At 43.2% G+C, this 72,089-nt stretch overlaps 2 protein-coding genes across 3 annotated transcripts; both read left to right on the top strand.

Annotated features, from left to right (window-relative positions):
• The first annotated feature begins 452 nt into the window (after nucleotides 1–452).
• On the top strand, nucleotides 453–50,419 carry vipr1b (vasoactive intestinal peptide receptor 1b). 2 transcript variants are annotated; one of them, XM_086102340.1, is made up of 13 exons: nucleotides 453–543; nucleotides 3,096–3,206; nucleotides 6,519–6,521; nucleotides 21,323–21,423; nucleotides 32,330–32,427; nucleotides 33,179–33,311; nucleotides 35,360–35,513; nucleotides 35,627–35,687; nucleotides 35,754–35,826; nucleotides 38,210–38,301; nucleotides 38,663–38,792; nucleotides 40,533–40,574; nucleotides 50,010–50,419. In XM_086102340.1, exons 1-13 carry the CDS (start codon nucleotides 468–470, stop codon nucleotides 50,202–50,204), a joined length of 1,269 nt encoding a protein of 422 aa, XP_085958466.1. In that variant the 5' UTR covers nucleotides 453–467; the 3' UTR covers nucleotides 50,205–50,419. The 2 variants fall into 2 exon arrangements, with proteins under 2 accessions (XP_085958466.1, XP_085958465.1); XM_086102339.1 differs by lacking the exon at nucleotides 6,519–6,521 and having other exon boundaries at nucleotides 468–543.
• Nucleotides 50,420–66,795: 16,376 nt separating this feature from the next.
• On the top strand, nucleotides 66,796–70,858 carry alg14 (ALG14 UDP-N-acetylglucosaminyltransferase subunit). Its single transcript, XM_086102653.1, has 4 exons — nucleotides 66,796–66,974; nucleotides 67,665–67,816; nucleotides 68,448–68,570; nucleotides 70,550–70,858. The coding sequence occupies exons 1-4, from the start codon at nucleotides 66,824–66,826 to the stop codon at nucleotides 70,778–70,780; spliced, it is 657 nt and encodes a 218-aa protein (XP_085958779.1). The 5' UTR covers nucleotides 66,796–66,823; the 3' UTR covers nucleotides 70,781–70,858.
• Nucleotides 70,859–72,089: the final 1,231 nt, after the last annotated feature.

Genomic DNA, 72,089 nt, shown 5'->3' on the forward strand with positions numbered 1-72,089 from the left:
AGGAAAATGTGGGTTGCTACTGAGAGAAGACGTGGCTGAGAATAAATACTTATAAAGCAGCTGGTTTCCTTTTGTTTAAACCCCGAAACTTGTTTTCCTGTGTGATTTTTTTTTCCAGTGTGAATTGTGTGCATTTTGATTGGCTAGTTGCTAAAGCATGCAGCTGAGATTGAAATTTTGAATCGCAGTATCTTCACTGAATTACTTACTATCGCCTCATTTTTCCAATTATGGAGCTGACATTCCATCCAGCCAGTTCGGAGCGCTGGGATGCTGAACCCCACCTTGATCCTATCAATTTCACTTAAGAAGAGCTACAACACATTTATGAATTTACTTTTTTATGAGTAAATGGGTAAAACACCTCAGACCACAAGCCACCCCTTTTGCTGCATCAACTTGCAGGAGCCTACTGCATCCCTGCTTTAACTGTATGCTCTTCTCTCCCACAGGTGTTGTCTCTGCAGATGTGCGATATTGTGAACGAGATCGAGCTGGAGAGGGAGCGCTGCGAGAACAGCACATCTAGCAATGTCACATCAGGTCTGTGAAGCAAAAACTAGGAATATCCAAAGTGCATCTTCAGTTTTGGTCCAAAAAACGTCTGTCACTGAAACATTTCGGCTGGAACAGTATGTTGTGATCATGTAAGCGAAAACCATGAAAGCAATAATCTTGTGGTCTAACCAATGTGAAACCTGATCTGTCTTGACTAGTGGCAAGCCGGCTCTGCCCCCCCAAGATGAAGCTATTATAATTAAATTCACACCATTTCCAACCCTTTCCATGAATTGCAGCTTCAGGAAAATTCTCATTTTGGGAAGACGATGGCACTGCACTTTACCAATTCCAAAACACCTCTTAGTCGCTCCTTTAAATCCAAACAAACATGAATTATTATTATTATTATAACAGAAAAAAACAAATTATTGATTATTTCTTAATTTTAACAGACACAGATTATTTTAGTAACATCATACCTTTGGCTGGAGCTGCAGCTGCTGCTCTTGTAGCATAACGTGATACAATGTGAAAATGTCCTTGGCTCCTGACTATATGAATAACTATTTTGAGCTGCAAATGCAAAACACGCCAATATTTAGTGTTACCATTATCTGCAAAGATTAGAAGAAGGGCCCTAATATCTTGGCTTATCTGACCGTAATGTCTTCCTCTCCATAGGCGCTCAGTATAGCTTAATGACAAAACTGGTTTAATAGAGTTTGACTAAGACTAAAAGTGTGGTGTCTCCAACTCAAAAACAATATCTGATATTCTTGTGGTGCCTGGCACCCAATATTATATCGGGTGGCTTGTCGCAATGCAAGCAGCAAACACATTAGCATAAAGTTCAATGCGCGTATACGGGTGACATGCTCTTTCTTCACAAAATGAAAAGGAGAGCAGGTACAACGTTGAGATGCTGGTCTTTTCAAACAAAGACTCACAGACTATTTTTTTCTGTGATCCTCAATTCCCGGGAAGGCACTGAAAACTAAAACCAAAATTCACATGCACATTCCTACTCTGATCCACTTCAACCTCTAAAAATATAAAAACAATCACTAACCTGAAATCCTAACCTTAAATCCAAACCCAAACCCAATTCTACTCCTAACCCAAGCCCCAAACCATTTTCCACAAACCCTAACCCGAATCATAAATATCTAAAACCTAATTTTAAAATCTTAACCCCTATCCTTAACTCCTAACTCGGAACCAATAACCCTGTGTCTGAGTGTGTAATTGGTGGAGAACCGAAGTGACCCACGCACATCGGATTTTTTTTTTAAATCTCCTCCCAGTAATTACTTACTGGTTCATATGATCTTGAGTGTAGGCACTAGTGTCATAAAGTCATGACAAACTAATTGTTAACTCCAGCGAGCAGCACGGTGTTTAACTGGTTAAAGCGTTGACCTCGCAGTGCAGAGGTCGTGGGTTCGATCCCGGCTTTGCATCAAGTATCAAGTATCAAGTACAACTTTATTGTCAAATGTGATGTATGTGCAACATACAGCACAGATGAAATTTGCATGTTCTCCCCATGCCTGCGTGGGGTTTCTCCGGGTATACTGGTTTCCTCCCACATTCCAAAAACATGCACCGTTGGTTAATGAAACATTCAAAATTGTCCCTAGGTGGAACTGGGAGTGTGAATGGCTCCAGCACGCATGCAACCCCCGTGAGGATAAGCGGTTCGGATAATGCATGGATGGATGGACATTAACTGCAGCAAACAGCAAAAAGCCCTCCAAAATTTTGTGCCTGTGTGAAGTTCAGTAGTGAATTTTACTCTGGCAATTTGCGGGACAATAAAAGTGGACTCATTTTGGGCTACCAGCCTTAGATAGTGCAGGGGTTGCCAAACTATTGTGGGTTTTAGTTTTTACAATAAAATATCATACACACAGTTCAATCAATATCGGTCTCATCACAGAGAGAAAAATACATCAGGTGCTTTATCATTGCAGATACGCTGTGACAGCTATTTATAACGTGTTGCATAAGTGCAGAGCCGTGCAAGTATGTTTTCACTCAAAAACCATATACTTAGCACATCGGAGAGGTGACCTCAGACGGCACTTCATTTCTTGGAAACAGATCAACGATGTGTACAAATCAAGGTCAGATAAGTGGCGGGTGAAGGCCTCTTCACTGAATAAATTCACTCGTAGTAGACATCTGGATATGAATGTTAACATGAAGTGATAGCTGCGTTTTAAAAGGACACAATTCAGAATGGAGCAATTCATATCGTCTTTCAAGGACTCCTGCAGACACCAAAGTCTCAATAGTTGTTTTGTTGCCATGGTTAGTGCAAGCCTGCTTGTATTCAGTCAGACTCTTCTCTTTGGATCAATATTTCTGTGATTTCCAGTAGTGTGCTGCAATTTACTGAAAACGAAGGTCTAATCTAAGATAAAAGCCTCCATAAAGCTATTGTTGTAATGATTAAAATGGAAAAATCTTGAGAGGGCAATATTTGCAGTGGGAGCGATGTTTAGCCATTTTTTTTTAAACATTGTGGCGGTAGGTTTGTGTGTTATTCGTCATTGTATGATTGATTTATATTTGTTTTGTCTGTGTGCTAGGTTGCCAAGGCATGTGGGACATTGTTGCCTGTTGGCCCTTGGCCAGTGTGGGAGAAGTGGTCACAATACCATGCCCGGCTTACTTCAGCTACTTCAGCGACCAGCACAAAGGTAAATAATAATAATAATAATAATAAATGTGGGGCGGCCCGGTAGTCTAGTGGTTAGCACGTCGGCTTCACAGTGCAGAGGTACCGGGTTCGATTCCAGCTCCGGCCTCCCTGTGTGGAGTTTGCATGTTCTCCCCGGGCCTGCGTGGGTTTTCTCCGGGGGCTCCGGTTTCCTCCCACATTCCAGAAACATGCATGTCAGGCTGGTTGGACGCTCTAAATTGTCCCTAGGTGTGAGTGTGGGCGTGGATGGTTGTTCGTCTCTGTGTGCCCTGCGATTGGCTGGCAACTGATTCAGGGTGTCCCCCGCCTACTGCCCGGAGACGGCTGGGATAGGCTCCAGCACCCCCCGCGACCCTAGTGAGGATCAAGCGGTTCGGAAAATGGATGGATGGATAATAAATGTCAATGTATGAAGAGTACGACCACATGTCACCAATACAAATGCACAAATATCTACTCATGGCTGGAGACCTCGTTTAAAGGGAATAGGAGCTGTTGCCTCTTCATTGGTAACAGCTTAAAGCAAGACACCTTTGGGATTTATCCTCTTTGCCGGTTGTAAGTGTTTTTTTGTTTGTTGGGGGGGGGGGTTCCGGCTCTCTGTTGCCAGTGGCTTTTGTTGTACATTGTCGGCATTGCGTTTTTTGATAAGTCTCTTGTTATTTCATTATCCTTGTCTACTTTGTGGGATCCTATTCTTTCTGGGTAAAACCGTAACCTGACAGAATAATTCGACCATAGATCCCGTAGACTTGGATACGATTCTGAAAGTTTTGGCCAGCCAAAGATGACTGGTGGGACAGCAGAAAAACGCTCTTGCCGAGTGCTGTAACGCAGTCATCTTGCTGGCCCATTGGTTTGAGGATTTAGGGACTCGGGTCGAGCATTTGGGTATCCGAGGGGCGTTGCTCTCGGGTCCCCGAGCAACTGCCGTCAGGATGGATCCTGGAACCCAGCTGCCATTATGACGGATAACCCAAATGCGGGAAATTTAGTTTGCTCAGTCATCGTCTGACTGTCATGATAGTATGGAGTGTGATTATTATTATTTTTTAATGTTTTAACACATGCCACGTCGAGCAAAAAAAGAAAGTGGTCGGGCGAATATGTACAACATTGATTCACATGCATCACGGAACTTGATAGGACTCAGCGTCCTATCTGCTTGATTTGTCATGCCAAGTTGAGCAACTCTTGTCTCGCACCGGCAAACGTGAAGGAACACTTCTTGAATGGTATTTTTATTTTTCACTAAGGGTTCGGTGAATCTGCAAATGAACCGGTTGCGTTTGGTACCTCTAACAAGGTTAAGGAACACTGGATCAAGTTATTCAGCAATGTACCCTGATTTTTCAATATCAACCTTCCATATAGTCACAGGATAGTTCCAAGGTTGCTTTTATTTTGAGTCTTTTGCCTGGCCAGGAGGAGTTTGAGTATCTTGGGGCCTTGTTCATGAGTGAGGGCAGCAGGGAGCGGGAGATCGACGAGTGGATCGGTGCAGCATCTGCTGTGATGTGGACTTTGTATCGGCCTGTCATGGTAAAGACGATGACTGTTTTGTTGATCCCTGTGTTGTGGGAATGTTAGGTTGCCTAATTGAAAAGCTCAAAGAAGTAAATGGGCTATAGATCAGAGGAGGTTCTTTATCATGCCGTCTTGAGTGGCTCCCTAAGTGTTAGGGTCACCATGGCTAAAATTACCCAACCCGGACATCGCTTGGGACAAACTGATCCTAGAAAATTGAAATACGTTCTGCAATGCACGTTGTTTCAATTCAGCTGAGGTTGGGTGCGCTCCATATCTCGACTCTCCCGCATCATCTTCTAAGAAAAGCCAAGACAAAGAATAGGTCAGGAAGGACTATGGAGACAAATGTGGACAGAACAAACGGCAAAAAGAAAAAGGAAACACATGAGAGACATAAAGAGAGGAGAAAACGTAAGGACAAACCTGAGTCCACTGTACAATTAAGGGAAAACCTTCCAGCTCCTCCCGGGTCAGATCATGACAAGCCGACTCTAGTTCTAACACCAGCATTCTTTCTTTGGAGCATGAGTTCCCAGGGTTTCTGGGGGGTCTCATGACCTACCCCAGCGAGGAACCTTCAACTACCGCTCATCAGCCGTTCAACCTCCTCAGACGGTGTGCTCAGCCTGGTGCTGTTGACGGGTTGCAGACGGACGATGATGCACCAGGCGGCGTCTGTTGATAGAGGGAGCTGGGGGGTTACTGGTTCTGATTTAGTTTTGTGTTTCAGTGGAGGGTGTTCCATTGGGACCAGTTCACGGGCTACCAGTGAATCACGATTGACTGGTTGGGCACCCCTGGTTTTCACGGTATGACCATAAGGAGGTGGTTGTTTATCAGTGCAGTCCTCACCTGCACTGATGAACATCCAGGGTACGGACATAGAGAGGGTGACCTCCTACAATTACCTCTGTGTTCTTCTCAACAATAAACTAGACCGGTCTACCAACATGGAGGCTCATATCAGGAAGGTTCTTACGACTCAGAAAACTGATGTCTTTTGGGGTTCAGGGGTCACTCCTTAAGACCTTCTAAGACTCTGTGGTGGCTTCAGCTATCCATTATGGCAGTGTTTTTTTAAATATTTTACAAGCCAAGGCACATTTCTTTCATTGAAAAAAATCCTGCGGCACACCACTAGGTGAAAATGCGGAAAAAGCTTATTTTAACAATTAAAGTGTAATATCATTATTAGAAGCGTTTTTAGCATTGAACATTGTATTATAACACCTTGAATAGGAATCAAATCAAAATCAATCCAATAGTTTATAATCTTTCATATTTATTTTCACTCATGTCCTGGGTATGACGTTAAACTGCATCCAACTGGTCCTCCAGGTTGGGGGTTGGGCGTGAAGTTAACAACCTCACCCTGTAAAACAAAAACCTGTCACAGAAACAACGAGAGGAAGCCATTCCGGTAAATCACGGTGAAGAAGAGACGGCACATCTTTGAATGAATCCATGACAGGGCCGGGTGAAATCCAGCAGGAAGCCAGACCCCTGATGACCCCGATTCTCAGAACCAAGACCAACACCAGAGTAGGCAGGCACCTGGAATGTGCGCACAATGTTCCAGTCTTGTCGCATGGACCAGGTGCTGAAGAATATGAGGGACTATCGTCTAGACATCTTAGGCATTAGTGAAATGAGGTGGACGGGGCAGGGGCGCCTCATGGTTGACGGAACAACTTTTCTGTACTTTGGGAAGCAAGATCACCATTCCCATGGAGTCGGCATCATTCTCTCCAGCAGTGCACAAGCATTGGTTGGATGGAAGCCGGTGAATGAACGGATTATCACAGCAAGGCTCTACACCAGATATGCCAAAGTAACCATCGTGCAAGTCTATGCCCCAACCGAAGTTGCCTCAGAGGAAGATGAAGACATATATAGATAAGATAAAGACTACAACCTGCTCCAGACCGTGCTTGAGGAGATCCCCAGTTATGACATCAAGATGCTGATTGGAGACTTCAACGGTAAAACTGGATAGCGACAGAAGGTGCTTTAATGCCACAGTTGGATCACATGGGTCTGCAAGTTCCACGAACGACAACAGGGAGAGACTGTTGATGCTCACAAGTACCAATGGCCTCAGCATTGGCAACACCTTTTTTGAGCACAAGAGGATCCACAAAATGACCTGGGTTTCACCTGGTGGCGGGACCCGGAACAAACTGGACTACATCTGCGCCAACACAAGGTGGCGCTCGTCATTGCTAGACGTTCGCCCCCACAGAGGTGCAGATGTGGGTTCAGACCACTTTCCTGTGGTGGGTAAAATCAAGCTGAAGCTGAAGAAGGTGAAAAAGGTGCAGCCCAAGAGACCTTACGCAGTGGACAAGCTGAAGAATAACAACATCTCAGAAAGCTTCTGTGAGGAGTTGAGTAAGAAGCTCAAGGTACCACAACACCTTGCAACCATTGAGGAACAATGGAGTATGTTCTCTTGTGCCATCGCTGAAACTGCAGAAACAGTTGTAGGCAGAAAGAGGGGTACCAACAATGACAGTGGCTCGAGGAGAAAGCAAGAGAAGCACAGGAAGCAGCAGAGAAGAACAACACAACGACCCTATACTAGATCGTGCGGGAGCTAACCAACTCCAGGAGCAGCTCTAGCATGCCAATCAGGAGCAAGGATGGCAGGACACTCCTAAGCAACGAGGAGCAAGAAGCAAGATGGGTGGAACACTTTAGGGAAGTTCTCAACCAAGCAATGCCTCCCATGCTCTTCAATTTCGATCAGGATACACCAGCTCCAACTCTAAACATTACATCAGAAGAGATATCCTAGACTGAGGTTGCCAGAGCAATCAAGGGCCTTAAGAACAACAAGGTACCGGGACTCGATGAGATAGCTGCCGAATTGTTGAAGCATGGCCAAGACGCTGTTGTGGAGAGCCTTACCTACCTGTTCAATCTGATTTGGCATGCTGAAGAGGTTCCTGCCCACTGGAAACTTGGGGTCATTGTCACGCTGCCTAAGAAGTGAAACCTCGCAGACTGCAATAACTGACGGGGCATTACACTGCTGTCAATCCCCGGCAAAGTCTTCTGCAGTGTTCTACTCCATCGCCTTAAAGACGAAGTGGATAAAATCATCAGGGAAGAGCAATCTGGCTTCAGGAAGGGAAGGTCTTGCTCCAAACAGATCCTTACTATTCGAAAAATCGAGCAGTGCCAAGAACTTCAGATACCACTCAAGATCAACTATATCGATTTCAAGAAAGCCTTCGACAGCGTCCACCGGGAATCACTGTGGCAGATCATCCAGCTATATGGTGTACCCCTCAAGTGCATCAACATCTTAAGGTCATTGTACTACAACTCAACTTGTCGTGTCAAAACCAACAGTGGCACAACTGATGATTTTGACATTGTCACTGGTGTAAGACAGGGTTGCATTCTGTCACATCTGCTCTTCATCATTGCAATTGACTGTGATGAGGAAGTCCATCACAGGGGAAAAAGTTGGTATCAAGTGGGGAAGGGGGAGACTAGCTGACCTGGAATTTGCAGACGATTTGGCTCTGTGAAGTCACTCTGGCAGTTGACTAACAATCTGCATGAGCACGGAGTTAAGGTCGGTTTATGAATAAGCCAGGAAAAGACCAAGGCCATGGCCTTGGACAGCACCAACACCTTCAACCACTCAATCTACACCAACACGACATAGAGTACATTGACAGCTTCACATATCTTGGGAGTAACATCTCAAATACAGGTGATGTGGAGAAAGACGTCAAGAGTAGACTTGGTAAAGCTGCAGGAGTGTTTCAACACCTCCGCAACATCGGGTCATCGAAAGCCATCACTACGGCTACCAAGCTACGCCTCTATATGTCAGTGGTCATCCCAACAGTGATTTACGCCTGTGAAACATGGATGAAGACAGCCAATATTGCCAACAAGTTAATGTCTTTCATCGTCGTTGCCTGAGATCCATCCTGAGGATCTCATGGAGCGACCACATCACTGAGGATGTGATGAGGAGGGCAGGGGTAGCTGCACTGTCATACATCGTCTCTGAAAGGAGAAGGAGAATGATTGGGCACATACTCCGACTGCCAAGAGAGAGACCGGCAAGTGTGGCCATGGACTGGATACCAGAGGGAGGAAAGAGGATGAGAGGGAGGCCAAAGAAGACGTGGAGACAGACTGCCAAATTGTGGCATGAAGCTCTTCCTCCACAGCTCTCAGTCTTTCTGTTTTTAGTTTTTACAGTGGTCAAGCTATTTACTTAGCCGCTTCGGGTCCTAACATCTCATTTACAATGGATTTGCAGGCGGGAAGTATTAATTGCTCTGCCACTAGGACTTTTTTGATTTGGCCACATGTTCAACGACATGGTTGCTTTCAAGGCTCTCTCATTTACCTTTGCGGTTTTTCTCATCCATGTTGCTTGTTTCTCCGTGTATTCACGCAGGCAAACAAATAACTCCATATTTTTGTTTCGAAGTGAAGGGTGTTTTGTTTGGAGATGGAGTTTAAGCTTATTTGGGAGCATAGCGCTGTTGGAGAGCTTTTCACCACATACCAAGCACAATGGAATTGGTGCCATTGCACCTCCGGTAAAAGTACATCCAAATAAACGATAGCTTTCATTGTTAGTTTTACTGTTTGGTGCCTACGACCATCTTTGTATACTGATTACTGCTTTATTGTTGAATATGTTAGTTGCTCCATGTACAGCACTTTGTATGCAGAAATGGCTGTTTGAAAGTGCTCTATAAATACAAGTGAGTTGAGTTGAGTATTGCCTCGCGCCAGAAACATCGCGTGTCTCAAAGTACAAGGCAATAAGATAGCTGCTGCTGCTACCTACAGGTATGGATGAGTACTACATGATTACTATGACAGGCAATAGACCGCACAGGCATACCTACAAATTGGATAATTTCCCACGACACACCTGACAATAGCTTGCGGCACAGGGTTTGAAAAACACTGCATTATGGCATAGTCTGCTGGTCAGGCAGCATCTCAGCCCGGGACAGAGAGAGACTGGACCGACAGGTCAGGAAGGCCAGCTCTGTGCTGGGAAGCTCGCTGGACACTCTGGAGGAGGTGGGCAACAGGAGGATGCTAGCTAAGCTAAAAGCTAGAATGGACAGACCCTCCCACCCCCTCCAAGCCACCCTGACAGCACTGGGCAGCTCCTTCAGCCAGAGACTGATACACCCTTGCTGCAAGAAGGAGAGGTACCGCCACTCGTTCCTGCCAACTGCTATCAGGCTATTGATAGCAGTTGGCAGAAAACCTGAAAACCTGGACTCATCCCCACTCACCAATTTTGAATATGCTTATATTTATATTTTATAATTTATATTTACTCATGGTTCGCGTGTCAACTTCACAGTGCAGAGGTACCGCGTTCAATTCCAGCTCTGGCCTCCCTGTGTTGAGTTTGCATGTTCTCCCTGGCCTGCGTGGGCTTTCTCCAGGTACTCTGGTGTCCTCCCACATTCCAGAAAAAAATGCATGGAAGGCTGATTCAACACTCTAAATTGTCCCTCAGTGTGGGTGTGAGCATGGATGGTTGTTCGTCTCTTTGTGTCCTGCGATTGGCTGGCAACCGGTTCAGGGTGTCCCCTGCCTGCTGCCCGAAGACGGCAGGCTCCAGCACCCCCGCAACCCTTGTGAGGATTAAGCAGATCAGAAAATGGATGGATGGATATTTATTTCTCCCTTTCACAATTTTTGCTGCTGTAAATTGGGAATTTCTCCTTTGTGAGACAAATAAAGTTTTTTCTTATCTTCTTATCTTATCTTATGTTTCATAGCTCTCTCATTCTCATGCTTATTTCTCTTGTGGAAGTAGTTTTTGTCGTTGTTGTTTGTCTCACTAATTTGGTTACATGTAAATTGGACTTCATTGTCTTATTTTGTGACAAGTGGTTATGCCCTATTTGTTCTCCTTGCCGTTTGCAAGCGCTTTTTCTTCTTTTTATTTCATCGTGCCTTTTTGTTGCAAGTGGCTTTTGTTGTACTTTGTCACCATTGCATTTTTCAATAATAAATATTGTGTTATTTCTTTTTGCTCGTCTATGTTTGTGGGATTCTATTCTTTCCAGATAAAACCGGAACCTGACAAAAGGTCAGCTTCGTATGGTATGCTTCGTTTGATCTTTCCTAACTACCAGCTGGGTACTATTGTACAAGTTTAAAGCAAGTAAATTGCAAGTAGACTATCTGACAACAGAGTGCAGAATTTTATATTTTGTGTGCTCTTTGACGAAAGCAACCAAACAATGGAAACAAACGCTCGACACTATACCTCTGAATGGAATACACATTCCCCAATCCCAATACAGTGAAAAAGCCTTGCCATTTACTTTCAATCTCAGGCTAAGGCTAAAGTAAATATTGCATGACATTTCACCATGAAATATTAACGTAGCTTCCTGGTGGCATTCTTCTCTCAGGAGATGAGCTGATTTGAGAACTACAAAATGTCTGACAACTAGTGATCATCGGTAGCAATACAATTCAAACCGAATGTGGTCGAGTAGACCTGGGCAAAGTACAGCCTGAGGGCCATATCAAGTCCACCCACAGTCTCTGACCGGCCAAAAGAGTGACCATGAAGTCAAAGCAACCCATAATATGTGTGCTTTTATTTTGAAAGTTTTGTTTTTATTTTATGGGGACATGTGCAGACGCTAGTGCCGGTCAGGTAGCAAGCAAGAGGTGTGATTTGTGTCTGCAGTGTTGCCAACTTAGCGACATCTTTGCTATATTTAGCTTTTATTACCCCTCCAGCAAATATTTTCCCACAAAAGAGATGAGCAAAAACAAACAATAGCTGTCTGAATTTTAGCACAGTGGAGGGAAGAGAGCCAGGAAATTTTTGCCTGATAATTCTGTCAGCACATATCCAATTCTAAATGATATACATTGGTACCTCTACTTACAAACGTCTCTTCATAGGAAATGTTCATGTTACGAAACGCCTCAACAAGAAAATGTTGTTTGTCTCTGTGGGCCCTGAGATTGGCTGGCAACCGGTTCAGGGTGTCCCCCGCCTACTGCCCTAAAACAGCTGGGATAGGCTCCAGCACTATTATGTTTTGCGTGGTGGTAGAGTCGTTGGATCCCAAAAAGCAGGAGGCAGGGAGGAGCAGGGTGGAGTGACCAAGATGTATTTAACAAAAATGCAAACAGGAAAAAACCACAGCAAACAAACAAAAAAAAAAAAAAAACTGTGACAAAAACAAAACATGACATGTGCACAGAGACACACACAACAGCAACAATGACCCGACACGACTCGTCGAGCAGGGAGTCCTTTCAACAAAACACCAACTAATGACACAATGATCAACAGGTGTGCCACTGTAGGAAGAGCCCTACAGTGCCACCTGTTGGTTACAAACAGAACCACCCTAACAATCACCCCCCCACTACCACCCTTGTGAGGATAAGGATCGGAAAATGGATGGAATGGATAAACATTTATGTCTGAATTTCGGGGGGGCTTGGAACGGATTCGGGCATTTACATGGAAAACGCGTCTGTAATTTTCTAGTTATGAAATTTCTTCCAGAACCAATTAATTTCATAAATAGAGGCACCACTGTATTTGTAATGGGTGTAGTAGAAGTCATTGCTGTATCATTATACATCACTGTCAATAATATAAAACTTCCCACTTATCTACAGTCGATATTCTGGAGTCCTAACGAAGAATGGCTAATGTGAGTTGGCAGTGTGTGCACAAAATTAATGTTAGCACTCCTAAAGTGTCAAGACAATTTAATGACCACTTGTGATTTTGTTTAAAAATGTGTATTTCGTAATTTTAACATTCCATACCAAATCTACACACATAGCAGTTTCTTGAAGTGAGACAATACTATTTTTCTAAATAAATAATAATATAGACAAAGTTCAGGTTAGTATGCTGGCTTGGGCCTGAACAGGTGTTCCCGTTTCTCATGTGTTGCGAAATGAATTGCTCTCCCCTGTGGTAAAGAAGCATTTTAATAATGAGGGACCACTCCGAGTGTGGGCCCACCACCAGTTACCTATACCTGATTTAAGCCTGATTAAGGGTTGCTCCATCTCTATCACAGTGTTAACTGCTTAACACTTTCTAAACTGTGTTTTTAACTCGATCTAGAGTGGACACATGTAGATACTTTGGGCCCTCTTACTTACCCAGCGCAAGGCTAGCGCGAGTCGCAGTCAAACTGTGCGTTCGGGTGGAGTTTCCTTTCTTTTGGGATTCTGCTTGATTTAGCACAGGTAAAATTGGGCATAAGGGGCCTTTGCATCTTTCTGCACCTTTGTGGGATGGAATGCAGCTGACGGCCAGCCAATCAAAGTTGCTTCCCTCATTTCTATTCAAATCAGGGCAGCCGAAGCGCCGACATGATTGACATTGTAGAAGCAGAAATTGACTCGTTGGGGTCAGTGCATGACAATGGCACGCACCAAAGTGTACTGAAGGCTCTCCCCTTGCGGATGATGTTGTTGGCTGCTCATGTGACATTGACCAATTGCAGACTACCTTGCGACCATGACCATATGTCCATGTGTGCCGGCCCCCTTCTTTTTGCATTTTGTCTTTACATTTGGGTCACCTTGATTTAAAAAAAAAAAAAAAAACGAAAAACCTCCTTTAAATGAAATAAAATGTTAAACAATGTATTGAATAAATAAAAAAGGAACTGCTATATTAAATCTGTCAATGTAATTGCTTTGTCAGATCTAATCTATCAATGTTTATTCAAATTATTTACTCAACAACCACATTCTGTCTTTGATTAACTTGTTTATTCATTGCAGAACATTTCATGAAATTACTAATGCAAAGTGCCAAGAAAAGCATCTAGAAATCAATAAAATGTGAAAGGTAAACAAAACAAATCTGTCAAAAGTCCTCATCTGTTGCATGTTTTTATGATTCTTCCCTTCAAGCGCCACCACAAGTAAATTTACCTGTCTCCGGCTTTAATTTAGGAGGTTTCACCAAAAAAAAAAAAGACAATTACGATTTTCATTGACTGCTTGGTTAGGTAACACTTATTTGGCAGTATTTTAACTCTGCACTTGGGTGGTGGTGCAGCATTTATGTGGCCTGGTCTGCTTAAATTTAAGGCACCCTTCTAGTTTCTCTCCTCACGGATGAATAAACCATGTATTCCCCACATGAATAATTCAGATGACAAACTCCTCACCTATAATTACGTTATACAAATAAGAAGAACTGAGACAACATGATGTGTTCAACTTTTATTAGTAAGCAGGCTGAGAGTGACCACTCAAACCTCCACTGGTTTGAATTATTAAACCCTATTATACTCAACATAAACATGCCTTCTTGAGTACGTTGAGCTGAGTTGGATGCGACAAAGTGAAGCAAATTGTGTATATGCTTCCTGCTTGGAGATGTATCATCAAGCAAAAACTCACTGGATTGATACGAAATTATTGCTTTTGATAGTATGATACTATCCTAACTCAGTTTTACGATATTATTTGCTGAATTCATGTCTAATATTGAAGCCACATACAATATGTCTGATGGGCTGACATATCACTCCGACCTGGTTCAACAATTATCTGCGACAAAATTGATTTAAAAAAGAATGTTTAATATTAGAGGTGTCAAATTATCGCGGTAATTGCGATTAATTAATTACATCGCCTTGAGTGCGTTTTTTTATCGCATTAATCTAGATTTTAATCTCTGCCTTTATTGTTTTTGTAGGTGGGTTGCTTTTTTTCTAATAACCCTTTTTATGCATTGGCTTCCTGTGTTCGAGTTGTTTAGGGCGGGGAAACAACTGTCAGTCACAGCCTGAAGCGGACATTGATTGGCTGCCATTTTGTTGGGGCTTGTTTAGCCGAAGCTGATAGGCTCCCATTGGAGTTGGGCTGGCTTTGTAAGCAGCGGAGAGGAGTAGAGAGGTGAAAATGGAGCAGCATGTGAGAGTTCTTGGCACAATGAATGGAAAATGTACATTCCAAAAATGCCCTGACGACACAATTGATAAAGGTAGAGTGTTGTGCCTAATTTGCAAGAAGGAGTTTGCTTACCATCGAAGCAGCTCAAATTCAGCCTCCCATATCAATGCAAAGCACCCAGTCACGAGTGCAGCCACAGCTGACGTAAGCACCGAAAGCATTCGCAATATAGCGAGCAAGCCATACATAGCAAAGCTCTTCGGCAAACTAAACTCGAGAACACCCCATGTATGAGGCATAGTTGATGTGTCCTCTGTAGACTACTCGAAGTGATTGATTGTATTTCAGCACTTGTAGTTTGTCATGATGAACAGTGTTATTTCTGAAGTGCTAACTTTCAGCACTGTGATTTAAGAGTCTGTTTTATTTATTGATTATTATCTGAAGCAAGTTCAGTGTTGCGTACTTGTATTGCTCAGAAAATTGTTCTGACTGTGATATTCCCCTTCATGGTCGAAACTAAAGGTTGCAGGTCGGACTAGTGACTAGTCTCAAATACAGCAGAAAGTAAATGCCTAGGACTGCATCTGTCCAAGTCTGCCGAAAAATAATAAAATACTTTATAATTGTTAGGGTTTGGATGTGACCCCAATAGCATGACAACAGGCAGGTATCGTTGAAGCCAACACTTGGCGTATTTTATTGAAGAGTCTTCGCAAAGTCACTCAGGGGGAAGCACGAGGAGTCCACAAGGAAATGTCCACACAAGGAACAAGAAGCTGCAGGAGATGGCAACAGAGTCCACTGGCGTGGTGACGGCACAAACTTGCACTGAGGAATGGTCTGTGAGTCAATTTGTACCAGTCCAAACGAGGATATAGGCAACAGGTGGGTGATGAGCTGACGAGTCTCAGGTGTGAGGTGCAGAGCACCCTGGCTGAGGAGGCTGCCTGGCTGGCCCCTCCCGAACAATAATGTCACATTTTCTTTTATCTTTTGATCTGCCTCAATAATGTAACTGATTTAAAATGAAAATAGGGGTCCTCTCAGTAATTTTTGATAAGATTAAAATATAGATTCATTAGATTCATTAAATATAGACCCTAATTAATTAATCACCCTTTTTTATCGCCTGACAGCACTAGTTTATATTCATTTTATATTTCCAAAGAGTTTATGGCTCCGATGGAATCTTGTCTTAAACCAGTGTTTTTCAAACCCTGTGTCGCGGCACATTGGTGTTAGAACCCTGCCACTGAATGTACACTTTCGCAGGTTGTGTTGCAAATAGCCTGTTTATTCATCTGGCCTCATTCTCTTTCGTGTACCTCTTGTGGCGACTGGAATATATATATGTATATATATATATATATAAATCTATAAAAAAAATTCCTCGTCTCACCCCCCCTCGGGTGGTGTCCGTCCCTCATTCAGCTCGGGTCCTCTACCAGAGGCCAGGAAGCTTGAGGGTTCTGCGCAGTATCCTTGCTGTTCCCAGCACTGCACATTTCTGGACTGAGATGTCCGATGTTGTTCCCGGGATCTGTTGCAACCACTCATCTAGTTTGGGGGTCACTGCCCCGAGTGCTCCGACCACCACAGGCACGACTGTCACCTTTACCTTCCAGGCTCTCTCCAGCTCCTCTCTGAGCCCTTGGTATTTCTCGAGTTTATCGTGTTCCTTCTTTCTGATGTTTCCATCACTTGGGACCGCTACATCCACTACAACGGCTTGCCTCTGGTATGCCTCTGGATCTGGAAGTCCCACAGGATCTTCGCTCTGTCATTCTCCACCACCTTCAGAGGTGTTTCCCATTTTGACCTTGGGGTTTCCAGTCCATACTCCGCACAGATGTTTCGGTAGACTATGCAAGCCACCTGGTTATGGCGTTCCATGTAGGCTTTCCCTGCCAGCATCTTACACCCTGCAGTTATGTGTTGGATCGTCTCAGGTGCCTCTTTGCACAACCTACACCTTGGGTCTTGTCTGGTGTGGTATATCTGGGCCTCAATGGCTCTGGTGCTCAGGGCCTGCTCTTGAGCAGCCAGGATGAGTGCCTCTGTGCTGTCCTTCAGGCCAGCCCTCTCTAGCCACTGATAGGACTTCTTGAGATCGGCCACTTCAGTTATGGTCCGGTGGTACATCCCGTGTAGGGGCTTGTCCTCCCATGATGGTCCATCTTCCAGCGCCTCATCTTCCCCATTGTCTGAGACATTCTCATCCGTTGGAGCCTTCTCATTGATGTATTCATGGAGCTTGGATGTTTATCCTGGACAATGGCTCTCACACTCACTAGTCCCCGGCCTCCTTCCTTTCGGCTTGCGTACAGTCTCACGGTGCTGGATTTGGGATGGAACCCTCCATGCATGATTAGGAGCTTTCGGGTCTTAACGTCCGTGGTTTGAATCTCTTCCTTTGGCCACCTTATTATTCCTGCAGGGTATCTGATCACTGGCAGGGCATAGCTGTTTATTGCCCGGGTATTATTCTTGCCATTGAGCTGGCTTCTTAGGACTTGCCTCACTCGCTGGAGGTATTTGGCCGTAGCCGCTTTCCTTGTTGCCAGTTCGAGGTTGCCATTGGCTAGTGGTATCCTGAGGTACTTGTAGCTCTCCTCAATGTCTGCTATTGTTCCTTCAGAGAGTGAGACCCCTTCAGTGCGGACTACCTTTCCTGTCTTAGTCACCATCCGACTACATTTCTCAAGCCCGAATGACATCCCGATGTTGCTGCTGTAGATCCTGGTTGTGTGGATCAGGGAGTCTATGTCCCTTTCGCTCTTAGCATACAGCCTTATGTCATCCATGTAGAGGAGGTGACTGATCGTAGCTCCATTTCTGAGGCGGTATCCATAGCCTGTCTTGGTGATTACTTGGCTTAGGGGGTTCAGTCCTATGCAGAACAGCAGTGGGGAGAGTGCATCACCTTGGTATATGCCACATTTGATGGACACTTGGGTAAGTGGCTTGCCATTGGCTTCAAGTGTGGTTTTCCACATCCTCATCGAGTTCGCAACGAAGGCTCTTCGGGTCCTGTTCACCTTATACAACTCCAAGCATTCAGTGATCCATGTATGTGGCATCGAGTCATAGGCTTTCTTGTAATCAATCCAGGCTGTGCACAGGTTGGTATATCGGGACCTGCAGTCTTGTGCGACTGTTCTGTCAACCAGGAGCTGATGTTTGGCTCCTCTGGTATCTCTACCAATACCCTTCTGTGCTTCGCTCATGTATTGATCCATGTGTCCACTTATCATAGCCGCAATGATGCCTGACATGAGCTTCCATGTTGTGGAGAGACAGGTTATTGGCCGATAGTTGGATCGGACTGCACCCTTCAAGGGATCCTTTATGATCAGGATCGTTCGCCCTTCCGTTAGCCATCCTAGGTGAGTCCCATCCCTCAGCAGCTGGTTCATTTGTGTTGCTAGGCGCTCATGGAGTGCTGTGAGTTTCTTTAGCCAGTAGGTGTGGACCATGTCCGGGCCTGGTGCTGTCCAGTTCTTCATATCTGAGACTCTGTCCTGTATGTCTGCCACTGTTAAGGTAAATGTGTTCTGTTCAAGGAGGTTGCTGTACTCCTCTCTCAGGGTCACCAGCCATTGTGCACTGCTCTTATGTGCAACCTCCTTCTCCCATATGCCTTTCCAGTACCTTTCAGTTTCCAGTCTTGGTGGGTCAGCTCTGTTGTTAGGACCCTGCCACTGAGCGTACACTTTCGCAGGTTGTGTTGCGAACAGCCTGTTTATTCGTCTGGTCTCATTCTCTTTCGTGTACCACTTTAGGCGGCTGGACAAGGCTTGGAGCCTTTGTTTGGCAGTTTCAAGTGCTTCAGGTATGGTCATCTGGATGTACCTCTCGGGTATCGGCCTTTTCATCACACTTCTCTGGGCCTCCGTCAATTGACTCTCATCTTTCCAAGCCGCCTTGATCTTAGCCTCCAACCGTCTTTTCCATGGTGGGTAACCTATCATGGCTTCCATAAGATATCCTTTATTTGTCCCACACTGGGGAAATTTACAGCCTCCAGCAGCAAGAATGTAGGCAGAAAGAAGAAAGAAGAAAAAACAAACAAACGCCATTCAATTAAGTGCAATATTAATACAAAATGGATAAATCGCAGTGCTATTTACAGTTGTTTTTCACATCATTTAATTATTATTAATATTATTGTTACTATTTTTATTCAGCAGCCTGACAGCAGTCTGTCATGATTCGGTTTAGGGACCAACAGGTGGCACTGTAGGGCTCCCCTGGCAGCTGCACACCTGTTGTTCATAGGTAATCAGGCCTTTAAAAGGACTCCCAGCCCGAACACTCGGTGTCGGGTCATTGTTGCTTTTTGCTACTGTCATGTGTGTTGCTGTTTGCTTCTGTTATGTTTAGTTCATTGTTATGTTTTAGCTTTAGTCATGGGTTTTGTTTGATACTTTGGACTTTGTTTGTTTTGGATTTAGTTTTCTTTGTTTTAAATACAATTCTTCAAATACACCCTACGGTACGGTGTTCTCCTCACAGAAGTTTATGTAGTCCGTGATGGTGTCAGTGAGTGCATCAATGTCCCCCCCGTGAACCTCGCTGAAGAGTTCCCACCTGGTCGAAGCAGTCCGCCAGAGCATCTTCAGCTTCCGTGGACCATTTCCTGACCAGAATGGTCACAGTTGGCTGCCTGTGCACCAGGGGTTTGTACACAGGCTCGAGAAATACCAAGTTGTGGTCTGCTCGTCCAAGAGGGGGGAGGGGGAGGGGTTTATATGCCTCCTTGGTATTGGCATAAAACAAGTCCAAAATTTTATTGTCTCTCGTGGCACAGGTTACATATTGCGTGAAGGTTGAAAGGGAGGACGACAGAGAGACATGGTTGAAGTCCCCAGAGATGATCAGCAGGGCGTTGGGGGACTGTGTTTGCAGCCTGCTCACGACAGTCATCAGGGCATCACACGCTGCATCACCATTAGCCGACGGGGGGACGTACACTGTCACAGCTATGACGTGTGAGAATTCCCTCGGGAGATAATGGGGCCTGAGGCTAATGGCTAGCAGCTCAATGTCCCGGCTGCAGAGTTTGTCTTTGATCGTGATATGCCCCGGATTGCACCATGTGTCGTTCACAAAAACAGCCAGTCCCCCACCTTTTTTCTTTCCACTCCCTTCATTCCTGTCCGCACGTATGAGTTGGAAGCCGTCCAACTCGGCATGTGTGTCCGGAGTGATCGCTGTTAGCCACGACTCCGTGAGTAGCATTAGGCTAGCCTCGCGGTACTCCCTTTGATGCCAGCTCATCCATCTTGTTAGGGAGCGATCTTACATTCCCCATGATGACGGACGGGAGGACATGTCTGTACTTTCTCCTCCTTGTGCGGCGGTCCTTCCCGGCTCGACACCCTCGTCTCCTCCTCTTCAACTCGCGTGGGATATCCGGTTTGTCACCGGCCAGTAGCCCGCTGTTAGCCCGCCATGCTAACAGCTGGTCCTTACTGTAAACAATGGAGTTGCGTGTGCCATCGGGATCTCCGTTCACAGGATACGTAAAAAGATTAAAGCAAATAAAGGAGATGAGCAGAAATGAAGCTGCCCCCCCCCCCCCCGTAGGTTTGGGGTACAAAACCACGCAAAACAAAATGGGAAGAAGAAATAAATAAAGTAAAAGGACGAAAAGAAACTCAAACAGGGATATGCGCTGCTGGAGAGGCAGCCACTCAGGGGGCGCCATCATAAAAAAAAAAAACATGGTTGCTCTTATAGCCAAGCATCTCTCGGATCACTGATGCTGAAGCGTATATCAACTCATTGGTTTCCGTGATCGTTACGGTCGGGATCGCCCTCAGTGCTACATTCACACTTTCCATGAGACTTTCAGGTGGTACTTCACATAGCCGTTGTAATCGGTTTCTAGGTTGCCCAGCTTTCATTCTCGCCATGATCTTAGCTTTCAGGTCAGTTGCTGCCTCGCTCAGCATTTCATTCATTGGGGCTGGCCTCCCAATCTCATCATCTGCATTCATTGGGGCTTGCCTCCCAATCTCTGGTATGACCTCCTCCTCTGATCTGGCAGCCTGGGGCCCTTCACCATGGAACCTGCGTTGTACCTCATCAATCTCAAGTTGTGACAGCAGTTGCCGTTTGTGGATGTTGGAACACTGAGCTACTAGTTGTTTCGTGGTCAACCGTGACTGTGGGTTTCGAAGGAACCATTTAGCCCACATTCTCTGCATGTAACCCCTCTGACTAGGGTTGCTTGAGTAGTAGCATTCCAACAGAGCCATGTTATCGCATCTCGCCCATCTCCGCTTTGTTCCAGCAGCCCATTTTTCATCAAGGTCCTCTGGTTCCCCAGCACCTGACGCAGACCTTGTTTGGCCGGGCGACGTCTGAGCCGGCATGTCATTCAGTTTTATTGTCTCTCATCATTGTATGAGGTAGGCATTAGCGTGAAGGATCTTGGAAATTATATCCACAGTTGTTTTAATTTAGTTCTTAAAACCCCGTTTCTTTGGTTTGTGAAAAATGTAAAACCAGATTAATTCATAACACTTCAAAAGTTAGTTATCAGGTACCACTGAAATGATGACTAAATCACTGATCTGAAGTCCAACACAAAAGAAAAACGAATATGAACCACCTCATTATGTCGTTTTTTTTTTAAAATTCATCCCTCTCTGTATTTAGGAAATCTCTCCAAAACGTGTACACCAGATGGCTGGACAGAGATGCATCCCGTGGACATTGCCCTGAACTGTGGCTACAATCTCAACAGTACCAGTGATGATGTAAGTAAAAAACTCAAAGTGTAATAATTTGTTGGAGTTGGTTGGTGATTGTGGGGGTCCTTGCCTGCCTGTGGTGCCAGAAAACACAAAATACTGCAGTCTGTTTCTTTTCTCTCTTTGAGCTGGCAAATAAATATTCCATTTATTTACTCCTTAGCACGTTTTAAAAAGTGTGTTTCGATGGAATGTACTCCCCCCTAATCCACCTTCCTTTCGAGAAGAAATCGTTGCATACTCCCGTCACCAATTAAGTTGAAGAAAAGAAAACAAAAAGGTCCTTTTAACTTGACCATCGCATGCGGACCACAGACAGTCAGGTAAGTGTTTAATGGATTCAAATGGTCTGTCAAGTTGTCCGGAAAAACCACTAGCAAAGGACTTCTTAAGACTTATCGACTCTTTTAATTTTGTGCAATATGTGACCAGCCCGACACATGAACAAGGACATAGTTTAGACCAGGGGTGTGCAAACTACGGCCCGCGGGCCGGATCTGACCCGTTGGTCTTTTTAATCCGGCCCGCCGAAGATTGGTGCACATTTAAGGTTTGATTGCATTCATTTCGTTTGGACTTGTAATGACAGGTATTTCAACACCAGGTGGCGCAGTTACTTCAAGTTGCAGAGCGCAGGGAGGGAGGGGAAGACGAAGAAAGAGGGAGAGAGGAATGACCATGGAAGGGAAAGTGATATGTACAGTATCTGATTAAACGAAGCAGGTAACAAAGTCCGAAACATTCAGGAGACGCCTGGAGTCGGAAAGACTCAAATCTACGAGACTTTGAAAAACAAGGAAGCGATTCTTACTCACTCCGATTCTGGCAATTTCCATGCTCAGAGTGAATTGCTTGTGGCTCAAGTAAATGAACATTTCCTAGAATGGTTTAATTGTTATCATGTTAAAAACTTTCCGCAAACTGGACCGCTAATAAGAGAGGAGGCGAGTTCCATAGCGCTAACTATGAGCATCGAAGACTTCGAAGCGTCCCGAGGCTGGCTTCAAAAGTTCGTTGCGCGACATCAGCTGAGCAATGCTGCCATGTGTGGTGATCGAGACAAGGTAAAGTTAGAGACAGTGAGTGAGAGGAAAGAAAAGCCACAAGGTCTCTTACTCATTTCATTTTGTAGCAAATCGTCCTATTTCTAACTTTTGGCCCGGCCCTTCACAATATTTTCTGCTTCTCATTTGCCCCCCCCCCCCGGGAAAATAATTGCCCACCCCTGTTTTAGACCTTGTCCTTGCTTATGGTCTACCGGTGTCAAATCTGGAAGTCCTTGAAAATGGGATTTCTGATCACATGGCAGTTTTATTTGACGTAGTCTTCTCGCATGCTGCTGTAAAATCTGCCGCTCCTAGTTGCAAACGCCAAATTTTTAAGCCTCGCACTGCTAGTCGGTTCTCTGATGCCTTCAATACCCTTTGCATACCCTCGTCTAACACAGGGGAACTCACCTCTTGGTTCAATTCATCATGCCGTGCGATCCTGGATTTGGTGGCTCCTTCAAAAACTGTGATCCCAAAACCTAAACCCGAGCCTTGGTTTAATGACAAAACTCATGCAGCTAGGCAGGGGTGTCGCAAAGCCGAATGCAAGTGGAAAAAAGACAAATTGCAGGTCTCATCAAATCTGGAAAGACTGCTGGCGTAACTACCAGCTCACAGTAAAAGAGGCCAAAAGAGAATATCTGTCGGACCTTATTCAAGCGAACCGTCACAACCCACGTGCACTATTTAAAACAATCGATTCTGTACTCAAACCCCCTCTGCCTACTTGCTCGGATTCTTCACCCGAGATGTGCAACAGATTTCTTCAGTTCTTCATTGATAAGGTCTCTACAGCTAGGACTCCGGTCTCAAATACCGCACCCGACCCCTCTGTCCATGTTCCGTGTTCAGCTGTGCTAAATTCTTTTGAGACTGTGTCCTTGACGCTTTTGGAGGATGTAGTTCACCAGACGAAGGCATCTGGCTCCCCCTGCGACTCCCTTCCCTCTCATTTCCTTCAGGAGGTGCTCCCGAGTGTTGGCGCATCGGTCTTGGACATCATCAACAGCAGCCTCTCTTCTGGTATAGTTCCCCAACAGTTTAAACATGCCGTGGTCCAACCCTTGATCAAGAAACCTGGTCTTGATCCAGATGTGCTGTCAAGTTTCAGGCCCATTTCCAAACTGCCTGGAAAAAGTGGTGCACATGCAGTTGAAACTTTTCTTGGATGAACATAACATCTTGGAGGTCTTCCAGTCAGGTTTCAAGACGATGCATAGCACGGAGTCAGCCCTGTTACGCGTTTCTAATGATATCCTCCTGGCAAATGACACTGGAGACCACGTGTGTCTAGTTTTATTGGACTTAACTGCAGCATTTGATACAGTGGATCACAGTATTCTGCTGACTCATTTGCAGCACATGGTGGGCATTGGCGGTAGTGCTCTTGAGTGGTTTAGGTCCTATTTAGCTGACAGAACCTTTTGTGTCAGCCTTGGCTGCTCTGAGTCACGCACTGCTCCCCTGTCATGTGGTGTTCCACAGGGCTCAATTCTGGGGCCTCTGCTGTTCTCGCTGTATCTGCTCCCACTGGGTTCCATCTTAAGGAAACATGGTATTCCCTTCCACTACAATGCAGATGACTGCCAGATCTATGTCCCACTAAGCAAAAAAGACGCCTTCTCGTTAAGGCCACTTCTGTCCTGCCTGGAAGAAATCAAAACGTGGATGGCACACAATTTCTTGAATTTCAATGAAAAGAAGACAGAGGTGATACTGTTTGGTCCCAGTGGCCCTTGTACATCCCATCCTGTAGACTTGGGCCCCCTGTCTCCTTATCTTAAGTCAACAGTCTCAAACTTGGGCCTTAAACTGGACAGTGATTTCAGACTTGACCGGCAAATTGGTGCCGTTGTTAAATCCAGCTTCTTTCACCTTAGACAGCTGGCCAAACTTTACTTTGGAGTCAGCCAGTCCTCCATTAAGCGCCTTCAGCTGGTCCAGAATGCCGCTGCCCGCCTCTTGACTGGTACTCGTAAGAGGGAGCACATAACTCCTACTTTGGCATCCCTTCACTGGCTCCCCATACATTTTAGAGTTATTTTCAAGATCCTCTTATTTGTTTTTAAATCTCTAAATGACCTCGCGCCACCTTACCTCTCTGAGCTCATCTGCCCCTACACACCTGCCCGCTGCCTAAGGTCTGCGGACCAGACATTATTTGAAGTACCAAGAACTAAACTTTTCTGTTGCTGGTCCCTCTCTGGAATGACCCCCCACTGAACATTCGGCAAGCCTCCTCGCTGCCCATCTTCAAATCCCTCCTCAAAACTCACTTGTATTCTTTGGCATTCGACTCAGCATGACTTAGATTTGTTCTTGGTTTTACTGTTCGGTGCTATCTACCGTCTTTGTTACCGCTTTGTTTTACTGTTTAATGTATATGTTAAATTGCTCCATGTACAGCACTTTGTATGCAGCGATGGCTGTTTGAAAGTGCTCTATAAATACAATTGAATTGAATTGAATTGAAAAAAAGTCTGACAACTTATGCGGCATGGTAGTCAGCAGTCGTATATCTAGGTGTTGGCGGTCCATCCATGTGTATCACCACATCGGCTCAGAAAAGACTTCAGAAAACCAGCGGCATAAATACAGTTGGGCACGATTCTGAAGTGCAACTTAAAACTCTCCCATGCAAAGCAAAAGCCATATTATATCAACAACACCCATAAATGTTGCCGGCCACTCTGGGTCAGAGCTCATCTATGATGGGCTGAATGCAAAGTACTTTGTGGTCTGACGAGTCCATATTTCGAATTGTTTTGGGAAATTGTGGGTGTCGTGTCCTTCAGGCCAAAAAAGGAAAATAACCATTTGGACTGTTTTGGATGCAAAGTTTAAAAGCCAGCATCTGTAATGGAATGGGGCTGTGTGAGTGTAGCATCTGTGAAGGCAATATTCAAGCTGAAAGGTACATGCAGCAACATATTTTTCATGGATTCCCCTGCTTATTTCAACAAGAAAATGCCAAACCACATTCTGCACGAGTTACAACAGTGTAACTTCATAGTAAAAGACTGTAGGTACTTGACTGGCTTGCCTGCAGTCCAGACCTGTCTTCCATTGAAAATAGGTTGCGCAATATGAAGCGTAAAATACAACAACGGAAACCTCGGAAACCTCGGACCGTTGAAGAGCTGAAGCTGAAGTGTTGTGAAAACGCACTGGTAAATATGAACCTGTGCCAGCCTTTTTGGAATGTGTTCAGCCATAAAATTCAAAATTAATGATTATTTGCTCAAAACAATCAAGTTTATGAGTTTGAACATGTAAAATATAAATTGAACATGATTTACAAATTACAGGAATTTGTTTTTATTTCTGTTTAACACAACGTCCCAAATCCAATGGAATTGGCTTTGTATAACAATATGGGGGCGGCCCGGTAGTCCAGTGGTTAGCACGTCGGCTTCACAGTGCAGAGGTACCGGGTTCGATTCCAGCTCCGGCCTCCCTGTGTGGAGTTTGCATGTTCTCCCCGGGCCTGCGTGGGTTTTCTCCGGGTGCTCCGGTTTCCTCCCACATTCCAAAAACATGCATGGCAGGTTGATTGGACGCTCTACATTGTCCCTAGGTGTGAGTGTGGGCGTGGATGGCTGTTCGTCTCTGTGTGCCCTGCGATTGGCTGGCAACTGATTCAGGGTGTCCCCCGCCTACTGCCCGAAGAAGGCTGGGATAGGCTCCAGCACCCCCCGCGACCCTAGTGAGGATCAAGCGGTTCGGAAAATGGATGGATGGATGGATAACAATATGGAGAGAAATATTTTTATGCAATCAAACAAGAGGATTTAAAATCACATTATTTAAAAAAAAAAGATTTGCATACAAATATAATGAATTTGAAATAAAACAAAAAAAGATTTGCAAACAAGTAAGATCAATGTTTAAAAAAAACACCTAAGTTTGTTCACAAATTAAAACTTTGTTCTCATGAAACTACACATTTTGTTAGCATATTCAGAAGTTTTGGTTGCTAGTTTTTAAATTTTGATTGCAGCTTCTAAGTTTTGATAGCGAATCAAGTTTTGTGGGCGGGTCTGAAAAACACGAGAAGTCTTTTTTTTGGTCCGTTTGGAATGTTGGTGTGACAACTCGCCCTCGCCCCCTCACTGGAATTGGTGGGAAAACTAGGAAAAGAACCCCGGTCAACACTGCAGTAATTGGTATATTTTTGTTCTACATTTTATGTGTTAGTTATAGCTTAAAAGCAACATTCGTCTGTTGTTGATCTGGTGCTTTTGTCTAACCATTATTGTTGGCATAATCAGACATTAACAAGCATTATTTAGACATGCTAACTAGGACTAGTAACTTATCCTGTCACTCATCACCCATCCAATCGGTAACACGGACCAGACGACATAACAGTATGACTTTGGTTAGTGATGTTGTTCCATACTGCTGGTACTATAAGGGTGGTCCTCAAAAAAAATGGTCTGGTCAGATGCTGAAACACTTTCACCACTGACAAGATTGCATATAGGTACATACTCTAGAGGAGAAGTTCCCAACCGCCGGGCCATGGACCGGTGCCGGTACGTGGGTCATTTGGCACTGGGCTGCATGAAAGAATAAATATTACTTCCGTTGTATTCCTTTTGGGTCTGAAATATATTTTATTTTGAAAAGATGACCGGATTCTCTGTTATATCTACAGTTTATCACTCTTGACGCAGGTGAAGGTAGCGCTTCTCGGTCACGTGATAGGGTATCGCTAAAATGAGACCCGGGAGCTATCAAAATGAGGAAAAAACGTCTTTGGAAAGCCAGCCAAGAGACAGAATACTTTCGACCATGGCTTTCAAGAAAAAAAAACTATATTTAATAGACAGTATCAGGAGTCCTACTTAAAATACGGATATATCTCAACGGGAGATTGCCACGCACTGAGCCCACTCTGCATAATATGCGGCGATGGTGAGTCGTATTTTTCATGCACTTTGTATTTTACTTTGAAGGCCCATTTAAGCGTTACCATAGTGACCAGAGAGTCTTGCGGGCAGATAGGACGTTTCTCATGTCATGATTCGTGTTTATTACTATGTTTTGAAAATACCTCCGTTTTCATGCAGGTCATATCATATTATTTTGTTGTATTTATCCAGCCTTATAAGCCGGTCCCTGAAAATATTCTCTGACATTAAACCGGTCAGTGGGGCAAAAAAGGTTAAGTACCTCTGCCTGCCCTAGAGATAAAATAAACAACCCAACAAAGATGAGTGCTGTCTCTTTAGAATATTTTTGCACATAAGTCAGCAAGATTCTAAAGGTGCACGGTTCAGCTGAAGGCATTTTGTATTTTGCAGAGTGAACAGCTAATTGGTATCCACATTATCCTCCAATATTTATTTATTTACTTGAATACTCAGTGATTGATGCTCAGGGACCAGGCACTGAAGTAGACCACGACATTCAAAAATGCCTCGCGAACAAAGGGCTGAGTGAGCTATATTTATTTACAACACACTGCAAGAAATGTTGATTTCAGGAACATCATTGCTAGCTGCTTTGCAACAAGTTCATTTTTTTTGGCGCTCACATCGCACTGGACACTGTTTTCTGAGAGCCACCCAGAAAGGGCACGAAATAAAGGCCTCACTGAGATCCAGTATGTTTTAACTCATGAATAAAAGTTTGCATTCTCTTCACAGCAGGATGGAAAACTATCCGGGCAAACCACAGGTTCAGGTCGGTTGTCGCTTTGCTTCATTCAAATCTTATACATTGGCTCACATGGTGGGGAAAATGTGTGAAATAAACCAGCACCTGCCCTACTTTATTACGCTGCAGTATTACACAGCTGGTGCACGACAGGAAAAGTTTGATGAGGAGAAATCAGCGTGGTCAATTGCTATTAAATCTTGAATGTACAAATAATAAATTTTTTAAAAGGGTTGTTTTTTTCACTTTTTAATTGTTTTTAAAATCAACGCAAATAAAATCACAATGTGTTTTTTTTACATTATCCTATTTCTTAATAGAATAATTAAATGAAAGTTTGGGGGTAGGTAGACATACTGTACTGCTAGAGTGTTTTAGAAATATTAGGATGCATATAATTTACCGTACTTTCCGGATTATCCATAAAATGCCTAATGAGGAAGAAAAAAACCCATATATAAGTCACCCTGGCATACAAATCGCATTTTGGGGGAAATTTATTTAATAGAATCCAAAACACAGAGCAGACATGTCATCTTGGAAGGCAAAAAAATAAAATGAATAAAAATAGAGAAGATGCCGAATAAGTGTGATATGCTAACGTTACATGACGCACAAACAACAAACTGAGAACTTGCCTGGTATGTTCACGTAACATATTAAGAGTTATTCAGATAACTATAGCATGAAGAACATGCTAACAAGTGTTCCCAAACCTTTCGTGTCACTCCAAATCACTAAATCCAACGAAATCTTCATCCTCTGTGCCACTTTTAAACAACTCCGCGAACTCCGGAGATAGAAGATGGGGCAGTTCCTCTTCTGCGTCGCTGACGTCAGAGTCATCATCAGTTGTAGTTTCATTTCTTCCAGCCTTTCTGAATCCTGACAGGATGGTCCAAACTTTCTTTCTGCTGCTCGATGACCCTTTTTAGCTGCATATTTCACTACTTGCAGCTTGTAATCTGCAGAATATGCTTTTCTTTTCGGTGCTATTTTTGTTCAGTCCTTGTTTTTAATTGAGTACTGGAAGTCTTATTTTAAGTTTTGTTGAAATCATTAGCACAGGCTCAGAGCGCCCTCTTACGGTTTAATATGAAAACAACATGTACAGTACAATATGTGTTTATAATTTCACACATAAATCACTACAGAATATAAATTGCACCTCCAGCCAAACTGAAAAAAACTGCGACTGACAGTCGAGAAAATACGGTATTTTTACCCAAAAATATTCAATATCCTGTTTCTAAAATCCTGTGATGAGCTGGCGACGAGTTCAGGGTGCACAACGTCTCTTGCCCAAAGACAGGTGGGATATGCTCCAGCAATAGGGAGGATGAAAATAGGCTATTTCTAAAATCATTTTATAGTGCTGTCAAGCGATTTTAAAAAATGGTGTGATTAATTAATTAATGTATGTAATTAATTAATTTAATTAATCTCTAGTTCAATCTCATCTAAAAAATACTGAGAAACCCCTTTTTTCATTTCAAATTCATTACCTTATTGAGGCAGATCAAAAGATAAAAAAGTGGCATTATAAAGTATTTTATTGTTTTTCGGCAGACTTGGACAGATGCAGTCCGAGCCATTTACTTTCTGCTGTATTTGAGACTAGTCACTAGTCCTACCTGCAACCTTTAGTGTCGACCACGAAGGGGAATATCACTGTTTTGTTTGTTTTTGTAAATCTCCAAAGAATTACAAAATAAAAATATAATAGAACATCAGGTCCTTAGAAAGTGCTTAGGTTAACAAATCAAAAACAGTCAGAACACTTTTCTGAGCAATACAAGTACGCAACACTGAACTTGCTTCAGATAATAATCAATAAATAAAACAGACCCTTAAATCACAGTGCTGAAAGTTAGCACTTCAGAAATAACACTGTTCATCATGACAAACTACAAGTGCTAAAATAAACATCAATCACTTCTAGTAGTCTACAGAGGACACATCAACTATGCCTCATACATGTTTTCGAGTTTAGTTTGCTGAAGAGCTTTGCTATGTATGGCTCGCTTTCGGTCCTCACATTAGCTGTGGCTGCACTCGCGACTGGGTGCTTTGCATTGATGTTTGAGCTGCTTCGGTGGTATGCAAACTCCTTCTTACAAATTAGGCACAACACTCTACCTTTATCAATTGTGTCGTCAGGGCGCTTTTGGAAGCGCCGGGAACTTTCACAACACCTCTCCACTGCTCGCCGCTGCTTACTAAGCCCGCCCAACTCCAATGGGAGCCTTTCAGCTTTGGCTAAACAAGCCCCGCCATAATGGCAGCCAATCAATGTCCGCTTCAGGCTATGACTGACAGTTGTTTCCCCGCCCTCAACAACTCCAACACAGGAAGCCAACACATCAGAACGGCTCTTAGAAAAAGGCAACCCACCTACAGAAAGAAAAAGGCAGAGATTAAAATTTTGATTAACACGATTAAACGAAATAAAGTGCTAAATGTACTGTAATTAATTAATCGCAATTAATGTGATAATTTGACACTGTCACGGTTCTGTTTTCGGTCTAGCCAGCAGGTGGCATGAGCGGACTTCGGTACGCACCTGCTGCCAATCTGTAATTTGTAGACTCTGTATTTAAGGTCTCTTCTGCGGTGCACCTGTGTCAGAGTATTGTTTCTGGTATTGCTATTTTCTCTGCTCATGGACTATTTGGCTATTGACCTCGTCGTGTTTCGCGTTTTGTACCCCTGCTTTTTGTAAGTACGATTTTGGTTTTGTGATTTGGCTTTTCGCTCGCGTGTATTTTGATACATTGTTTTCGTTTGTATTCGCAGTCTTTATTTTTCTCCCGCGTGTATTTTGATACATTGTTTTCGTTTGTATTCGCAGTCTTTATTTTTCTCCCTTGCCTTTTGTGCAAGCGCTTTTTGTTATTCGTTTATGTTCTCTCTGGTCCTTGTTTTAACCAGCGCTTTATGTTACCTCTTTATCGGTGCGATTATTAGCATTAAAACATATTTTTGTTACGGAGACCTTGTTTACGTCTACGTTTTTGGGATCCAGACTTAACTCGGCTTGTCCGAGTCGTGACAGACACTTCTATCATTTTAGTTGTTCTACATGTGTTGTGATATAATGCATGTAATATATATAAGGTTTTCAAAATGGGTCAGATAAAGAATCCCCATCTACTTTTTCTTTTTTTTGCAATTTAGAAAAAACATCTAAGAAATTCTTTTGTACCCTACACTTCAATTAGATGCAGTTGCAGTGGGGGAAGAATCTAATGTGATTTTTTTAAAGCTTTATATCAATTTCCTTTCTTGGAGTTGCTGTACCTTTCATGAATTAATGTGACATTCCAGATCCAGCAAGCTGAAGAGCACCTCCCTTTGGACCATGGCAGTGAACAAGAGATCATCTCTGACATTTAACGCCCTTTGTCGGAGGAAAGACTTGCACTACAGAAAATCAATCCAAGCACTGAACCCTTGAGCACCGGTCGGGAAATCTTCTTGCAGACTCTCAATGTTGCCTGTGGTGGCGAACGATCGAGTGGACAATCAAAGAAGATGCAGATTGGACCAAAGAAACATTACATTTGTTTATGTCACCGATGACAATAAATTCATATGCCAAGCAATTTGACTTTTTTTTTTATCTGCATATGAAACATCTGAACACAATTTTATATAATGAAGCTATTTGCAGTTCAGGTAAATACAGAACACGCGGAACAGACTTTCGTCACAAAAACGTATTGAGTGTGACCCTTTGTCTCTATCGATTTCTCATGTGAAATGATTACACTAGTAGGTTATGATTGTATCCCAAAAAGGTTCCCAAAGTAGTAACCAAGACCAAACTCACTCCTTTGCCATTTCAGTAGTTGTCTGGCTTGTGAAATCGTTTAAATGGACATGCCGCCAACGTTTGAGGCGGAAAATTTCAGTGAAAAAAGGCCCCTGGGGCAATCTGTGCGTGCCTGTATGTGTGTGTGTGTGTATGTGTCTCGGAGAGAGAGAGAGAGCATCCAATGACATTTTCTCAGCATACTTGACACGAACAGGCTCTTGATTAATATTTACTGAAGTGCAAAATACGCACAAACACGCTTGAACACACATTGAACACACATGCATACACAGACCACACCGACACACTCACACACCTTCTCTTTGTTTTCACTTCCTGTAAGTGTAATGACTCGTGTTCAAATATTTGTGTCCCTGTGCAGGGAAAGTTCTTCTGGCAAGTGAAGATCGGATACACCATAGGCCACTGCGTCTCTCTCATCTCCCTCACCACTGCCATTTTCATCCTCTGCATCTTCAGGTATGACACACCCACTATTTTATTTTAGTTCAGGGGTTCTCTTACTTTTTGGGTTCGAGGACTCCTTGCACAGGAGCCATTTTTCGAGAGAGCCACTCATAATCCGAATGCTGATTCAACATTACTACCTTGTGTCACCCAAAATGTAATTACTAAACCCTGACATCCCCACCCCCAAAAAAAATCATATGGTCCAATTTTGGTTGACTGGCTCAGTGCTGTTTGACTGTCGCCGTACGTAGGAACCCTTTAAAGTCCTGTAAAAAAAAAAAAAAAGAACTTTAAACCAAAATACCAGATCACATGTGCACTTCACAGCAGTCTCTTCATTTTTTGTGCTTTATTTCTAATGAAAATTAATGCTGTATTTCGGGGTTGTCAAACTCATTTTTGTCACGGACCTGAGTTAGTTTCAGAGGGCCGTTATGACTGAAACAATATAAAGTAAAGAATACCGGTTTATTCACCTATTGTATAAATTACTGTCCTGTAATGAGGGATTTGGTAACAAGAAAATGCTTACAGTATCACTTTTATTCATTAAAAATGAGAATTTGACATTTAAAGTCACAATTTAGCAAGCATCATGAAAGTTGGCATCTTTTGATTTGCTAAAATAATAATATTTTATGGGCCTTGAGTTTGACACCTGGACTGTATTTGATGCCATTTGAATATGCAAGAATTTTGTAATACTCCAGAAGGCACTATTCAGTATTTTGCAGTCCTAATGTGTGTTCTTGTGTGGCAGGAAGTTACACTGTACCAGGAACTACATCCACATGCACCTGTTTGTGTCCTTCATCCTGAAGGCCGTTGCCGTTTTCATTAAGGATGTGGTCCTCTATGAGGTGGGCGAGGTGGACAACTGTGCCACAAGCTCGGTAAGCACCGCTGTGAAAGAGCCCAGTTTTTTTTTTTTAAATCAAAAAATTTGAATTGGCACTTGATTTTTGATGATACCCCAAGTCAAATAATTTTCATCAGGCCACTCAGTTTATTGGACCCTCAATGCATGGAAGTCACCCTGGACTCCACAATAAAATATAATAAATACAGAAAATATACACAACCATGTAAAAATATTTCTCTGATATTGTTCATTTCTTAGAGGTGAATCAAATTCGCTGGAGCATTTTTTTTGTAAATATTTGGAAGAGATATCAGGAAAGTTGCCATGTTCACTACACTGTACTTTTGTAACTGCAGCCATGTTCTTAGTGGAAAAAAATCCACATCAGCTGTTTACATCCATCCATCCATTTTCCGAACCGCTTGATCCTCACTAGGGTCGCGGGGGGTGCTGGAGCCTATCCCAGCCGTCTTCGGGCAGTAGGCGGGGACACCCTGAATCAGTTGCCAGCCAATCGCAGGGCACACAGAGACGAACAACCATTCACGCCCACACTCACACCTAGGGACAATTTAGAGCGTCCAATCAGCCTGCCATGCATGTTTTTGGAATGTGGGAGGAAACCGGAGCACCCGGAGAAAACCCACGCAGGCCCGGGGAGAACATGCAAACTCCACACAGGGAGGCCGGAGCTGGAATTGAACCGGTACCTCTGCACTGTGAAGCCGACGTGCTAACCACTGGACTACCGGGCCGCCCTCAGCTGTTTACAGTGGATACATATTGAATTCAGTTCAAATTAATTTGTGACTTAAAACACAACAAAAACTTAAAACCTGCCTCACACTGCAGAGGTGCAGGGGTTGATTCCGGCACTGGCCTTCCTGTGTGGAGTTTGGATGTTCACACCGTGCTTGCATGGGTTTCCTCTGGGCACTCAGGTTTCCTCCCACATTCCACATACATGCACCATAGGTTAATGCAGTCCTTTTCAAATGGTGAGGGGCCCCACTTATTTATTGATTTATTAAATTTTGGTTTTCAGAATGGTGCAATGTTTCAAATGGTACAGTAACTTGGTCAAAAATGTTTCAATAAGTTTATTTCATGTAAATTGATGCATTGAAAATCTTTTTTTGTTCCAGACTAAAAAACAATGTTCATAAAGTTATTCTTATCTGTAAGTTGAACTGTCTATTTTTCTTTTCTTTAATCTTAATAAGATAAGATAAGATAAGAAAACCTTTATTAGTCTCGCAGTGGAGAAATTCCCAATTCACAGCAGCAAAGTTATGAAAGGAAGAAGTAGAACAACAAAATATAGGAGCTGCTGGAAAGGCATCCACTGTCGCGGCGCCACTTTGAAGTCAAAATAACAAAAATAACACAACACAACACATAGGACACAGACAGTCGTGCAATCTTCACCACTTTTCTGCATACACTTTGTTGTCTGAAGCAGTTATAGATGAAAGAGGAGAGGATCAAAGTGGGATAATAAGGATACAATGTAATTATTGTGGTGGCAAAGAGTGAGGGGACAGTGGGGGTGCTCACGAATTGTTGTCTTTTTGTTGGGGGGGTCATAACAGAAAATAATTGAGAAGCACTGGGTTAATGGAACACTCTAAATTGGACCTCGGCGTGATTATGAGCAGAGATTGTTGTTTAGCATGTGTGTGCCCTCCGTTTAGCTGGCAACCAGTTCAGCGTGTACCCCATCTACTGCCTGAAGACAGCTGGGATAGGCCCCAGTTGATCGCGACCCTTGATGTTAGATCAGACATGTCCAGCTCAGGGCCTGGAGGGCCACTGCCCTGCCTGTTTTCCAGCCCTCCCGCCTGCAACACACCTGATTCAGATGATCAGCTCATCAGCCAGCTCTGAAGCAGCATTAGAATGATCCTGATGATTTGAATCAGGTGTGTTGCTCCTGGGAGAGCTGGAAAACAGGCAGGACAGCGGCCCTTGATTTCTGTGACTTTGGACACCCCTGTGTTAGATAGATCATTCAGTCAGTCGGTAGGTGAAAAACATTGTTCAATCTCTGATTTCTGTATGTTTACTTTTGTCTTGCAGGCTGGCTGTAAGGCAGTGATAGTGTTTTTCCAATACTGCATCATGGCCAGCTTCTTCTGGCTGCTGGTGGAAGGCCTCTATCTCCACGCCTTACTGTCTGTGTCCTTCTTCTCGGAGAGGAAGTACTTTTGGGCATACATCTTCATCGGTTGGGGTGAGGATGGCACCTGTGCCCTGGCCAATGCTGCTGGGTTCAAACATGACCGTGTTTCTCATGCACGCATGTGTTTCTCTTTCCGATGCGAATTTCCGGATGTTGTTTCCAAGGGGGGCCGGCCATTTTCATCAGTGCTTGGAGCCTGGCCAAAGCCTACTATAATGATATTGGGTAAGATCAACACAAGTGTGGGTTGTGCTACATTCTTGAGCTTGCCCTCTCTCCCTGTTTTACCAGGTGCTGGGATATAATAGAGAGCACGGATGTCTTCTGGTGGATCATCAAAACTCCCATTTTGGCATTAATCCTGGTAGGTGCAATAGCCTTGAAAGAGGGATTATTATTCTTCTCTCCCACAATTTAGACCCCTTCCCATGTGTCCTCAGTGGGTTTGGCTCGCCATTCTAATGATGTATGGCACAGGTGTCAAACTCAAGGCCCCGGGGCCAAATCCCGCCACATTATTTTGTATGGCCCGCGAAAGAAAATCAGGCATGTCAATTTGTATGATCCTTGCTAAAATCTGTACTGAAATGTCAAATTGTCATGTGTAATAAATGACATTGAGATTTCGCAATAAGAGTTGAAGAGAAACTTTACCAAAGATGAACCTTTAAACCTCATTTCACAAACAAATAGTTGCCGAGTGATTTAAAAACTAGTAATCCATCAATTGGTTTTGTACAATTTATGCAAAGGGATGATGAAACATTTATTCGGTTTCACTGTCATAACGGCCCACCGAGGGAAAACATAACTCCAAAGTGACCCGCGACAAAAATGCGTTTGACACCCTGAATGTATAGCCTTGACACAGTGGCACTGAAGTGACAACAGGAAGCAGAGCTGGAGGTGATGGAAAGGGAGACATCACATTTTTCCAGGTTGGATAGGATTAGAACTAAGATAATCAGAGGGACAGCCAACGTTCAATGTTTTGGGGACAACGTTTGAGAGTTGGTTTGGACACATCCAGTCAGAGAAATAGTAAGTACAGTCGTAGCAGTGGATAATGATGATGGATCTGAAAGGAAAGGGAGTGAGAGGAACACCTAAAAGAAGGCTAAGACACGGTCTTGGAGTCTGATGAGGAGTCAGGAGGTGGAGGGACGAAAAGGCACGGTTGACCGTCAAACAACAGAGGAAGGGGAGGGAGAAGCAGAGGGGAGGACAATTGACTCGAAAAAACAGGTTTTACTTGAGAGACATAGAATGTGGGGTAATCACAAACAGAGGCCAGAAGTTTATGTCGTATTATTTACCAGCACCGCAATTTTGTAAGGACCAATAAATTGGGGCGCCAGTTTCTGAGAGTGCACTTTCAGGGAAAGGTTTCATGTGTTAAGCCACACCCCTTCACTGACCAAGTAGCTTGGTGTGTCAGGGTTCGCTTCGTCTATTTTTCAGTTACTGCTGTAATGGAGGGCGTTCCCTGTCATGCGATACAATAAATGGATTGTAAAATGACTCCAACTTCTGCAGTCACCATTCAGATTATTTAAGCCTTGCTCCCGACTCTCGTACTAAGTGCTTGTTTAATTGAGACGTTTTGGCTCTTGCTTCATAGTTCTCTCATCACATTTTATATTTGCTCATCTAAGTCATGTTTTTGTTATAAAGTTATTATTGTATTTGGTGACAAGTGATTTTGTGTTTCTATTTTTACTTGCTTGTTGCAGGCGCTTTTGGTTTGTCTCATTCGACTGTGGCTCTTTGTAACCAAGTGTATTTTGTTGTTTTTTCGGTTTTCCGTTCTCCTTGATAAACATTTTTGCAAATCCATGTCTACATTTGTGGGATCCAAATATCTTTCATAGAATTCCGGAATTCCTGATTGGGGAAGGGGCAATCCTTTTCACCTGAGACCTCGAAGCAGCATGGAGAAGAACATAATGGGCTGACTTCCAGATCGGCCTTGACATGAATTAAGAGCATGTGAGGCTAGAGAAAATTGAAATCCAGCAAAGACGTTTAAATTGCAGGGCATGTGTTGTTGTCATTTGTTCATGTTAAGCACCTGTGACTGAAGGACAGGCCTTAGCAGTCTCGGGCAAATAGGAATGCTTGCATCCGCTCAAATTTTTTCCCATTCAGAGGAAAGTCCAGATCGCCGTTGTTTTGGGAACAGGATGTCCACAATTTCTGCAATGCTTGTGTCTTCTCAATGACATCAATTAGCTGAATCCTCCATCAATCATTGAATGTATTCCCAAACAGGACAACTACTCCTCCTTCTTATTCATTTTGCGATTGAATTCGGGCAATGCGTGATTGTTGATCACCGCCCCACACTATCCAGAAAAGCTAAATCCTTTTGAAATTGCTTCGTTTCTTTGTCATAATCTGGGGCCAAATAAATATTTTGGTCATTTTTAGTCCTTCAAAAAGAAAGCCCTTTTGAAATGTCTCAAGAAGGCATGCCCAAAATGTCACAAGAAGCCATACATTTTGGTTTGAAGCAGCCATTTTTGTCATTCTTCAAAAACAAAACTGCTCATCGAGATTTTCTTTGAAAACTCAGCCATTGAACCCAGTTTCACTGAGCATGGCTGAGTTGACCCACGAAAAAAGTGTCCCAACAACCTGTCTTGGAACAGTAACAGCAAGTCTGACATATTCACTTTGTTTTTTTGGGGCTCATTTTGGAAATTGCGATAACCCTTACCCCAAATATGTCCATATCTTATTCACAGATTAACTTCATTCTCTTCATCTGCATCATCCGAATACTGCGTCAGAAGATCAACTGCCCAGACATTGGAAGGAATGAGTCAAACCAGTACTTGTGAGTGGACTGCAGACATATGTAAATGGCATCTTAGTTGATGGGGGTTAGAGTTCGGGTTATCTACCCCAAATATTGTTTTAATTTCAGACACTTCAGTTGAAATGTCTGTGTTCCAAAACTTTTTCTCATAGAATGTCCTAATCAATCAATCAATCAATGGTGGGGATGTCAGATCGAATCAGAAAAAAAGAACATTTAGACTGAGGTCTTTTTTTCAAGAAAAATCAAGCTAAGCCGTAGTATAGTTCACATCAATACAATAAAGATACAGTGTATACATGAAATATTATATAAATACATATTATATTTTTGAATAATATATGGACCTGAATATTTTTGATGGTGTGGATTATTTCAGGAGGCTAGCCAAGTCCACACTGCTCCTGATACCGCTGTTTGGAATCAACTTTATCGTGTTTGCATTCATTCCTGAGCAAGTCAAGACAGAGCTAAGGCTTGTCTTTGATTTGATCCTTGGCTCATTTCAGGTAACACATTTATAATTGAATTGTTTTTAAAGGATGATTAACATCCATCTATTTTCTTCCGCTTATCTGAAATTGGGTTGCTGTGCTAGCAGGTTAAGGTGGGAAAAGTAGAAGTCTTTATTTATGAAAATACAAACGACAGACAGCAGGGCTGGATGCAGAAGACATGGAAGAAATCTGCCATTGTGACTGGGAGAAAGCTTGACGACCTGACAACGGGTCACTGAGTAACTCGAGCTTATATATTGACCCTACATGACAGACTAAACGTGACATAACATAAGGGCCAAAGCATAAAAGGATCACAGTAACAGGATAGCAACTGATACCTCAACGACCAGTCACAACACCCAAGCCATTTTGTCCAGCTCATCCACCCTTGCCCTTGCAGACATAGTTTCTCCAGTATGTCCTGGGCCATAACGGGAACCTCATCTTTGGGGGACAAGTACAGAACACCTCAGCAGGAAGGTGTCCAAGAGGCATCCTAACAAGATGCCTGAGCCACCTCATCTGGCTCTTCGTTACTGAGACTCATTCTTCAGCTTGACACTCATCACTGGTGTCCACCAACAGGGGATTGCCGCCACGACTGGCACTGGTCACTTTACGGCAATATTTCCAGTCATCCACCTCAACAAAAGGAAGACAGTTCTGAAGACATTGAACATGGTCCATCTGACTTGATGTCCTCTGTCTTCCATGACGTGGGGGTTAAAGGTCCTTCTCACAAGGCACTCAGATATTGACAGAACTTCCACTACCATCAAAGATAACACACCATTAGCTTGTAATCATTTGACAGCTTTGCCCCTCTCGTCACCTGAGTCTCCAAGACATGCAGCTGTTAGTGCAAAGAAGCTACTGACAAGCACAGAACTCCAATAACACTGCTTGGACTCCGGTCAGAGAAGTCGGGGGTTCCTCCGTGTCATGCCCCATCCAGGTCTCACGTGATTACTCACATGAGCATTGAAGAAGTTGCCCAGCAGAACAAGGGAGTCTCCATTTCTAGCCCTCTGAAGCATGCCCTCCTAGGCTGGGTATTCTGTGTTTTTGGTGCATGGGCATAAATAATACCCGCCTCCTACCCAAAGGCAGAGCGTCACACTTTCATCTCCCTCTCACTCGGGGGCAAATCTAGAGTGGAATAAGTCCAACTCTTCGGAAGAGAATTGCTACGAGAGCACTATCAGTGTTTTGAGGTGAACCTGACTATATCTTATCAGAACTTCTCGACTTCACACACCAACTCAGGATCCTTCCCTGCCAAAGAGGTGAGATGTCACGCCCCAAAAGCCAACTTTTGTTTCTGGAATTGCACAAAAATGTGATAAGGCCTTAAACAGTGCATGTTCTGTGTTTAGGGAGGGGTGGCCCTGTTCCGCATCCTGACATTCATCATCTGGAATGTCAATATTTTTTCTCTCTGCTCCTTCAATGTCCTCATCTCCTGTGTCTCAGTTGTTCTCTGGCAGCCATTTTTACTGCAGTGGTCAACAAGTCTGTCGACCTGGCCTAATGGGCCATCTAAAAAAAAATCCGAGGATGTTCACAAATAGCATTTGCAGGTCGAACAACTCACGAAATAAACCCAGATAGATCATTCTAACGACGCCGGATGAACAATTCTACCATACAAAATTTAGGAGAAAATTGCTTGAAAGCAGCTTTCCACTTGACTCATTGCGATGCACCAGAAGAAATTGTTGTGAATTAATGTGTTTTACTTCTCTTTAGGGCTTTGTGGTGGCCGTTCTCTACTGCTTCCTCAACGGAGAGGTGAGTGCATCACACACAAACATGTTTACGAGGCAGTGAAACAACAGTGATTTATCTTCCTTTGTCGCATTTAGATGAGGGGCAAACATGAAAAAAATAAATAACCATTGTTATGTAAAGTTTGGTTGCCTTTTGGGCTTGTGACTATTCAATGTAATATGCCCCGTGGGAAGATTATCAGATTGATTCACAAACAAAACACATACACTATCTGTTTGCTTTCGTCTTGTTTTATACAGTATATGCACACACAGACAGACAGAGAGACAGACAGAGAGAAAGAGTCTGAACACGAACCAGATGGAGTGTGGATCTAAAAATAAAGATAAACTGTGTTACAACGTTCATAGAAAAGCGCTCTCTGACAAAGTCTAAACCGAAATCACTGGTCACAAGGAACCAGGAAAAAGCAAAAACAAAACGCACTTGCAAAAGGCATGGTAATAGTTAAGATGAGAAATATAAACGAAATGACAAAAGTCAAATTACACCAAACAAAACAAGAGCAAGATCAAGGACAAAATCATATCAAAAACTACAAACGTAGGACCAGGGAGCAAAAACTGCTCTGACGAATTTGATACGTCTAGAAAACAACATTTGAGCATGAGCAGCAGACTAGGTCAATAATCTGACACTGACAAGGCATCTTGACAGTGCTTAAATACAGGGCAAGACTTGATTGGAAACAAGAAACAGGTGCGCTTGCTGGAGGGAAACGCCCTTCACTTCAGCTGGGGCTGAAAAGAAAATCAACATACAGTATATATAAAAAAAAAAAATCCTCGTCTCACCCCTCGGGTGGTGTCCGTCCCTCATTCAGCTCGGGTCCTCAACCAGAGGCCAGGAAGCTTGAGGGTTCTGCGCAGTATCCTTGCTGTTCCCAGCACTGCACATTTCTGGACTGAGATGTCCGATGTTGTTCCCGGGATCTGTTGCAACCACTCCTCTAGTTTGGGGGTCACTGCCCCGAGTGCTCCGATCACCAGAGGCACGACTGTCACCTTTACCTTCCAGGCTCTCTCCAGCTCCTCTCTGTGCCCTTAGTATTTCTCGAGTTTCTCGTGTTCTTTCTTTCTGATGTTTCCATCACTTGGGACCGCTACATCCACTACAACGGCTTTCCTCTGCCCTTTATCTATGATCACGATATCTGGTTGGTTCGCCATTACCATCTCTTCAGTCTGGATCTGGAAGTCCGACAGGATCTTCGCTCTGTCATTCTCCACCACCTTCGGAGGTGTTTCCCATTTTGACCTTGGGGTTTCCAGTCCATACTCCGCACAGATGTTTCGGTAGACTATGCCAGCCACCTGGTTATGGCGTTCCATGTAGGCTTTCCCTGCCAGCATCTTACACCCTGCAGTTATGTGTTGGATCGTCTCAGGTGCCTCTTTGCACAACCTACACCTTGGGTCTTGTCTGGTGTGGTATATCTGGGCCTCAATGGCTCTGGTGCTCAGGGCCTGCTCCTGAGCAGCCAGGATGAGTGCCTCTGTGCTGTCCTTCAGGCCAGCCCTCTCTAGCCACTGATAGGACTTCTTGAGATCGGCCACTTCAGTTATGGTCCGGTGGTACATCCCGTCTAGGGGCTTGTCCTCCCATGATGGTGCCTCATCTTCTGTTCCCCATTGTCTGAGGCATTCTCTGAGTACGTCATCCGTTGGAGCCTTCTCCTTGATGTATTCATGGAGCTTGGATGTTTCATCCTGGACAGTGGCTCTCACACTCACTCGTCCCCGGCCTCCTTCCTTTCGGCTTGCGTACAGTCTCAGGGTGCTGGATTTGTGATGGAACCCTCCATGCATGGTTAGGAGCTTTCGGGTCTTAACGTCCGTGGTCTGAATCTCTTCCTTTGGCCACCTTATTATTCCTGCAGGGTATCTGATCACTGGCGGGGCATAGCTGTTTATTGCCCGGGTCTTATTATGGCCATTGAGCTGGCTTCTTAGGACTTGCCTCACTCGCTGGAGGTATTTGGCCGTAGCCGCTTTCCTTGTTGCCAGTTCGAGGTTGCCATTGGCTTGTGGTATACCGAGGTACTTGTAGCTGTTCTCAATGTCTGCTATTGTTCCTTCAGGGAGTGAAACCCCTTCAGTGCGGACTGCTTTTCCTCTCTTAGTCACCATCCGACTACATTTCTCAAGCCCGAATGACATCCCGATGTCGCTGCTGTAGATCCTGGTTGTGTGGATCAGGGAGTCTATGTCCCTTTCGCTCTTAGCATACAGCTTTAGGAGGTGACTGATCGTAGCCCCATTTCTGAGGCGGTATCCATAGCCTGTCTTGGTGATTACTTGGCTTAGGGGGTTCAAGTCCTATGCAGAACAGCAGTGGGGAGAGTGCATCATTGGTATATGTCACATTTGATGGACACTTGGGTAAGTGACTTGCCATTGGCTTCAAGTGTGGTTTTCCACATCCTCATCGAGTTCGCAACAAAGGCTCGAACTCCGAAGATGGTGGGTCCTGTTCACCTTATACAGCTCCAAGCATTCAGTGATCCATGTATGTGGCATCGAGTCATAGGCTTTCTTGTAATCAATCCAGGCTGTGCACAGGTTGGTATGTCGGGACCTGCAGTCTTGTGCGACTGTTCTGTCAACCAGGAGCTGATGTTTGGCTCCTTTGGTATCTCTACCAATGCCGTTCTGTGCTTGTATTGATGTATTGATCCATGTGTCCACTTATCTTAGCCGCAATGATGCCTGACATGAGCTTCCATGTTGTGGAGAGACAGGTTATTGGCCGATAGTTGGATGGGACTGCACCCTTTGAGGGATCCTCCATGATCAGGATCGTTCGCCCTTCCGTTAGCCATCCTGGGTGAGTCCCATCCCTCAGCATCTGGTTCATTTGTGCTGCTAGGCGCTCATGGAGTGCTGTGAGTTTCTTTAGCCAGTAGGTGTGGACCGACTGGTGCTGTCCAGTTCTTCATATCTGAGACTCTTTCCTGTATGTCTGCCACTGTTATGGTAACTGGGTTCTGTTCAGGGAGGTGTCTGTGCTCCTCTCTCAGGGTCACCAGCCATTGTGCACTGCTGTTATGTGCAACCTCCTTCTCCCATATGCCTTTCCAGTACCTTTCAGTTTCCAGTCTTGGTGGGTCAGCTCTGTTGTTAGGACCCTGCCACTGAGCGTACACTTTCGCAGGTTGTGTTGCAAACAGCCTGTTTATTCGTCTGGCCTCATTCTCTTTCGTGTACCGCTTTAGGCGGCTGGACATGGCTTGGAGCCTTTGTTTGGCAGTTCCGAGTGCTTCAGGTATGGTCATCTGGATGTACCTCTCGGGTGTCGGCCTTTTCATCACACCTCTCTGGGCCTCCGTCAATTGACTCACATCTTTCCGAGCCGCCTTGATCTTAGCCTCCAACGTATGGGTAACGTATCTCATGGCTTCCATGGTTGCTCTTATAGCCAAGCATCTCTAGGATCACTGATGCTAATTGGTTTCCGTGATCGTTACGGTTGGGATCGCCCTCAGTGCTGCATTCACACTTTCCATGAGGCTTTCAGGTGGTACTTCACATAGCCGTTGTAATCGGTTTCTAGGTTGCCCAGCTTTCATTCTCGCCATGATCTTAGCTTTCAGGTCAGTTGTTGCCTCGCTCAGCATTTCATTCATTGGGGCTGGCCTCCCAATCACATCATCTGCATTCATTGGGGCTTGCCTCCCAATCTCTGGTATGACCTCCTCCTCTGATCTGGCAGCCTGGGGCCCTTCACCATGGAACCTGCGTTGTACCTCATCAATCTCAAGTTGTGAAAGCAGTTGCCGTTTGTGGATGTGGAACACTGAGCTACTAGTTGTTTCGTGGTCAACCGTTACTGTGGGTTTCGAAGTAACCATTTAGCACATTCTCTGCATGTAACCCCTCTGACTAGGGTTGCTTGAGTAGTAGCATTCCAACAGAGCCATGTTATCGCATCTCGCCCATCTCCGCTTTGTTCCAGTAGCCCATTTTTCATCAAGGTCCTCTGGTTCCCCAGCACCTGACGCAGACCTTGTTTGGCCGGGCGACATCTGAGCCGGCATGTAATTCGTTTTATTGTCTCTCATCATTGTATGAGGTAGGCATTAGCGTGAAGGATCTTAGCCAAGGACCCACACTGGATGGCGTCATGTGCTCATTTTTGCCCCAAGCGGGATTCAAACCACCGTCTCCCGTACGCCAAACCGATGCCTTACCAACTGAGCTATCCAGCCGCTATACATGTAGATATATAGATCCAGCAGCTCCTATATTTTGTTCTTCTACTACTTCCTTTCAAAACTTTGCTGCTGTGAATTGGGAATTTCTCCATTGTTAGACTAATAAAGGATTTCTTATCTTTTATATATATATATATATATAGATATATATTATTGGCAGTCGCTTCACAGCACGTGCAGATTGGCATCCTTCTGCCTAACACCCAAGAATGACAAGTTGAGCGAGGTGTTTCCATCAGCCATGTATCGGCGTGTTTTATTGAACAGGTGAAGAGAGAAAAGAAAAGGTGTCCCTTTTTATAGGGCCGACCACGTCACTCACTCTGAAACAAAAGTAGAGCTATATTGCCCTCTACTGGCTCAGTCGAAAAAGGCAACCATACAATCCCAACACTCCCACTTATGAGTGACTTTTACACTGTGCAACAAAAATATGTATGTACATGTAAATGTAATCAAGGTTACATACAAACAGTGAACGCCACATATTAAGTTTTCTACGTGGCGAACATAGGCTTTGCGAACTTAATTAACTTCGATTTGGAAACAGGTTTGGTCATAACATCGGCCACCATATCCTCTGTGGGACAGTAAACAAGAGTGACCTTTTCATCTTTTACAGTGGACCTAATGAAATGATCCTTCATATCCACGTGTTTACAGCATTGTCTGCACACAGGGTTTTTGACAAGTGCAATTGTTCCTTGATTATCTTCAAAAGCAATCGTTTTCTTGTACACATAGGTGTCTATACCCTTCAGAAGTTGTTCCAAGTAAATGCATTCTTGTATCGTCAGAGACAGAGCCACATACTCGGCTTCACATGTCGATAGGGCAACTGTGGGTTGTTTCTTGGTTTTCCACGAAATCAACGCACAATCTCACACAACCTCACACAGTAGCCACTCATACTACGTCTGTCTATTGGTTCCGCTCCCCAGTCGGCATCACTGTATGCCCGGAGGCCAAGTCCTTCAGTACTCTTTCGGAAACAAAGTTGTTTGTCTGCTGTACCCCTCAGGTAGCGTAAAACATGTTTCACCGTGATCCAATGTTCGTTTGTCGGATGAGCAAAATGTTGGGATAGTTTGCTTACCACAAAACATAAATCAGGACGTGTATATGTAGCCAGATAAATAAGGCTACCCACAGCCTCTCTGTATTTCTTTAAATCAGTCATCTGAGGTGAATCCTCAGAAAATTTTATCTTTTGGTCACACGGTGTCTCCCTTGTTTTACACCCCTGCATGTCAAAACGTTGCAAAATCTTTCCCACATATTTTTCTTGTGACATTTTCACAGTGATCATATTGGCTGAATTCTATGCCCAGAAAGTGTTTTAGCCTGCCTAGGTCTTTCATCTTAAATTGACTGGAAAGCATAGTTTTCACCTGTTTTAGACTCTCAAAGTTAGTGGCTGCGATGATGAGGTCATCAACCCAAATAACAATGATGAGGTCATCAACCCAAATAACAATGATGATTTTTCCTGTCTTTGTAGACTCTCTTGTCTAGACACAATGGTCAGCCGGGTTCTGTGTAAAGCCATTGTCAGTCAAGCATTTGTGAAGCATTTCATTCCAATTGCGGCCCGACTGTTTCAAACCGTAAATAGACTTCTGTAGTTCACACACCAACTTTGCTCCCACTTTTTCATAACCCTCAGGCTGTTCCATGTAAATGTCTTGGTCAATGGGTGCATGCAGGTAGGCCGTTTTTACGTCCATTTGATGTAATATCAAATTTTCTTTGGCTGCCTTCTGCATGACCACTCTCACACTAGTCAAATTTGCTGTGGGTGAGAAGGTCTCACCATAGTCAATGCCTGCCCTCTGACTATAGCCTTTAGCTACAAACCTTGCTTTATATTGGTCATGTCCTTCACTGTTCTCCTTGATTGAATAAACCCATCTACCTCCAACTGTTTTCCTGCCTTCTGGTAGGCTAGTCAGGGTAAATGTCTGGTTTGCTTCAAGGGACTTCATCTCTTCATCCATTGCCTGTTTCCATTTTCTTGACTCAGTGGATGCCATGGCCTCCTTGAAGGTCAATGGTATCCCACAAACTACGCTGTAGCAGTAATCTACGCTAGTGAGCGTGCCGTCTTCGTCACCCCTACCATCTTGAATATAATCAGAGAGGTAACTCGGGGGGGTTTACGCTCTCTTTTGGGATACCTTGAGGTTTGTGGCGTCACTCGAGGGTGCTTCTCGCCAACATCCTCGGGTGACTGTGACACATCTGTTTCCATGTCTCTGTTCAGGGTACCCAGCTGCGGTGTTCCACCCATCTCAACATCTGCAATGGAGTCCAGGCCAACCTCTTGTGTCTGGGTTGTACTCTCATAGGTTGTCTTCGTGACAAATTTCACTAATCTGTGCTTTTGTACTTTTCCTTTATCGGGGTAATAAACTAGAAAAGCAGGGCTTCCCTTGTCGTGTCCTACAAAGACCCCTTTTTCACATCTTGGATCAAATTTACCTTTTTCTTGTTGATAGGCATAGCACTCTGATCCGAATTTGTGCATTTTTGATAAATCACATTTCTTGCCGGTTAGTGCTGTGTAGGGGGTAGTACCCGTGTGCTTATTAAAGCATCGGTTTCTCGTGTAGGCAGCTTCTTGGACCGCATAGTGCCAAAGGCTTTTGGGTAAATTGCTATCAATAAGCTTACATCTTGCCATCTCAAAAAGAGTGCGTCCCTCCCTCTCTGAAATCCCATTCTGGTGTGGGGAATAGGGACAGGACGTTTCATGCTTGATTTTGTTCTTTTTCCATAGTGTCCGAAACTCTCTGCTTGTGAATTCGGTTCCATTGTCAGACCGAATACATTTTACAGTGCCGTAAGGCGCTATATCCGCCAAAAACTTTTCTGTTGCCTGTACTGCATCACTTTTCGATTTGAGAAAGTAAGTAAAAACTGCCCCTGTACATACATCTGTTAAAGACTGCATATATTTGAAACCGTCAATAGATCCATTGCTCACCTAAGTCAGTTGTAACCAAGTCAAGTGGGGTGTTCACTTTCTCAACTGCATCTCTATTTCTCGTCTGGGCAAACTTGCCTTCAATGCAAACAGTACATTCTTTGTCAGGTCTACGTTTGTCACCTTTGATATGCATACCCACTGTCACACCCTGCAACCGAAGAATGTCATCGTAATTGCAGTGGCCCATGATTTCGTGCCATGTTTGTATGTCATGACTGACATTACACACATCACTTTCATCACATTCAGTTTGTAGATAATACATTCGTTTGTACACATGAATGTCAAACTTTGTGCCGTCAGGTTCAAGACTGTCTTTACCTTCCTTGAAGATGACCTCGGCACCGCTGGCAGTGGCACACTTCACTGAAAATATTGCTTGAGGAAAGGAGGGAATATAAAGTGCATTCTTTAATGTCACTGAACATCTCCGTCCGCTGCTGTCCTTGAGGCACACCCGCGCGTCTCCTCTGCCTTGAGCCAACCCGAAAGTGCGTTTCCCATCCGCCAACCCCATGCTGTGCCGCTCCGGCTTGAATGAGTTGTCAAAGGTCTTGAATCTGCTCCTTTCGTTGATGATATGAGATAACGCGCCTGTGTCCACCATAAGCCCTTGGATAGGTTGTTGCTCCGTTGAACTGCTGGCAAACACAGTCTCTGCTCGAAAACTGTAGTCTCCTCCTTCAGCTCCTTGTTCATGGCTTTGCCTGCGATTTGATCCATGGCCATCTTGAGCACGAGCACACCGAGAGCCCCTCTCTTTCTTCCTACATGCTTTGTCTGCGTGGCTTGAACTTTTGCAGGAGCTGCACCAGGTCTTCTTCGAACATACATTCTTCCGATGTCCTTTTTCGCCATACCTCCAGCACGTCAGATCTGTCAGGCGGTCGCTCTTTTTCTTTGACACAAATTTGGCTTTAAGTACTCTCTCCTCAGTTTCCTCTGCAGCTGGTGCGGATTCCTCTGAAGCTTCAAAGTTTCTCAGTTTGGCTTTGAACTCTGCTAGCTTCATGTCAGTTGGGCCATGAGTGACCATCAGTGTAAATGGCTTGTATTTTTCCGGTAGACCTCTCATAACCATCGCCATAATTAACTCTTCACTTGGTGCCTCGCCTGCGCCCTTGAGTGCTGTAATGATTTGCTCCACCCTTATAATATACTCAGTTATAGTCTCTGTGTCCGCTTTCTTCAATGACGTCAGTGTAATGTACATGGAGACGATGCGTGGCCTACTATTTCCGATGTAGCGCTCTCTCAGTACTTTCGGGCTTTCACGACCATTGTCTTTGGTATCTCTGAATATGAGACTCAAACTTACATTGTCCAGTAATGGCGCCAGCGCGCAATAAGCGTCCGCGTTCAACTTGTTGTCCCTCGCTTGCTCATCTGCTGACTGGTGCCCGACAGGCTCATTCAAAAGAGTCTCCTTTAATCCAACACGATGCATGCAACATAGCATTCTTTCTTCCCAGAGTTCGTACTCTTCTGCCCTTCCATCGAAAGTGGGCCATTTTGTCTTCGTTACGTTCACCATTTTGCGCTCTTCGCTATCTAGCTTCACGTGGTAGCTTACCACCGTCTTGCTAGCGCCGCACACCTCTCATCAAACTTTCAGGATTCTCGTGTCTGCTGGTCTGGGCCCATAACCTGTTAGCAGAGTCGCTTCACAGCACGTGCAGATTGGCATCCTTCTGCCTAACATCCAAGAATGACAAGTTGAGCGAGGTGTTTCCATCAGCCATGTATCGGCGTGTTTTATTGAACGGGTGGAGAGAAGAGAGAAAAGAAAAGGCGTGTCCCTTTTTATAGGGCCGACCACGTCACTCACTCCGAAACAAAAGTAGAGCTATATTGCCCTCTACTGGCTCAGTCGAAAAAGGCAATCATACAATCCCAACATATAAATATATATATATATATATATATATATATATATATATATATATATATATATATATAAATTTTCCCCACATTTACCGTATTGACTGAAATAAATATGCTATCATTTACAGTGACTTCAAAGGAAACTCACATTAAAAAAAAAGTTGATTGGATTAGAATCAGAATCAGAATCATCTTTATTGGCCAAGTATGTAGAACACACAAGGAATTTGTCTCCGGTACAACACGCTGCATTCGTATCATTGTAAAAAAGGACATGACAAATAGGTATGGAAGGACATTTCATAAGGACATTAGGGTGTATATTTGTCCGCATTTTGCCATGCGGCAGGTCCAGGCTGAGATCAAGAGGAAGTGGCGGCGATGGCACCTGCAGCGATACATGGATTCTGACACCACTCAGTACCAGCACCCGTCCATTGGCAACAGTCACAACTTCAGCACGCAGATCAGCATGATGACACGCTGCAGCCCCAAAACACAACGTGCCCCCTCCTCTTGCCACGAGGACCGAACCAATATATGAATCAGAATAACCTACACATGGCAGGCTGGAATAAATCCTTCTCCATTTGACAAGGGATTCAAAGAGCATTTAATCACCTCATGTTTGAATAAATAAAGCATTCTTCTTTTTCTTGAACTGACCTTTACTGCACTATCACATAAGAGTCATAAGAGATTGAATATAATCAGTAAAAATAGGTTCCGTCAGCCTCATCACATGTTGCTCTGCAAAACTTCTCTTGGAACAAATTACCGATATCCCAATAAAAAAATGTGAATATGCCAGACAGAGCCACCTGTTTTTTGAAATGCCCAACGAAAGGTTGATTATTATTATTATAGTTTTTGTTTTGTTTTGTTTTTTTAACCATACGCACAATACTAGTTGAGGATCATTCAGCTTACCCTTTTCTAGTTGGGCAAATGCTGCCAGTCATGTATTTGTAGTCTCAAGTAAACAGTTAAGCATGATCTTAAAAATATACAGTATGTCTCTTTTTTTTTGTTATTCCAAAAGCAACACAAAAGTGGAAAGGTTGTTTGGTGCTCCTTTTGTGTATCTGAGTATTGGTAAATTGGTCTTATCGTTAACAATAGCAGTCTGTCTTCTGGTGTTTTTCCCCGACAATTCAAATATGCTGTGGTGGAACCCTTTTTCAAGAAACCGGGCCTTGATCAAGATGTTCTGTCAAATTTTAGACCCATTTCCAAGCTGCCTTTTTTTTCTAAAAATTCTGGAAAATGTGGTGCACATGCAGTTAAAATCCTTTTTGGATGAACATAACATCATGGAGCTCGTCCAGTCAGGTTTCAAAGTGATGCAGAGCACATAGTCAGCCCTGTTAAGAGTTTTTCATGACATCCTCCTGGCAAATGACACTGCGGACAATGTGTGTCTGGTTTTGTTGCATTTGACTTCAGCGTTTGATTCGGTGCATCACAGTAGTCTGTTGGCTCATTTGCAGCACCAGGTGGGCATTAGCAGTAGCACCTTTGAGTGGTTTAAATCCTATTTGGCTGACAGAACTTTTTGCGTTTGCCTTGTTTCTTCTGAGTCTGCTGTCTGCCCCTCTGTTGTGTGGTGTTCCTCAGGGTTCAATTCTGGGGCCTCTGTTTTCATTGTATCTGCTCCCATTGGATTCCATCTTTAGGAAACAAGGTATTTTCTTCCACTGCTGTATGGATGACTGTCAGATGTATGTCCCGTGGCGCAAAAAAGATGCTTTCTGACTGAGGCCACTCTTATCCTGTCTGGAGGCAATCAAGACCTACTGGCACTGAATTTCTTGAATTTCAATGAAAAGAAAACAGAAGTAATAGTGTTTGGTCCCAGTGGCCCTTGCACATCCCATCCTGCTTACTTGGGCACCCCGGGCTCCTTATCTGAAGTGAACAGTCTCGAATTTGGATCTGACTTGGGACAGAGATTTGAAATTGGACTGTGCTGTTGTTAAATCTAGCTTCTTTCCTCTTAGGGAGCTGACTAAAGTGAAGCCTTTCCTTTCTCAATAGCACTTCGTAATAGTAATTCATGCCTTTGTCACATCTCAGCTGGATTACCATAATACTGTCTTTGCTGACTATTTTAGGGTCTGAAAAAGGTCAAGCCGTCAATTTTTCATATTGACCACCAAACATCTTCACATGTGTGTGGAACAGCTGACTCAAGCCATTTGACTCGACATGAATTGACATGGACTGTGACGTGAAATGGTGTGTAGCCAATCAAACAAGTGCCCTGACTGACCAACAAGGAAATGGCAGTAAATAAAACAAAATATGCTTTACTTGATGTTGGTTTTGGTGTAAAAGTAGGTTCCCCAGATGGCAAGAAGTATTTTCCAAAGCAAGTCCTTCCTTGCCGACATTGCCATCGTACAATGCTTCTCCTCCGGTGCTCTTCGGAAACACTTGGCTACCATCGGCACATACCAAGAAGTGTCTGCTCTTCTACGTGTTTGTGAGATCATGCAGGAGCTATTTCTTGAAGAACTACTGTATATATATATATATATATTTTTTTTTTTCCCCAAGATGGCGCCCGAGTAGGCAGCCTTCGGCAAGTGCTCTTCAAGAGCCTTGCTTTTTTGTTCTTTTTTTGGTATTTTTGTCTTTTGTTTTGTCACATGTTGTTTGTTGTTTCATCGTGTGGACCTGATATGGACTGTTTTCAGCGTTTTTTGGCCACGACATTCGTCAAAGGAGAAGTATCTGTGCTTGGTGGTTGCGCCTTCTCGGCAGCACGCCTGTACCAGCACAGATGTTGATTGGGAGGAATGTCGGCGCCATTGACTGTCGGTGCTGGACAGACCTGGGGTGCTTGTGTTTTTTGCGCCTGTAATGGGCAGCATTTTTCACAACCCCGTTTTGTTCAGTGGCTATGTCGGCGCTGTCGGACAGTCGGCGTTGGTGCGGCTGGATGGATGGCTGCTGAAGTTGAGGATGAGGAGAGAGGAGCGTTGGCGCAGAGCGCCGATGCGTATTTGGAACTGAGAGTCGCCGCTTGGAATTGAAATGGATTTCCATGGGACAGGAGAAGTGAACCAATCTCTTTTTTCGTCAATGGATGCTACAGCTTCTTGTTGACTTTGAAACTTAGCTTGTAGCCGACGTGTGCACATTTTGAGCATGACGTCTCTGATCCACTGGTTAAAGGACACTTTGATTCTCTCCTCTTTCATCTCAAACTGCTTCAAACAACAAAGCGTGTGACGGAAAAGCGGTTAGGACTGCACGACTGTCCGTGTTTTATGTTATGTGTTGTGTTTATTATTTTACTTTATGTTAACTGTTTTGTGAAGCGCTTTGTTACAGCTGTCGCTGTTGTGAAAGCGCTATATAAATCAGCATGTATTGTATTGTATTGTATTGTGACCAATGGTGGAACAGAGTCTTTGTGTGAGTCGTGTTGAGATGACTGGAGCAGGCCACACACACTACAACAAAACTGTTGAATGCCTGATGGTGTTTTTTTACCTTGATGTGTGTTGTCCGTTACAGATTTGAAAAAAATCTCATCTCACCATACAAACTATTGAAAATAACATTTTAGCAGGCATGCAGAATGTAATAAATTCCAGCTTTGCCCTTTTGATGGCAGAATTTGTGTGGCGGAATTATTTTTAGCCCAAAGCCCAATAAAAAAAAGTGATTTGTCAGATGCACTTTGAAAATAGCATCTATCGTTATATTTTTTAACAAATCTTCACGACAAAGATAACATTTTTGCTAGTGGGTGCAACAATATGCAGAATATTTTTCTGGTTTGTGTCATCTTGTGCTATGGCAGAGTGTGTGCCTCAAAGTCTGGAAATCATGTCTAAAACTGTAAATTTTTCATGTGTCATGTGAATCTAGCGTAGCATTCAACATACAACACATTTTGCATTGTATGATATGTTTTGATATTTATTATTATTTTCAGAGGGCTATGGTGTGTGAGTCCGTGTTGGTAAGGTGCACTTCATATTAAAGTACTGTACATATCTTTGACAAGCTAGATATTGTGTTGTATGTACAGGAGATTATTTTAGTGAAACACTGGTGTCAGGCAAATGTTTTGTACTGTTAGTATTCTCTCAACATGTTCATCTTGTGACACTAGGACATTTACTTTTTTTTCATATTAAAAATGTGCTTTCTTGGGGGAGCTGTAAATGCATATTTATGATTTGTTCTCTTCAAACTGTGAAAGAACAATAAATGTTACATCACTTTTTGGGAGGGTTGTGTCCCAAAATGTTCCACACCGGAAAAAAAGAGTATTTTATGAAAACCATTTTACTTGATTTTTTAAAAATACGTTCTACATAACTACCAGTGACGTGCAGTCAGGGGAGGCAGGTGAGGCTGTGCCTCACTTGTCATCATGAGAGTAAAAAGAAATGAAATAACAAATAAAGTATTCGTATTTGTCCTCTGGATGTTGATTTTGGTGAGGTTCTTCATGTATTTTGACCATTTTTATTATAAAAATCACAGAACATTCTGTATTTCGTGCTTAAACAAACGGTGTCTCCTTCGGAGATGAGAGGTGAGGCATGGAAAGCCGATATGACACAAATCCAAAGGGAAAATGCTTGCCTTGAGGCAGCCAGTACCTCTGCCTCAAAGAAGGTGCCGATAGTGAGCAGACTGACAGCCTGCTACCAGCCAGGTCATGGTGAACTCTAACCCGTGTGCAAAACGTAAACAAGAAGTATGCTGTGTGACGCGACAAGCTGTAATTACCCGCCCTGAAACTGGAGGATTTCATTTCCAGACTCTGAAAATTCAGCTTGGAAAAATTTCTAACAAAGCTGGAAATCGTAAATACTGTGAGAGTGACACCAGAACTACCTGGTTTGCTTCAAACGACGGGAGTTGGGAAAAGATGGGAAATTACTCGTTCTTTCCAAAAGCAATGGTATACACGGAAAGAAAGGCTTTGTGCCTGTGCTCTAAACACCCCCCCCAAAAAAAAACCATTTTTTCTGCTTTCACTGCCTTTTATTCTCAACGGGTGACACTGTGTGGACCTATACGGGATTTTGTGACTTGAAAAACTTGCCAAGAAGCCTTGACAAACATGAATGATCAGTTTCTAACCAACCCAAACCCCAACCCTCACTGCACGTCACTGATAACTACCGTTAACCACCCCCCCCCCCCCACACACACACAGTTTACTGTGTGTCCCCTATTAATGGAGAGGTTAATTGACACAATATACATTATTTGAATAATGTTTGTCCTCGATGGATGAGATCGATGATGATGCAAGGTGACGGGAAATTTATAGTGCGAGCCAGGTTATTGGATGACAGACATAATTAACGGACTATTTTTCGTGGATGGAAATCCATCCACCCATCTATTTTCTAATCTGCTTATCTCACCTTGGATTAGATGGCTCGTGCATATGATTAGGGTGCCTCCTGACCACCTCCCTGGTCAGATACTTCTGGGCATGTTCCGCCGGCAGGAGATGTTGTCTCCCGGCCGGCCTGGGAATGCCCTCAAAATTCCCTCGGAAGAAATGGCTGAGGAGAGCGAAGACTGGGCAACCCCGCTGAAGCTGCCGCCTCTGCGACCTGACCCCCGGATAATGGTCTCATTTTTATTTGATGTCTTACTTCAGTTTTTCAACAGTCCACAGTTTCCATTGGGAAACCATTTGGCGACAGGTCTGGATTGATGGCAGCTCAGTCTTGTACTCACACTCCTTTACTACTAAGCTACTCTGTAGTAGCACGTGTAGAAAGAGGATTGACATCGTCTTGCTGAAATAAGCAGGGACGTCCTTGAAAAGATGTTGCTTGGCTGGCAACATGTGTAGCTTCAAAACCTGAACTTATTCTTGCTGGCAAATGAAGTTATCACTTATATATTTTATATGTTTAGCTTAAAACTTTGTATCATAGACTTTGACACTAGTCTCTGTCCTGAACATCTGCTGAAGTACTTAAAACAAAGAATGTAGTGTGAAGTTTAGATCCTATTTTCACTTGGTTAATTTACAGCCCCCCGAGGGTTTTCTTGCCTCCACCACCTCGTAAAAGTCCCTGAAGGCTGTCAAGTGCCTTCGAAGAGGAACCCTAATCTCAAGATTTGTGGACCAGCAGATGTGGTCTGTACTTTGTCAAAATGCCAAGATCGAACTTTGCTTGACTTTCTTTGTCTCTGATTTTTACATAAGGGGAAGGACTGCCCACCCCTAATTAATATAATTAACATACTATGCCTATATGTACGTGTGACTGTAGTTGCTCGGGGCTTCCTGATGAAATCTGAGACTCACAGGAGCCCGAATCGATTCGTGTTGTTTCACACTTGTGCCCTGAACGTTCAGTAAAACATCTTGCAAGAACTTCTCCATTTCCAGCCTCTGATTTTCGCACATCAACTCAGCCCGAATCAAACGAACACGCGGAGGACCTGGGGAAGTGGAGAACGGTGAAGGGATCCCGCCGTGTCCACAACAACACGCTTCCCCCTGCTTGATCTCCTCCAACACAAACTTCTGGCAACTTCCTCTTTCTGGCAATGGATTTCTTCATTGACAATCATGCTAGATTTTCATTGCATACACTATTTGTACAAAACAGCCGAAGGTTGGGGAATTTACTAAATTTTGCCAGTACGTCATTCGTCATTTGTCAGCAGTCTGGGTACCCGTCATCGTCATCATCAATCCATCATTATTTCAAGCCATACCAAATTGCAATCGTCAGTCTGTCGTCTTATTTTAGCTGCGCTTCCATCGTTGCTAAATTAGAGTTCATTGCTGCAATTTCAGGACCGTCAGCCAGTCCGTCATCTTTATCATACATCTGCTGCCAGGATTTGTTTTTTGTTGTTGTTGTTTTGTTGATTGAATGTTCATTTATACTTCTTCTTATTCTTCTTTCTTCTTGACTTTTTTTGTTTGTTAGTTTTTCACAAATTACGCAAATGGGGAGTTTTAAGTGCACCACTCTGATGTTGATTGTCAAGTATATATAATTTTTGAATCTACAGTCAATTATATTTTCTGTTGTTTGTGTGATTTTTGTTGTTTTGGTTATGAGATGGAAAAAGACAAGACAACACATTAAATGTAAAAATCTCCCTAGATACTTGATGTGATTCATTGAAGTAAATTCAGGTTGGACTCAACACAAATGTTTCTATTTCATTATGGCCGTACTAACTTGGCATGGTGAATTTAATTCGTGTTTGACAAGGATGTCAAAAGCTCAACGTTTATTTTCGAGTACATTCTGTCAGCCTCATCGTTGCTATGAAATGGGATTGGCTGCCAAAGCGGGGATCACTTGTTGGAGATCTGAGTAGAGACGCCATTCTTATTGCTCTTGAAACTTCCGGAGGAACATCCAGCAGCTCGCAGGTGCTAGCAAACTCTGTAACATAGCCAAATTCAGCAAATACAGTATAACAGGACTCGCTTGGACACACCAAAACTCAGCGTAACTGAGGTAGGTAACTAAGGTTTTTCTTGCTTTAGTTATAATTAGGTCTGTCACAATGGAATATGTTCAGAATCTATTATTTTATTGATTATTCTATCGGTTAATCAAGTAATCAGATACATTTTTATTTTGCATTAAAATGTACAACAAAACCTTTTTTTCAGTTTTTACTGCATATTAACCAATCATTGTATAATTGGGATTGTTTTGTCGTTGACTTTAAAAAGAGCTTGAGAACAAATAGGCAGAATCACATGAGAGGAATTTAAGTTGTACTCACAAACTGTCAATTAGACATTCATATTAAAGACACAATATGGAGAGGTTTCAGTTCTCTGCAGCGTTTCCCGCTGGATCCCGGATCTCCACGCTATGTGTCTATGTGTGTGTATGTTAGTGAAAATTACGTACATGCGTGTGATCATTACAGAAACACCAAGTAGCTATTTTGAGTTGCAGTTAGTGTGGACAGCTCCATCAACGTTCGACCTTGTTCTTGTTTTGTCTGATTACCTTATCTCTTTCCAACCGCCTACTCAGAAATGTGGTTGTGTTCCCTAACTGTCACACAAAGCATTCTTTATTACAAATATGAGCATATCTTTATTCAGAGCATAAGTATATCTTTATTAAGCGCATAAGCATTTTTTTTCTTGAGAGCATAAGCATTTCTTTGTTGCAAGTTGAGCATTTCTTCATGATTAATGTACAATTTTATGATAACTAAAATATGTAATTATTCCTTCACCAACAAATTTGAGGATGATTCAGTTACTGGTTCATTCATTGTTTTCCAAAGCACTTTGTAATAGCGGATGTTTTCAAATGTCTTGTTATCATCGAACACAAAAGATAATCAGTCTGCTTTCATGAAGGGCTACAGAAATTAATGATAATATATTGTTACTAAGTTAAAAATCTGTGATTTGGGCCAATTTTATATTCAAGAACGGCTCTAAATACTTATTCACTGACTAAAACAGCTGTATATTAATTTGATAATCATTGTTGATTAATCGATTATTATAAACTAATAATTTTGACACCTCTACTTTATGGTAATCATCTTCAAATATTAAATTTTATTTTAAAAATCGTACCTGATCAACACTAGGCATACATGACCATGATGGTAATAATAATAATAATGTACTCTTATGTTAAATTATTAATTATTTTCATTTTATATTTGAGCATTATATTCTTTTATGTTATAGTTATCTAAATTATATTCTGTTTAATAATTGTTCAAACATTCTTATGTTGCTTGCGTCTGATTGGCTAAAGAGAAGCAAGGAAGTGTTTTCGTGACTGAAAGGGGGTGTGTTCGCGTTCATCTGTTCAGAGGTGCCGACGTTTTTTTTCTTTCTCCTTTTGAATAAACTGCATTAAAGGATTCCATCTCTCCATCTGTCGTTCGTACAGAAGAGCCATCCACTGAAAAACAACGAACCCCTCAACTTACATTTGTGGCAACTGTCATGATTCGGTTTGGGACCAACAGGTGGCACTGTAGGGCTCCCCCTGCAGCTGCGCACCTGTTGGTCGTTAGGTAATTAGTGCTTTAAAAGGACTCCCAGCCCAACCACTCAGGTTCGGGTCATTATTGCTTTTTGCTTCTGTCATGTTTGTTTGTTTGTCATGTTTCTGTTATTGATAGTTTTGAGCTTCAGTCATGGTTTTGGTTTACTACTTTGGACTTTGTTTGTTTAGGATTTGTAGTGATGGGTCCATGAGGCCTCATGAGGCGTGTCGACACAATGACACACTGTGTTGATACTGTACTGATACTGTGTCGCTGACCACTGCCACCTGCTGGACCTTCAAAATCCCTGCAGCCAACCCACTTGACAGACTGAACAAACTGATTTGATGATGACGTGTATACAATGCACTACCTCACTCTACCCACAATAGCCACAAGCGCCATTGTTTATGTTGTTGTTTATGCTGTTTATATTGTTTATATTGTCTATACTGTTCAGATTACATGTCTTTTTTATACAGTGTAGCTGCTATCCTTTCTTAGCTGTGTGTGTTTAATGCACAGCATGTTTGCATGCACTGAGGATTGAGTGGAAGAAATTTCATCTATTCAGGGGTGCTGGAGAGGAGGGTCCGTCAGGAAGTCGAGCCTCAGATTGAGGAGGAGCAGTGTGGTTTTCGTCCCGGCCGTGGAACAGTGGACCAGCTCTACACCCTTAGCAGGGTCCTCGAGGGTATGTGGGAATTCGCCCAACCAGTCTACATGTGTTTTGTGGACTTGGAGAAGGCGTTTGACCGTGTCCCTCGGGGAGGTCTGTGGGGGGTGCTTCGTGGGTATGGGGTACCGAACCCCCTGATACGGGCTATTCGGTCACTATACCACCGATGTCAGAGTTTGGTTCGTATTGCCGGCAGTAAGTCGGAATCGTTTCCAGTGAGGGTAGGACTCCGCCAAGGCTGCCCTTTGTCGCCGATTCTGTTCATAATCTTTATGGACAGAATTTCTAGGCGCAGCCGAAGCGTTGAGGGCGTCCGTTTTGGTGGCCTCAGTATTGCATCCCTGCTTTTTGCAGATGATGTGGTGCTGTTGGCTCCTTCAAACAGGGCTCTCCAACTCTCACTGGAGCGTTTCGCAGCCAAGTGTGAAGCGGTTGGGATGAAAATCAGCACCTCCAAATCTGAAACCATGGTCCTCAGTCGGAAAAGGGTGGAGTGCCCCCTCCGGGTCGGGGGAGAGATCTTGCCCCAAGTGGAGGAGTTTAAGTATCTTGGGGTCTTGTTCACGAGTGAGGGCAGGAGGGAGCGAGAGATCGACAGGCGGATCGGTGCAGCGTCTGCTGTGATGCGGACGTTGTATCGGTCTGTCGTGGTGAAGAAGGAGCTGAGCCAAAGGGCGAAGCTCTCAATTTACCGGTCGATCTACGTTCCAACCCACATTTTTGGTCACGAGCTATGGGTCGTGACCGAAAGAACGAGATCCCGGATACAAGCGGCCGAAATGAGTTTTCTCCGCAGGGTGTCCGGGCTCTCCCTTAGAGATAAGGTGAGAAGCTCGGTCATCCGGGAGGGGCTCAGAGTCGAGCCGCTTCTCCTCCACATCGAGAGGAGCCAGATGAGGTGGCTTGGGCATCTGATTCGGATGCCTCCTGAACGCCTCCCTGGTCCCACCGGGAGGAGACCCCGAGGAAGACCCAGGACACGCTGGAGTGACTATGTCACCCAGCTGGCCTGGGAACGCCTCGGGATCCCCCGGGGAGAGCTGGAAGAAGTAGCTAGGGAGAGGGAAGTCTGGGCTTCCCTGCTAAAGCTGTTGCCCCCGCGACCCGGCCCCGGATAAGCGGTAGAAGATGGATGGATGGATGGATGGAAATTTCATCTATGTTGCATGTCATACATAAAGCATATTTGACAATAAAGATGACATTGACCCTTGACAATATCATTCACATCCATGCATTCATATTGTATCATTCAATGTGTTTCAATAATGTGAAAATCATGTGAATGAGGATGCTTGTGGGCTTTGTCTTCACAAATTTTGATTTAGAAAAATAAGATGCTCCAGTGTTTTAAATTTCATTCTGTTGCGTTTAATGTATGCTATTTCCCCTGTTGTGGAGAACACACACACACAATGGAATAAGACATGTCAAAAATCCGAGAGGCACTTGGAGAGACAAGGAGATTTTAATAAATACCTTATTCTCCAAAAGGAGATCAAAATGGCTCTACACGGCGGACAATTTGTATTTGTCCGGAAGCTGCTCCGTAATATGTACGTACTGTAGCAACGTCACACGAGTGAAGCGCGTCTCAGCAGTCGATAGTCTGCTGCTCTCTGCTGTGAGCGCGTGAGCGCGAGCACGTACTCGCGGCGCTGACCCAACCCACGCCACATATTAAGCTTTGAACTACGACAACAGCTAAACTAGCCTAGCCGATATAATGATGGTCAGCAGACAAGGTTTACGTTTTATGTGACTTTTAATCAGTAGCGGTTCTGGATCAATTTCACTGGCCGGGCTGGGGCCAGGGGTTTTGATGGGGGGGCACATTCAACCCAGGGCTAAAAAGACAGATTTGAAATCTTATTTGACTTTTTATTTCTTCAGACTTTGAAATTGTAGTCATAACATTACAGTGATGAGAAAAAAACAGTATTAGGAGGGCTAAAATGTCTGCATCTGTTGACAATATTCAAAAATTGCAAATACACTGAAGCTAGATGTTTTACATGCATATAATTATCCAAATTTTAAAAGGCAATGTCTTATATATTGATCCTGTTAAATAAAAATTAAAATAAAAAGGGAGACTAAAAAAATTACACACACACACACACGCACACAGACACACACGCGCACACACACGCACACACACACACAAACACGCAAATAGCACTCGTGTCGTGGTAATTTCCTTCTCTGCGGACTGCTTCTCATTTTCCCGCTCATTTTTAAGTGGCGCAGCGCACTAAAGGGTCCGACTAGAATGTTAAATCATGCACTTTGGTTCCACCTTTCGCGTCGGCGACTCGGCACGACTGCGTAATCTACGTTCGGAGGGGGGGCCACAGGGGGGGCCAGAATCGGTGCTACAGGGGCACTGGCCCCCGTTGGCCACCCCCCCAGAACCGCCACTGCTTTTAATAGCAACGTGGCAGAGTCATCAAACATGCGGTGTGCTCACTCGCAGTCACTTTCTGGAACTCCCCCTTATAGGCGGGACCTCTCAATCAACTGGAGTATGACGTACAGTACAAACGTTCATAAAGCACTTCTCATATAATAATAGCCTATTATATGACAGCCGACATGACGCTCGAAGTCAGACGGACACATTTTTTCTGATAATCAGTGTGTTTTCCGTATTGCCCAAACATATATTTTTATTCGAGCGTGAGTGAGGTCTGGCTTGTTTCGACAGGTGGCATCGTGTCGCCAGACGCACTTCCTTATAAACACTGTGCGGCGGGCTTTTGCTGCGTCAACGCCCCCTGCACTGAGTCGACGCCCCCTGGACTAAGTGGCGCAGCTTGGACTGTGCCAAGCAGCCGATGCAGTCTAAACTGCACCGGGGCAGTTCACGTGTCAATTAGCAGCCTGGACTGTGTCAACGCAGCCGATGCAGTCTAAACTGCGCCGGTGCAGTTCACGTGTCAATCACGTGACGTAATGAAGCAGCACACGTGGTTTGCTCTGTGAGCCCGGCGCATGCGTCAACGCATCGGTTTCGCTGGACCCATCACTAGGATTTAGTTTTCTGTGTTTTATCAATACACTTCTTCAAACACACCCTGCTCCTCCCTCCTGCCTGTTTTTTGGGGTCCACCACCACCTTGCTACGTGACAGCAACGGTGTTGGTATGTTTTGTGTGGCTTTTTGACTCTTTTTATACAACGATTTTTTTCTTGCTAATTGTCGTCTTGCTAGCCACGTGGATTTTTGCGCTCTACTGAATGGCTGCTGCCAGTCAGTATTTTGGATGAGATTTTGAGGTTTCCTGCAGTTTTATTCTTGTTTTTTTCCCCTAACTTCTTTTTGGACATTGTTACCGTCATTATTCAACCTCTTTGAGGTCACCATGTCCGATATTGGGGCTTCCATTTGTCAACCCACTGAGATGGCTCATCCTGCTACTACTTCTGTGGCTGCTGCAAATGTTACTCCACCTGGACGCCTCAACGTTGATTCATCACCAGCTCTCGCTTCTCCACGGGATTCACACGCTTTTTCCTGACACATGGTTGAGAGGCACGGATGCCCGCTGATGTCCTGTTCCTCTCTAATGTCCAGTCGTCAGTCTCCACACACTCCAGCTGACAAGACAATACAAGTGACCCAAACGCTTCAATCTGCCTTCAGATCTGCTGCTGTGGACAGAAGGTCTACAGCTCTGCCTGCAGCATTGGCCTCAAGTCCCAGTTCCTTTACACGCCCAGGCCACCGCCATGTTAATTTCAAAGACTTCGTTCTGACATGTTCCTGATGCCTTTTTTCCCCCCGTATAATGTTGTTCATTTGTTATAACCTGAATTTTACAGTTCAGTGATCGAATTAGAAATGAGGACATTAGTGGGAGGGGGAAGAATGTAAGCTTATGTTAAATTATTAATTATTTTCATTTTATATTATTTTATGTTATAGTTATCTAAATTATATTCTGTTTAATAATTGTTGAAACATTCTTATGTTGCTTGCGTCTGATTGGCTAAAGAGAAGCAGGAAGTGTTTTCGTGACTGAAAGGGGGTATGTTGTCGTTCATCCGTTCGGAGGTGCCGACGTTTTTTTTTCTTTCTCCTTTTGAATAAACTGCATTAAACTGCATCTCTCCATCTGTCACTCGTAAAGAAGATCCATCCACTGAAAAATAACAAACCCATCAACTTATAATAATAATAAACATAATATGCCGATCGCAGCGGTCTTGGGGCAGCAGGCGGGGAACACCCTGAGCTGGTTGCCAGCCAATCGTAAGGAACAGGCACAGCTCTCGGCACAAGCTGATCACGCACAACAGCTTGGAGGGGGCACCAACAATTACAAGCTCTTAAAAATCATGTAATGTCCGAGTTTAGAGGCTTTATAAATCCCTCCAATGATAATCAGAATTTGGGAGCGCCGCCCGTTTATTGTCTGTTTCTTTTACAACACGCGACAACAGCAACCCCTCACTTCGTCGCCCTCTTCTTGCGTCACTACAAACTATGCATGACAAACGGAGACCAGAGTACAGTACATTACCCACTCTTGAGCCTACAATCATAATAATAGGAATTGTAATAGCAACAGTATATAATGTTTATAATGAAGGTGTGTAAAGTATGTTAATAAATATATCTAATGCAAAAATAACGGAGGTTTATGTATGCGAAAACGGATCAATCTCCTGTGCCGACCCCTCGTCGTTGTAGCTTTGGTGCCCCGCCCCCTGTCTCTCTTATGTTCCCTCGTTCCCGACCAAACTTTTGTACCTCAAGAAATGCTCGTGGCGATTGCGTTACACAAGCTCGCCAAAAACAACCCAAAACGATGTTGTGGAAACGCTGTGACCTGCACATTAATTACGGGATGAAAATTAAATGGAATACTATATTACGAGACAAAGTGGTTTATATGCAACCACTATGTCGACATTTTCAAGAGGTTCATAGGGCAAGAGCGACATCTATAGATAAATTGTAATTGGGAAAAAATTTCATATTCCCTTTCATATTCACTGTTGTCGCATTATGTCCAGAATATTTATTTAGTGCCTATAAGTCAATGTCTATAAAGGTAGAATACTGAAATTTTCATGGACCTGTGTTTTAAATACAGGCCTACATAATAACATATTTTGGAAAATGTGTGTGTCAGGTTGGTCCAATTTGACACTCAGGAATAAAACACAAGGAGGAGACAGGAGACTCAATTCTGGTACCAGGAGGGAATGAGGAGAAGCGTTCGGTATCAGTTCTCTGCACGTCACCCTAACGATCTCCCCCTTCACCTCCTCATTTATTGGGAAAGCTACTACATAGGTGTGTCCAACCTAAAGGGTGGGGGCTGTTGAACACACACTGAACTTGTTTGACTATGCGTGTGCATGTGAGTGTAAATTACGTACATGTGTGCAATTGTTACAAAAACATCACGTTGCAGCTGGTGTTGATGGCTCCATTCACTGTCCAACCTTGCTCACTGTTTGGTCTTAACACTTATCTCTTCCCAACCACGTCCTCGGAAAGGTGGTTGCGTCCCTAAACTTCCACACAGTGCACCAAGCATTCTTGATCATAAAAGTGAGTATATAATGGATAAAATGTGAGAACATAATAAAGAATGTATCTTTATCAAAAGCAGAAGCGTTCTTCATTGCAGGCATAGTCAATTAATGATTGCAAGCATAAGCGTTCTTCTTTGCAAGCATAATCAATCAATCAATCAATCAATCAATCTAATAAGCGAATGTATGATGACTAAAAACCAGTCTGTGGGTTTCAATTATCTTATTTGTTTTATAACTGCTTCTGTTATACTGCTAATTGCCAGAATGTTCCGATTATGTTACAATGTTTTATAGATTACGTTCATAAGATGCACATTTCTCTTGAAACATGAGAAGAGCCATCACGGCTCCTGATGTGGGAGAAATTATGGTCTTGTGTCATGAAATTATGTAAATTCAGTTACAACTTTGCTATCCTTGGATTGTGTTGTGCCTTCCCTCATTATGAAATTTAATGACTATAGTTGAAGCTATCGTCAAACATACGACGAAAAATTAATGGCCTAAATGACCATTAATTTGATCACACAACTCATTCCTGTGAAGATACATTCAAACTCAGAAAACGTGCTCAACTCGGCGTGAAAATGTATTTAAAGCAATAAAACTAAAATTGAGTGTCACACCTAAACCAAAGGACGTATGCACTTATTTCAACATGTATTTAATTCAGGTTGACCTCCTGAAGCCTGCATTTAAAGCAATAAAAAATGGTTATGGTTCCAAACAATATTACACTGTAGAATCTTTGGATAATTTTGTCTACCGGAAGTGCTGATGCTCATGTCTGTGTAAAAGGATCCCCCAATCACTTAACTGGCTCGACCTTATGCAATTTAATTGAAAGACCAAGTTATGGTGCTGAAAATCAGTACCAGGAAATAAAAAGGTAATCCCTGATGCTGTTGTAGAACCCCCCCCCCCCCCCAATTTGTGTGCCGGCATACCAATAGATCAGTTCCCACTCATTGACAGTGTGGATGTGGGTGTGAATGGTATTTTGTCTACGTGTGTTCTGTGACTGACAAGTGACCAACCAGTTCAGGGTGTAGACCAGCTTTTGCCCGAAATAATATGGGATAGATTCCAGCAACCCCCACAGCCTATACATAATAAGCGGTGTTCAAAATGGATCTATGAAAATAAAAAGGCCATTGTGGTCAAGGACATTAAGAATGAAAAAAACAAAAGACTGTAATTTTTCAGTTGATTTTATAAACTCTTGAATCTTGGTTATTTTTCACAAGTATTTTAAATATTGGTAAAATAATCAATATGAAATACAGTATTCAAATATAATAACGTGTAAAAAAATTCGATGTTAAAGATGTCACGTAGCGAGGTGGTGGTGGACCCCAAAAAGCAGGCAGGAGGGAGGAGCAGGGTGTATTTGAAGGATTGTATTTAAAACAAAGAAAACTAAATCCCAAACACACAAAGTCCAAAGTATCAAACAAAAACCATGACTAAAGCTAAAACATAACAATGAACTAAACATGACAGAAACCAAGAGCATACAGCAACACACATGACAGTAGCAAGACGCAACAATGACCCGACACCGAGTGTTCGGGCAGGAGTCCTTTTATACAACTAATTACCAAATGACCAACAGGTGTGCAGCTGCCGGGGGAGCCCTACAGTGCCACCTGTTGGTCCCTAAACCAAATCATGACAAAAGAACATTAAGAATATATAACAATTTCGGAACCAGATTTGTCTCTTATTATCAATATAGTATTTTTTTCAAGGTGATTTTGTTATTAATTTTGACTCTGTTGGTCTGCCATAACATCCATCCATCCATATTTTCTGTCATGCTTGAGCCCCCACATGAGTTGCTACACGCACCGCGACAGTAGGTGGCAGTATAGGCATTCAACGCTGATTTACTTATTTACCAATGACGGAAGTAGTGTTTTGGCGAGTTGATGCCTGTCATGATTGTACTATTGGGAGGCGTTTTTGTTTTACTCGCAATTATGGTATTTATGATACGTTTATATAAAGTTGTCCGGAATGGGAAACATTGTAAACCTAGTAACAATGGCCGGATTACGCTCCTTGTCGTTGCAGGATCAGGTAAAAAGTGATACGTCGTGAAACTGTTCTCTTGAGGTTCGATGTCACCAGTCGCCTGGTGGTCTGTTTTATGCTTGGAAATGTTCCACCTTATAATTGAGCAAGCTGTCCGTCTATTAACATTCGCCAAATTCGGGGTTGTTTTTCTCAATTCACCATACAAGGATAAACACATATCTTGTATCTGTGTTTTGTCCCGACAAAACACCGAGCAAATGTATGCATTCTGCATGGATGTATACGTTTTCAACACTGCTTACCCTTAATCGAGTCGCTGTAGTCGATCCCAGCTGACTTCAGGCAGAAGGCAGACGACACCCTGGTCGCCAGTCACTTGCAGGGCACACATAGAGAAGAACAGCCATTCACACCCACATCCACACCGTCACTCAGTTGGAACCGATCCCACAAATGTATTAATGCAGTTTTCATATTTGAGAAACAATTTGACGATCGAGAACTAATACGTGATAACTGCCAATTTGTGTTATAACAAACGCTCTTAAGAGCAATAATTTGGCATTAAAACAAAATTGACAAGCCATGTGTTGGAAGACTAATATTAATCAGATTTACACCTTTATGAGCCACTCGCTGGCTTGGAAGGAGGTTTATAAATCTATGTTGCTGTTGTCGTTATTTGTTGTATTTGTTACTCTATGTTAGTAAACCTGGGCAATGTGTTTTCAGGTGGTCACACGACAGAAATCCTGCGATTGATGAAGAGCCTCTCCAGTGCTTACTCACCGCGATTCTATGTGATTGCGGATACAGACAGGATGAGTGAAGAGAGAATCCGCACATTTGAAAAATCCAATCATCTTTTGGACTCTGATCCACAGGTATTCAACCTATTTTACTTGACCTGTCTTTACATTGTGGAACCAACCAAAATATTGCAAAAGACAAGCTTTCAACCCAAATTTATTTGTAGAGCACATTGTAGGGTTGACCAAAGTGCTATACACTTCATTTAAAAAATGAACTTTTCAGAAAATAAGTCACAAATGAATAACTAAAACGCCGAACTCACAACTCGTTATGAATGACTAGGCAACGCCAAGGAGAAGAAGTGGGTTTTAAAACATCAATTAAAAGATGTCAACATCGCTTATGTAGGGCTGTAGCTCTCAAATATTTTGGTATTCTGATTCAACAGAAAATTCTGTCCAAAAAAAACAATTTGGATAAAAGTAAAAAATATATAATTTTGCCTGGTTAACGCACAGTTATGAAGACAGAAGAAAGATAACTCATTTCACTTCATAATTAGCCCAAACTGGTTTTCACTCTAGAACTTTAACTGTTAATAATTTATGGCTTCGATATCCAAAAACATGTACAGTAGGTTAATTGATCACTCTAAATTGAGAGGTTGGATTTAGCCTCGGTTTTAATTATGTCAGGAACAGATGAAAATAAGATTTTGAGACCACATGACCTTGAAAATTAAATAAATGGCCTGTTTTCTAGTTTACCATTCATCGGATCGCACGCAGCCGAGAGGTACATCAGTCATGGGCTTCTTCGGTTTTCAGCACACTCAATGCCCAATTTTACTCGATACCCCTGATCTTCAGACTCAGACCAGATGTGGTGAGTAAAATCTAAATCTGTCAATTTTTTTTGTTTCACTCACAGTCACACCTACAGATAATTTAGAGTTCCCAATATTACTCTATTATTTATTTTGGGTTTTAATAAATTCACTTTCTTGACAGGTTGAGTAGTGTTTTGCTTGGATTTACGTGCTCATCACAGATTGAAGCCACATTTATGTGTGCACTTGGCACCAGGACACACTTGGCTGCAGTTCGCTGATAGACTTTGTGGTCATTTCATCGGCTCCGCGACTCCACATTTTGGACAGCTCGGTGAAGAGAGGCGCAGAGCTATTAGCTGATCACCACCTAGTTACGTTTTGGCTTGATTTGACCAGACAGACATAACACAAATGTAATGAGTTTGCTGTGACCGTCCGACCAATTCGTTTGTCAGTTTCAAATCTCACCTCTGACAGAGCTCCACTCACGTATCAGGGTAGGCGGGCCACATTGAGTCCCTGTGGACCGTGTTCCGCAACTCCATTGCTGAAGAAGGTGAAAATTTTACTCGTGGCCCATTCGAGACATTATTATTGATCTTCACGTGGTCAAACACTGCCACCTGGTGGTCGATCCATGGACTGTCTCTCTCATCTCCCTCGGTCCTAACTCTCAATCAAACTATGAAACAGCAGGAGAGAAAAGTCGAAGCGAATGCTAATCATTAAGCTAAAATTGTGTCACTTAAACACCAGAAAAGTGCTTCAGTGTCCAGTACGGTTCACAGAAGTGTGGCTATAATCGCGTTCAAGCGGCAACCAGGCATGAACAGCAAGTCAGCATTTCAATTGAGTGTCTATAGAGAGAAAACTAATAGCAAGGTGAACAGTGACGCTGTAAGCGAGCGCACACACCCCAAAACCAAAAATGAGTCAATTACATCAGCCTGGGAGAGGCGCTTACTGTAACAATGTCAAAAGTATATGATTTAATTTGTTAAATATTCCCAATATCAGCTTTGTATTTGTGTTAGTTTGTTCTAGTTTGAACCCAACCCTGCGTTTTGAGATACACACAAAGATAGAGCTCAAAATAATGTTGGATCTATAAAATAACATTACCTTTATCAAATTATAAAACAATTTTAAAAAGCTGACCGACATAAAACTGCAAAATTGGAATGAAAACAAGCATAGAGAAGAATAAGTTGGATTTGAACGTCTCGTAGAAACCGTTGTGTTGGACAATGATATTGATTTTATGCCATATTGCTTAGCCTTCAGTCTCAATTTGAAGACACAATATGAAAAACAATTTACATACAATCTAACATTTATGTACAATGGACATACAAAATTGATTACAATACAGTATCAGACACATTCATAGATAGACAAATAGATCAAAAGCAGTAGTTCGTGCTTAATTGAACCAAATTAAAAACTTGAAATAAGAACTGCCTTCCTCACACAGCCTTGTCAGTGTCTTTACATTGTTAGAGTAATAGCTCTTAATATACTCAATGTCTGGTACTGAAAAAGCGGCAATGTGAATCTTGTCCAGGCTCTTGCATTCAGTCTCCATCATACACTAAGGTTTGACTTACAATTTGGAGTGATAGTCATCAAACTTTGAGCCACAGTTGACATCAGAAACTCGCTAAAGTTGTTTGCTGTTATATTGACATGACTAATCAATTTTACTGGTTCTTTTTGTTTGTTTTTTTGGGGGGGTACACAATGATTTGTCATTCCCATGGCAGCATTTTGATCAAGACAGGCTTTTTGCAGGGTATCTATGATATTTTGTTATTTGTACAAATTGTTATAGCCATGTATGTACTTTTTGCACATTCCAGAAATGTACCAAAGTAATTGAGAAAAAAAACAGGAAATAATTTTAAACTATGAATAAAAAAAATCTGCAAATCCACGGGTACTGAATCACAAGTATGCTGTGCTCCACTCTATTCATGCCTTGGCACTGTGCTGATGTTGTTTTGCTTTCCTTTTATATATTTTGTTATTTTAGGTGCTGTGTAACGGCCCAGGGACCTGTGTTCCACTTTGCATAGCAGGACTCCTGCTTGGAATTCTGGGAATCAAAAAAGTCTTGATTGTTTTTATTGAGAGCATTTGTCGTGTGGAGTCACTGTCGCTCACAGGAAGAATCCTTTACCACTTTGCAGACTATTTTTTTGTGCAGTGGGTCAGTCTGAGGAACAACTATCCAAAGTCTATTTTCCTTGGGAGACTTGTGTAACCATTTATTTTTGTAACAGGAAAAAGTAATGTACAGAAAGTCAAATGTATTTGAATAAATGTTACTTGTGCATTTTTATCGACCTCTTTTATTATTTCATTGGACCATAGCCTATTACATTTTATGAGAAAACTCAAGTGTTGTAGGTCAAACCTTCCCAAAAGATTAGAAGTTGGTGGAGCACTGCCAACATTCATTCGTTCATTCATTTGCTTAATATACAGATTCAGCTGTTCCACAGACCCGGGATCCATTTTACGCTTCACAGTGCGCTGCACATTTTCAATAGGAGACAGGTGTGGACTGCAGGCAGGTCAGTCTTGTACCCAACACACTGTTATAATAAAGCCACGCTGTTATAACACCCACGGCATGTTGTTTGGCATCATCTTGCCAAAATAAGCAGGGGCAGCCATGAAAGAGATGTTACCTGGATGGCAGCATAAGGTATGTTTCTCCAAAACCCGTATGTACGTTTCAGCATTCATGGCGCCTTCACAGGCATGTCTTACCCACATCATTGACCTGAACACAGTACCCATATCATCACAGATGCCCACAATTTCCAAAAACAATTCAACATGTGGACTCGTCAGACCACAAAGCACTTTTCCACTTTGCATTCAGCCCATCTTAGATGAGCTCTGGCCCAGAGAAGCCGGGGGCGTTTCTGGCTTTTGCTTTGCATCGTAGAGTTTTAAGTTGCACTAAACAGATGGAGAGACGAACTTTATTTACTGTTACATTAAATATCTTTTACACGTGTTGCCAACTGTTACTGTACAGTAATCTGATTATATAAATAATAAGACATAAACAATTCCCAAATTGAGGAATGTTGTCGTTTTTAAATTGTAATTTTCACCGCTTATAACGTTCAACGGTGAGGTGTTTGTGTTAAAAGGAAAATTGAGTACAATAATAACACTTTACTGGTGAAGGAGTGGGGGGATACTGTATCCCAATTTAGCTTGTTACCATGTCAAAGGATATGAAACGTTTACACACAGAGGATATATTGCATTAGGCCTGTGCACTTTATGTTGAAGAATTATTTTGTCATATATTTTTTTTGTCATTCCCAGTCAAGGCTGCCCAACCAGTCGACCGCGTCTGTCTGTGTACGTGTTATTAATATTCAATATTTTTGTGTTAGTGCACACTGCACCCTAAGCATCCTCTCAGTTTCACTTTCACAAAAAAAGTTTTAAAAAAATAAAATGATATAACAAAACAGGTGACCTTTAACCTACTGTGGCACGTGACCTGCATCACCGGAAGTTGGTAGCAGTCTGCAATTGCAGCTTGC

Source organism: Hippocampus guttulatus, chromosome 21 (assembly GCF_054856545.1).
Source record: "Hippocampus guttulatus isolate MCC_2025c chromosome 21, RoL_Hgut_1.0, whole genome shotgun sequence".
Classification (NCBI taxonomy): domain Eukaryota; kingdom Metazoa; phylum Chordata; class Actinopteri; order Syngnathiformes; family Syngnathidae; genus Hippocampus; species Hippocampus guttulatus.

Excerpts from the sequence above, each read along its gene's own strand:
- alg14 (XM_086102653.1), top strand. The coding sequence starts at position 66,824 with ATGCCTGTCATGATTGTACTATTGGGAGGCGTTTTTGTTTTACTCGCA. Across the intron at positions 66,975-67,664 it reads CCTTGTCGTTGCAGGATCAG|GTGGTCACACGACAGAAATC; the intron begins GTAAAAAGTGAT and ends ATGTGTTTTCAG. Across the intron at positions 68,571-70,549 it reads TCAGACTCAGACCAGATGTG|GTGCTGTGTAACGGCCCAGG; the intron begins GTGAGTAAAATC and ends TTGTTATTTTAG.
- vipr1b (XM_086102340.1), top strand. The coding sequence starts at position 468 with ATGTGCGATATTGTGAACGAGATCGAGCTGGAGAGGGAGCGCTGCGAG. Across the intron at positions 35,827-38,209 it reads CCATTTTGGCATTAATCCTG|ATTAACTTCATTCTCTTCAT; the intron begins GTAGGTGCAATA and ends TCTTATTCACAG. Across the intron at positions 38,302-38,662 it reads AATGAGTCAAACCAGTACTT|GAGGCTAGCCAAGTCCACAC; the intron begins GTGAGTGGACTG and ends GGATTATTTCAG.